Source organism: Bos javanicus, chromosome 5 (genome assembly GCF_032452875.1).
Source record: "Bos javanicus breed banteng chromosome 5, ARS-OSU_banteng_1.0, whole genome shotgun sequence".
In the NCBI taxonomy this organism is placed as follows: Eukaryota; Metazoa; Chordata; class Mammalia; order Artiodactyla; family Bovidae; genus Bos; species Bos javanicus.
The window spans coordinates 102,094,938-102,167,026 of record NC_083872.1 but is presented as its reverse complement, the minus strand read 5'-3'; the positions used below and the strand labels follow the sequence as shown (position 1 = coordinate 102,167,026).

Here is a 72,089-nt window from a genome sequence, read left to right as displayed (position 1 = left end):
CCAGCTCTGTGTCAAATGTGTCTCCTTTTCAGTTCAGTCCTGTCTGACTCTTTGCAACCCATAGAATGTAGCCTGCCAGGCTCCTCCATCCATGGGATTTTCCAGGCAAGAATACTGGAGTGGGTTGCCATTTCCTTCTCCAGGGGATCTTCCCAAACCAGGAATCGAACCCAGGTCTCCCTCACTGAAGGCAGACTCTTTACCATCTGAGCCACCAGGGAAGCCCTCTTTTCAGTTAACAAATGTGTAATAGTAAAGAAGCAGAGACATTACTTTGCCAACAAAGGTCTGTCTAGTCAAGGCCATGGTTTTTCCAGTGGTCATGTATGGATGTGAGTGTTGGACTGTGAAAAAAGCTGAGCGCCAAAGAATTTATGCTTTTCAACTGTGGTGTTGGAGAAGACTCTTGAGAGTCCGTTGGACTGCAAGGAGATCCAGCCAGTCCATTCTAAAGGAGATCAGCCTTGAGTGTTTTTTGGAAGGAATGATGCTAAAGCTGAAACTCCAGTACTTTGGCCACCTCATGCAAAGAGTTGACTCATTGGAAAAGACTCTGAGGGATTGGGAGGGATTGGGGGCAGGAGGAAAAGGGGATGACAGAGGATAAGATGGATGGATGGCATCACCGACTCGATGGACATGAGTTTGAGTGAACTCCGGGAGTTGGTGATGGACAGGGAGGCCTGGTGTGCTGTGATTCGTGGGGTCACAAAGAGTCAGACACGACTGAGCAACTGAATTGAACTGAACTGAAAGATCAAAGTGGTTTGGAAGTGCATAGGTGAGCCCCACAGATGTCAAGGAAAAATTTAGGGATAAGTGAGATCTGGAAGAAAGCACAGCAATTTATCCACCAAAATATTAATAAAACAATAATTTTTAAGCCCATCATATCTCCACAAGTTCTGTCTGTTTTGTTGATGCTTAAAATGTCTTCATTTCCCCATTTCGTTGTTTCCTGGAGTGAGGAGACTGACTGTTGCCCAGTAAACTCCCTTGCCCTCCTTATGCAACAAAGGAAATCTTGACATAAACATACAGCCACAGAACAAGTTAATTTTCTTATGTCTTAAGGTTGAGCTTCCTAAAACATAGATCAAGTATTCCTCCTTCATTTTCTTTGGCTCTTATCAACAAAGCACTCTTGGACCCAGAAACTAAGGACAGAGACAGGGAAGAGGAGAGGAGGAGGAAGAAAGAGACAGTGAGGAGGAGAGGAAAGGAAGAAAGAGAAAAGAGAAAGAATGAATTCATCCACATCACCAGCATCACAAACAGGTAAGATTTGCAACTATTCCTTTTCCTTCAATCTTCCCTAGTGGCTCAGTGGTAAAGAATCTGCCTGCCAATGCAGGAGTCACAGGAGACATGGGTTCAATCTCAGGGTTGGGAAGACTGGAGGCGGAAATGGCAACCCACTCCAGTATTCTTGCCTGGAAAATCCCATGGAGAGAGGAGCCTGGTGGGCTATGGTCCATGAGGTCACAAAGAGTAGGAGACAATTGAGCACGCATGCACTTTTCTTTCATAGATTTTTTCATGGAAGAGGTGATAAACATTCTGGGGACAGAACAATAAATTTAGGGATGAGTGAGGTCTGGAAGAAAGTGGAGAGATTTTGTCCATCAAAATAAAACAATATTTTTAAAGCCCTTCATATCTCTCCAAGGTCAGTTTGTTTTGTTGATACTTAAAATGTCATCATTTCTCCATTTTGTTGTCTCCTGGAGTGAGGAGACTGACTTGTTGCCCAGTAAATGCCAGTAGAGTAAGAGAGGAGAGACAGAGACAGAGAGTGAAAGAGGGGATGGTTAGAAGGTTAGATGTTCTTCTGGAAAGATTGCAGGAGATTGAGTTCAGGGAGAGCTACCAGACTACTACCTTTTCCATGGTTCGTTGTGTCCCATTGGGCAAGTCTCTGCTGCTGCTGCTGAGTCACGTTAGTCAGTTGTGTCCGACTCTGTGCGACCCCATAGACAGCAGCCCACCAGGCTCCCCCGTCCCCAGGATTCTCCAGGCAAGAACACTGGAGTGGGTGCAAGCCTCTGCAAGTCTCTGGAATTCACTCTCTGTGTGTGTAAATATGTGGAGGGGGGAGGAGGGGAACTACAAGGTCATCAAAGTTTTATCAGATTGATTTACAAAGCACCTGGAAAAGGAGACCCTGAAAGGAGGAGAGCAGTAGAGAGACAAGAAAAACTGGAAAGAGTGAGGAGGAGAAAGGGAGAGGGAAAGAGGGAAAATCTGGGAGAGTTGGAAAGGAAAAAAATTGCACATATGTCTGAGTCCTTGATTCAGACTCTTAAAAATAGCCATGCGCTCCTTCAGTGCTTCTCTAAGTGTGGTTCCCAGGCCAACAGCATTCTCAGCTCCTGGAAACTTGCGGATTCCGTACCAGCTCTACTGAATTTTTAATTCTGGAGGTAGGACCCCATGATCTGTGTTTTAGCCAGCCCTTCCAATGATCTTCATGCTTTCTGAAGTGTAAAAATTATTCAGTATAGGTAATACAAGTGGAAGGAAGTAAACAGGGTCAAACATGAATTTCTTTTATCTCTTTCATAGCTTTTTAGGGAAGATTGACCACATGTATGTCTTTCTTTCTACAGAGAGAAGATGCTTCTCTTCCCAGCTGTTCTCATGGGCCATTGCTGGCACCTCCATCCTGCTCCTGAGTGCCTGTTTTATCACCAGATGTGTTGGTGAGTTCTGAAGGTCACACTCAAGCTGCCTGGTGAACATTAGGAGTGAATTTTTCCTTGTTGACTGTGGGTTCTTTTCTCCCACAAAGGGTATTTCCATTTCCCTGGTGACTCAGATGGTAAAGAATCTGCCTGCGATGCAGATGGGGGTACTATCCCTGGGTGAGGAAGATCCCCTGGAGAGGGAACTGGCAACCCACTCCAGTATTCTTGCCTGGGAAATCCCATGGACAGAGGAGCCTGGCAGATTACAGACCATGGGGTTGCAAAGAGTCGGACACGACTGAGTGACTAATGCTTTCCCCCGTATTTATCGCCAGGTTACTCCTCAAGCCAGAAACCCCAACCAGCATAAAACTGGTACTAAGTTTCAGTGACCTGTGAAACATTCTTCATGGTACACAATTTTTATTTCCTTAGTGGCCCTGAGTTCACCCTCTCTGTAGTCTTGTCATTAGTGTAAACCTCTCTGAGATCCTAGCCAGAGGCACAGGAAGTCACTTCTTGGAAAGAAGGGTTAGAAGGTTCGACTTGGCAAAAGAGAGAGTCTTAGGCATTTTGTATTGTTTTTGTGGGGCCTTCCCTGGTGGCTCAGTGGTAAAGAATCTGCTGGCAATTCAGGAGACGTGGGTTGGATCCCTGCATCGGGAAAACCCTCTGGAGAATGGCTATCCACTCCAGTATTCTTGCCTGAAGAATCCCATGGACACAAGAGCCTGGCAGGCCACAGTCCATGGGGTTGCAAAAAGCTGGACATGACTTAGCAACTAAACAACAGCAACAAAAGAGAGTCCAAACACATTTATTATATATATATTTAACTCACTGTTGATTTTATTTTTCCAGATTATGCACACACTACTAGGAATACACCCTGGTAAAATACCCAAGCTGCTGAATTGAATTTGGCAATTTATATGATCAGTGGCCATTCCAATAATTCATTCATTTAACATTACTGAAACCAATCTTCTGCATTATCATCATCATGTTATTAACAAAGTTTATTCAATAAATAGATAATTCATTTTCATCTTAGGCTAGGACTTATTGCTTAGGACTTACCAAGCATATTGTACTATTAGTAAGACAGCTATATTGAGATACATAATTCCTACAGGTAAATTCATATGAGTGTCTTTCTTTGGTAAGAAACTGGCTGAGAAGAATATTTTGTTTGTGGAATCAAGGAAAACATTAGCATTTCAAAAATATTTGTCTTTTAAAATGCATTCTACTGTGTAGGTGAGGGAAAAAGTTTTCTTCTACTCTACTGTCTCAGCTAGGGCTTTGTTACAAGAAAAAAAAAAAAACAAATGTGAGTTTTACATGACATCACATCTGGTTTTTTGGGTCTTTGAACCTGAAATAAAGTACATTTGTGTTCATAAATCAGGAAAAGCATGAAATGTGAATTCTCTCTTCTTTGACTAACCAAACCTCAGTTCCTATCCATGCTGAAGTAAAAGTAGATAGTAAGGAAATATCATAACTACTGGTACTTTTATAACTATAAAAAAATGTTAATTTGGCAAAACTAATACAATTATGTAAAGTTTAAAAATAAAATAAAATTGGAAGAATAAAAAAAAAAAATGTTAATGTATTTGTAAAAAATTTTAATTGGAGGATAATTGCTTTATAATGTTATATTGGTTTCTGCCATATAATAATGTGAATCAGCCATAAATATACATATGACCCCTCCCTGTTGATCCTCCCTCCCACCCCATCCCACCCCTCTAGATTATCACGGAGCACTGAGTTGAACTCCCTGCATCATACAGCAAATTCCCACTAGCAAACTATTTTATGTATGGTAATGTATCTTTTCTCGATTCGTCCCACCCTCTCTCCTGGACTGTGCCCTCAAGCCTGTTCTCTGTGTCTGCGTCTCTATTCCTGCCCTGCAAATAGGTTCATCAGTGTCAGATAAAATGCACTTGTATTAAGGGTAATGAATATTAGCTGTGCCTCTTTCCCTTACAGTGACATATAGCATCTTTCAACTATGTGATGAGAAAAAGTTCCAGCCACCTGGGGATTCCATGGAACTCTCCTGCTATAATGATGGATCAGGTATGTGTGCTGTGCTTAGTCGCTCAGTCAAGTCTGACTCTTTGTGACCCTATGTAGTCCACCAGGCTCTTCTGTCCATGGGGATTCTCCAGAATACTGGTGTGGGTTTCCATGCCCTCCTCCAGGGGATCTTGCCAATGCAGAGATCAAAGCCAGATCTCCCACACTGTAGGTGGACTATTTACCATCTGAGCCACCAGGGAAGCCCAATGGGTCAGGTATAATAGACCTCAAACTTGAACATCTAAATTTACATAGCAACATTTTCTGGCTTTAGATTGATTTGGAGATAAGTAAAATAGTCAAGTTGGGTCCCGTTTTTCAAAAGCAAAATGCAAAATCTTGCCTGTACTGTCAGAGAATAATGAGAAGTTGGTAAGAGGACAAGAATAAAACTTTGGAAGTGCAATTTGTGTTCAAGCAGGAAACTTTGGGGACGTTATAGCAAACGTTTAGAATAAATGTGAGGCGTCTGGCTGAAGAGTCAATCTAGAAGTTGAAGGTGTTATTCCCAGAAGTGTACTTTTTATTTTCATCCATCACCTGCTTCCAAAATGAAGTGAAGGAGGAAAAAAATGTAGGAAGGAAATTTGAAAATATCTCAGAAATATGCTCCCTATACTCTTCCATATTGTCCTGGTCCAAGTCTTAGCAAAATGCTACTTGACAATAGAAAGTGACTTCCTTCTCTGAGCTATAATTTCCTCACCGTTAAATCAAGAGGAATTGGACTATTTATTTTTAATAAACTTCATAGACTGAAATTCTATAGTTCTAAGAACTGTAGGACAACTAGTTTGGAGATTCTGTTGAGGGTACATTGTTTGGAAAACGTGAGACACAGTTGCTTAGTGGTCACTCAGATAAAATACATAATTTTTCTCTGAACTTGGAAGTCTATGAACATATAATAGGGTCCCATGTCAATAGCATAACTAAGGAAGATTGTATATATTAGGGGTTCCCAATCTCTTTGGGGATAAGTAAAGTAATTGAGTTGAGTCCTGTTTTTCAAAAGTAAAATGCAAAATCTTGCCTGTCAGAGAATAATGAGAATTTGGTAAGAGGACAAGAATAAAACTTTAGAAGTGCAATTAGCATTCAAACAGGAAACTCTGGGGATGTTACAGCAAACCCTTAGAATAAATGTGTACCAGTCCAAAGACCGATACCACCTATCAGATCAACAGTGGCATTAGATTAGAAATAAAGTGTACAATATAAATGTAATGCTCTTGAATCATCCTGAAACCAGCTCCCCCACTTAGTCCATGAAAAAATGGTCTTCCGCAAAACCTGTCCCTGGTGCCAAAAGGTTGGAGACTGCTTTTATATGGTTGTGTTATTATTTATTGGCACTGACATCTAGAAAGTAAGGATTAAGTCTTGATAGACAAGAACATTGCTGTTTGTGTTTGTTGACTGAGGAGTTCCCTAAAGTCTTGGATGGTAAGATGTGGAGCATGAACAAGGGGTTCCAAGGCTTCTGACTCAAAGTGAAAAACTTATCAGCTCAGAGGAAGGTTTCTATTATCTTACCTGGTTCATGTGGGACTCTCACAGAAACTTCTCTCCTTCCAGGTTCAGTCAAGAATTGCTGTCCACTGAAGTGGTTCCATTTTCAATCCAGCTGCTACTTATTTTCTCCTGACACCATGTCCTGGAGAGCAAGTCTAAAAAACTGCTCGAGCATGGGTGCTCACCTGGTGGTTATCAACACGCAGGAGGAGCAGGTAGTTGAGTACAGCATCCTCCAGTGTAGTGAAACATCCTTCACAGGACCCATCTCTCTTTACCCCATACATGCTTGTGTATAGTATTTGACCCGCAATTTCCATGTGTCACATGAATTTACTGAAATACATGCTGTTCTTACCTTTTCTGTAAGCCATTACCAACTTTATTTTCTTTACTAGAAGAAACTACGATAAAAAGAAATTTTCATGTTTAATTCCTTTATTAGTAAGGCAGGAAAAAAAGAGGATTGGGACTTCATGTTATTTATTATTTAGTAATCTGTAATTATTATTACCTAAAAGATGATGCTATGAAAGTGCTGCATTCAATATGCCAGCAAATTTGGAAAACTCAGCAGTGGCCACAGAACTGGAAAAGGTCAGTTTTCATTTCAGTCCCCAAAAAAGGCAGTGCCAAAGAATGCTCAAACTGCTGCACAATTGCACTCATCTCACACGCATGGCTCAGTTGGTAAAGAATCCACCTGCAATGAAGGAGACCCCAGTTCAATTCCTCGGTTAGGAAGATCCGCTGGAGAAGGGATAGGCTACCCTCTCCAGCATACTTGGGCTTCCCTTGTGGCCCAGCTGGTAAAGAATCCACCTGCAATGCGGGAAACCTGGGTTCCATCCCCAAGTTGGGAAGATCCCCTGGAGAAGGAAAAGGCTACACACTCCAGTATTCTGGCCTGGAGAATTCCATGGACTGTATTGTCCATGGGGGTCACAAAGAGTCGGACACAACTGAGCTACTTTCACTTTCATTTTCATTTTCAAAAGATGATGCTGCGAAAGTGCTGCACTCAATATGCCAGCAAATTTGGAAAGCTCAGCAGTGGCCCCAGCTATGGAAAAGGTCAGTTTTCATTCCAATCCCAAAGAAAGGCAACACCAAAGAATGCTCAAACTACTGCACAATTGCACTCATCTCACACACTAGTAAAGTAATGCTCAAAATTTTCCAAGCCAGGCTTCAGCAATATGTAAACTGTGAACTTTCAGATGTTCAAGCTGGATTTAGAAAAGACAGAGGAACCAGAGATCAAATTGCCAACACCCACTGGATCATTGAAAAAGCAAGAGAGTTCCAGGAAAACATCTATTTCTGCTTTCTTGACTATGCCAAAGCCTTTGACTGTATGGATCACAATAAACTGTGGAAAATTCTGAAATAGATGGGAATTCCAGACCACCTGACCTGCCTCTTGAGAAACTTATATGCAGGTCAAGAAGCAACAGTTAGAACTGGAAATGGAACAACAGGCTGATTCCAAATAAGGAAAGGAGTGCGTCAAGGCTGTATATTGTTACCCTGCTTATTTAACTTATATGCAGAGTACATCATGAGAAACGCTGTGCTGGATGAAGCACAGGTTGGAGTGAAAATTGCCAGGAGAAATATCAATAACTTCATATATGCAGATGACACCACCCTTATGGCAGAAAGGGAAGAAGAACTAGAGTCTCTTGATGAAAATGAAAGAGGAGAGTGAAAAAGTTGGCTTAAAGCTCAACATTCAGAAAACTAAGACCATGGCATCTGGTCCCATCACTTCATGGCAAATAAATGGGGAAACAGTGGAAACAATGGCAGACTTTATTTTGGGGGGCTCCAAAATCACTGCAATGGTGACTGCAGCCATGAATTTAAAGATGCTTACTACTTGGAAAGAAAGTTATGACCAACTTAGACAGCACATTAAAAAGCAGAGACGTTACTTTGCCAACAAAGGTCCATCCAGTCAAAGCTATGGTTTTTTTAATAGTCATGTATGGATGTTAGAGTTGGACTATAAAGAAAGCTGAGCGCCAAAGAATTAATGCTTTCAAACTGTGGTGTTGGAGAAGACTCTTGAGAGTCCCTTGGACTGCAAGGAGATCTAACCAGTCCATCATAAAGGAGATCAGTCCTGGCTGTTCATTGGTAGGACTGATGTTGAAGCTGAAACTCCATTATTTTGGCCACCTAATGCAAAGAGCTGACTCATTTGAAAAGACCCTGATGCTGGGAAAGATTGAGGGCAGGAGGAGAAGGGGATGACAGAGGGTGAGCTGGTTGGATGGCATCACTGACTCAATGGACATGAGTTTGAGTAAACTCCGGGAGTTGGTGATGGACAGGGAGGCCTGGCGTGCTGCAGTCCACAGGGTCACAAAAAGTCAGACACGACTGAGCAACTGAACTGAACTGAATTATTACTTTATTTATTCATTTTTAGTTTATATTTTATATATTTTACTTTAGTTTTATTCTTATTTTATTTTATTTATTTATTATTTTTATTGAAGCATAATTGCTTTACAATGTTCTGTTAGTTTCTGCTGTACAACCAGGTGAATCAGCTGTATGTATACATGTATCCCGTCCCTCTTGAACCTCCCTCCCACCCGATGCTCCACCCCTCTAGGTCATCACAGAGCACTGAGCTGAGCTCCCTGTGCTATATAGCAGCTTCCCACTAGCTATTTATTTTACACATGATAGGGTACATATGGGGACCTCATTTTAGAATGACCAGTGTTTTTAGAAACATGTGAAAGAAGGTAAGCAGAAATTGTCCATTATATTTAAGCTATGATTTATAATGTTTTGTGCTACCCGTAACTGTAGATAAACTTTGCATGAGTTATTGTGAACCTCCTTCTCTGTCAAAAGTTCCTTTTCACTGGCGTAATTTTATGGTATCTATGCTTTGCCAAAATAAATCCTCTATAATCTTATCATTTCAGGCCCATTTTTCTATTACCTCCAGTCCAAATCCTAGTTCTCTCTTAAAAACAATTACCTTCAATGTTTATTTGAAATTGGAATAACTGATCTCCTCATTTGCTGTGTGTATCTCCCATAGGAATTCCTTTACCACACAAAACCTAGAAAGAAAGAGTTTTATATTGGACTGACGGACCAGGTGACTGAGGGTCAGTGGCAGTGGGTAGATGGTACACCTTTCACAAAGTCTCTGAGGTAATTTCCTTCTTGTAGTAGAACTATTTGTTGTTGTTTAGTTGCTCAGTTGTGTCCAACTCTTTTGAGACCCCATGGGCTGTAGCCTGCCAGGCTCCTCTGTTCATGGGATTTTCCAAGCAAGAATACTGGAGCAAGTTGCCATTTCCTTCTTCAGGAGATCTTCCTGACCCAGGGATCGAAACTGTGTCTCCTTCATTGGCAGGTGGAGCCACCTGGGAAGCCCAGTAGAACTATAATGCTAGCCCAAATTGTAAAGTTAGACCACTGTTGAGGAGAGTCCTCAGAACCTCCTTCTGGTCCAAGAGGTATATTCATGTCCATTCTTGGTGATATTAAATGCAAACATAAAAAGAGCTGATATATAAGACAGAAAAGAGAAGCATAAGGATCTGCTGCCTCCATCTCCTAGAATTACCTCAGAAATAAAGGGGAAATAATAGATGAAATGAGAAGAGGCTTAAAACAGAACACTAGTTCACGGGAAATGCAAGGGAGACAAAGAGTGGAATTTGAAGTCTTGTGCCACCAAACTGTAGTCAATGAGACAAAAACAATGATTTAAGAAAGACAACAGATTCTTTTCTTAGAGCTTTGAATTTAAAAAAATTAATTATTTTTAGTTATACTGGGTCTTTGTTGCTTTGTGGGGGCTTTCTCTAGTTGCGGGGACTACTCTTCATTCCAGTGCATGGACTTCTCATTGTGGTGGCTTCTCTTGTTGAGGAGCACAGGCTCCAGAGTGCATGGACTTGGGTAGCTGCGGCCCACAGGCTGAGAAGTTGCGGCTCTTGAGCTCTAGAGGGCTTGGGCTCAGTAGTTGTGGTACACAGGCTTAGCTGCTCCGTGGCATGTAGGATCTTCCCAGATCATGGACTGGACCTGTGTCCCCTCCATTGGTAGGTGAATTCTTATCCACCGTGCCACAAGGGAAGTCTGAGACAACAGATTCCTATGGACTAAAAGTAGGATGTTCTGACCCTTTAAAACATTGTTCTGTGGACCCAGTGAAGTATGCACCTCAGTGAATACAAAACTCTATAGGATAAGGGGAGATAAACACGATGTGAGCTATGTGTGTGAAGGAAACAAATCCATCAGGATATCCCTCTTTCCCCTAACATCTCTGTTTTGGGTCTAAAGCCATGAGCAACCACAGCAGAATAGAAAGTCAGAAACATCCAGTTTAACTTCACTATTCACAAACTCTATGACTTAGAGAAATGGTTTAGCTCTTCTGAGATTCTTTTGCTTCATCATCAAAGTGGGGATTATAACACCTGTCTCGTAAAATTGTTGCAAAGTCAAACACGAATGTATTTTGCCTAGTTTATAGGGCTTCCCAGGTGGCGCTAATGGTAAAGAACCAACTTGCCCAATGCAGGAGAGGTAAGAGACATAGCTTCAGTCCCTGGGTTGGGAAGATACCCTGCAGCAGGAAATGGCAACCCACTCCAGTATTCTTGCCTGGAGAATGCCATGGACAGAGAAGCCTGGTGGGCTACATACAGTCCATAAGGTCACAAAGAGTCAGACATGAATAAAGCGACTTAGCATGCATGCATAGGTCACCTTGCCTCGTGTAAATCTCCCCTTTTGCTCTCTTTCAGCTTCTGGGATGCAGGGGAGCCCAACAACCTGGTTATTGTGGAGGACTGTGCCACCATAAGGGACTCCTCAAATCCAAGGCAAAACTGGAATGATGTGCCCTGTTTCTTCAATATGTTTCGGGTTTGTGAAATGCCAGAAAGAAAGATTTGAGAAAAGAAAAATCTTCAAGACACGAGGCACAACCCTAAAATGTATAAATGGGAAAGAACAAGTGATAATCATAACCGCACAACTCCAACGTGAGAAAAGCATGCACTGCACTTTTTTAGGACTTCATAAATGTTTGTTGCTTTCATATAAATAAAAAGAAGTCATTTTGAAGGTTATAATTCATGGTTATTGACTAAAGTGCATTTTTGTCTACATCAGTCTTGGGATTTCTCAGAATTTACCGCTTATCTAGCAATGCTGCGAGAAGGGCTATTCCTTTCTCCTTTTGGTACAAATGCTTCATTTATGAGTATTTATGTGAAAATACAGGGACACAGACAAGCACCAAATCCAGCAAAGAAGAGAATTTTGGAAATTTTTGTCTTAAACAGTTCAAATTCAGGCTCTGTGTCATGTCTTCTTTCTAGTTCCTGAAAAATCTGTCTTCTTGATTTCATTCTGTTTTTTACCCTTTACCCAAGCATATTGCTTCATTGTGTTCTGCTCTATAATGAGTAGGAAACTTTTCAAGTCACAAACTTATTCCTGATTAAAAGACTGGTGTGGACTTTCCAGCCAAAGGCATTTACTTCACCTACTTATTAATAGAAAGGCCATGCTAACCTTCAGCTCCAAAGAGACTATCATCCAGGGACTTCCTTGCTGGTCCAGTGGCTGGGACTTCACCTTCCAATGCAGAGGATGCACGTTCAATCCCTGATCAGGGAGCGGGAATCCCACATGCCTCATGGCCAACCAACCAAGACATGAAAAGCAGGAGCAGTATAAATTATTCTAATTGAACAGTCAATTTCACACTTTCCTGCCTCAAGCCTGTCTATTTATTGCATAATAATCTAACAGTGGTCCTCCCTGGTAGCTCAGCTGATAAAGAATCTACCAGCAAGAGACCCCGGTTCCATTCCTGGGTTGGAAAGTTCCCTGGAGAAGGGATAGGCTACCCACTCCAGTATTCTTGGGTATACTTGATATATATATATATATTCCCTGGTAGCTCAGATGGTAAAGAATCCACCTGCAAATGCAGGAGATGTGGGTTCAATCCCTGGGTTGGGAAGATCCCCTGGAGGAGGGCATGGCAACCCACTCCAATATTCTTGCCTGGAGAATCCCCATGGACAGAGGGGCCTGGTGGGCCACACAGTCCATGGGGTCATAAAGAGTCATACACTATTGAACAACTAAGCACAGCACAGTTTAATACTGATACGGTTATTCAAGAATATGTAAATAACACAGCAGCTTTTATAAGCATGTTTCTTGCACACAGCAGCATAATAGACCCTCGAAATCATACATTGGAATTAATGTATAATCATTGAATGGGGAAATTCAACTGAATAAATGAATATAATATATTAGCTTTCTTTACAAATGTTTATTTCTCATAGGCGTGACAATCTGTGTTTTTGAAATCAATATGCCTTTAAAACAAAAGTCATTCAACCTGAAAGTAATTCAATAAATATATCTTCAACGTTTTAATTTCTTTTTTCATATCACAAACATCAAATGAGGAAACATTTTAAAATATGTGGAAATGTTTTTGTTCGTTGCTTTTATACTTTAGATGGCTATAATAATTTTAAATTTTATTTTGATATTGAAAGACACATAAAAATATTAATGCATATATTTCACTATTTACAATTTAAGTTATGCAACTAACTCTGCCTTTAAACTTTGGCAAAAAAAAAGAATTGTTTAGATTTTATTATAGTAAAGATCATTAGAACCTAAATTATTTATCAGAAAAATTCTTCTTTGAGAAGCAGATCATCCAATTGAAACTGTTTTTAAACATCATATATTATAAATGGGGTTATATAAATACTTAGGCACCAGAAAACCCAAAAAGTAGCAAAAAATAAAGAGTAATCAGTCATTCATATTCCCAAGACCATGTTCTCCAATTAAACCACTGTTACAATTTAAATACTATTACCACTTGGGCCCCGAATTTTTTAAAAGAGAAAAATCACTTTACTACATCTTTTTAAAATGTTACCTATTTATTATTAAAATTTTTTCAGAGCAACAATTGTATAAAGATGAAAGTTTAAAAAAGAATTGAATTCCAAGTTGATATAGGTTAAGATCGATAGGAATCATGCAGCAGATGATGTATGAAATTTCAATTTAAATTTCTTTTAAAGTATGAAATTTAATTTTACTTAAATTTACCAAGTAAAAAAATTGAAGTGAAATTAAAGAATTCTTGAAATTCAAGAATTTTATAGGCCTTATGCTGCTGCTGCTTAGTCACTTCAGTTGTGTCCGACTCCATGCGACCCTGGACTGAAGCCTGCCAGGCTCCTCTGTGCATGGGATTCTCTAGGCAAGAGTACTGGAGTGGATTGCCATGCCCTCCTCCAGGTTAGAGGCCTTATAGATAACCACAAAAATTTTTTTCCTAAAGGGTCCCTAACAGAAAAATAAGGAATCATGTAAAATGTTCTTCTTGCTCTTTTCTTTTTTTAACTGGAGGACAATTGCTTTGCAATGTTGTGTTAGTTTCTGCTGTACGATAACATGAATCAGCTATATGTATATCTTCCTTCTTGAGCCTCCCTCCCACTCCCACAGCTATCCCACGCCTCTAGGTTGTCACAAGAGTACCCAGCTGAGCTCCCTGTGCTACCCAGCAGCTTCCTACTAGATATCCACTTTACACATGGTAGTATAGATATGTCAATGCAAATCTCTCAATTCATCCCACCTTCTCCTTCCCCCTGCTGTGTCTACAAGTTCCTTCTCTATGTCTGCATCTCTATTCTATGCAGATGTCTGCATCTGCACATAGCTTCATCAGTACCATCCTTCTAGATTCCATATATATGTATTAAGATACAATATTTGTGTTTCTCTTTCTGACTTACTTTCTCCTCTTGCTCTTTTGTTTCTTCCTCCTCTCAACCTGCTGTCCTCCTTTTCCTTTCTCAACAATATAGCCCCTAAATCATTCATTGGGTGAGACAGACTTAGGACATTATATTACATTATATTACAATGTTCTTAAGAAATTAGTATTTATTTTTATGAAATTACTATTAGCTGTTTTAAAGAAATTGTGAAGACTCTGTATAAATGGTGCCATAAGAGTTGAGAATTGACTTAAAGTGACCAAGGGTGGAAACAGGGAGATCAATCAGAAGGCCATTGTAATAATCCAGGTAAATAGATGTTTACTTAGTCTGGTGGAAGCCATGGAGAGAATGAAAAATGATCCAAATTGGGAGAAAAAGATTAGGGTATAGATGTATAAAATCACAAAGAGGTCACATTTTATTGACTACTGAATCTTTAAATACAGTTTTATACAAATGAAGAATGGATAATATTAACTATATAAAGACTATTTCAAGTTTTATAGATTAATGCTATGTAATTTATGGCAAACACAAAGTCCCTTGATGCCATTTCAGTTAAAAGCATCAGCTTTAAACACAGACACGTAAAGACATACAGTCAATCATACACTAATATTCTGAACTTAGAAAACCACTAATTTCAGAATAAATACTGTCTTTTTAATATAGTAGTAAGGAAGATGAAAATGTTAGTTGCTCAGTCGTGTCCGACTCTTTGTGACCCCATGGACTGAAGCCCACCAGGCTCCTCTGTCCATGAAATTTTCCAGGCAAGAATACTGGAGTGGGTAGCCATTCCCTTCTCCAGGGGATCTTCCTGACCCAGGGATCTAATACAGGTCCTCTGCATTGCAGGCAGATTCTTTACCATCTGAGCCACCAAGGAAGGTAACTAAAAAGACGTCACTTGAAAAAAAAAACAAAAGATGTCACTTGAAATTTTTTAGCTTGGATCCAGGAAACATCAGCAAAATAAAATGTTTTAGAAAGACCTCCATATTTTGTTGATGTTGGACATGACTGCTTCACAATTAAAGCTACATACATCACAAAAGCACAACTTCAGGTTGTTAAAGCCATGACTTTTCTTGCTAGTTCGAACTGTAGCTTTATAGCTCTAAATAAACATGCTAACACTTTACATAAATGGATTGAAAATATTATTTTCTTCTGATTCTAATTAAAAATACAGAAACAATAATACAGTGTTACATGAATAATTAAGAACTATTATCTATCTGTTAGCCAAGAGGCCACAGCACCACCAGTAACTTTTCCGTAATACCAAAGGGAATACATTCCACCTACTATGAAAGCTAGTTCTGGGCCACAGTCTTGTTTGTGTCATAAACTAACCCTGTGAAGGTGAGCTCTTTGGCTTCCCAAAACTTTTGTTTCCTTAGCTATAGAATTAAAGGAGTGTGCTTAAGATGGCCTGCAAGGGACTTTTCCACTCAAAAAGAAACTGTCAGCTTGAGACTCCTCACTGTGGTAAGATTTTTAAAGTGGAGTAAAATTTTTAAAAGGTAAATGGGTATTTTTTTCTTACTGGAAAATGAAATTCACTCAGTCACGTGTGACTCTTTATAACCCCAGGCTCCTCTGTCCTTAGGATTCTCCAGGCAAGAATCCAGGCAAGAGTGGTTAGCCGTTCCCTTCTCCAAGAGATCTTCCCAACCCAGGGATAGAACCCAGGTCTACAGCATTGCTGGCGGATTCTTTACCATCTGAGCCACCAGGGAAGCCCAAGAATACAGGAGTGGGTACCCTATCCCTTCTCCAGTGGATCTTCCCAACCCAGCAATCCAACCAGGATCTCCTGCACTGCAAGCAGATTCTTTACCAACTGAGCTACCAGGGAAGCCCTTTTTTCCTGGGCAATACCATAATTATAACTATTCTATACTGTTCTTCAGAAAATATTTTGCTCATGGAATTTCAGTCTAATGACTGATACTATTAAAAAACCTGAAAACAAAGCATCAGACAATAAAAATTCTGCTTAAAAACTTTAGAGTTTGTGATATTTGGGTTAAAAAAATGATACACCACTACCAATTGAAATATCCCACCTTTGACATTTTAGTGCTAAGAATCATCAGAGCAGAGGAAATGGTGACTAAAGAGATTTCACCACTCAAGCTATTAAATATGTAATCAATACACACCAGTTGAAAAGTAAATACCCTGCCTGAAATACTATCAAGAAAGCAAAGTTAATGAAAATTGATTCTCACAGAAAAATATGATTCTTTCCACCAAAACACTACACAAAAAAATACATTATATTGAATGAATGAAACAAAAAAAATAAATAAATAAGGCCATCATGACTGAAAATGTTCTATGATGGAAAATGTTTTCTCTGTTCCCACAATACATGTATGTTCTGCTTTAGTCGCATTGTTTCTTATTTTGTGTCCTCATCACAATGCCTCCTTCGTAGGTTTTTAGTTGAATGCAGTTCCAGTTATCTTGCAAATCCAACTTGTCTTAGAGTCACAAGGAAAATCACTCCAGGCCCATTTGTCTTTGTCGTTAACAAGAACAACACATTTTTCTTTCTGATCATTGTTGGGTTCACGCTTGTGCCAGAATCTGAAATGAAAAAATATATATACACGTGTGTGTACATGTTGTGTGTGTATAGTAGAGGTCAGAGGACAAGGCAGAAAAAATGCCCCTAGTGAAACATTTACAGTTGCACTGTCCAACAGAATCAGAGCAATAGACTAGCATAGAGGTTCCTGAAAAGACAGTGCTCTGTTCTGAGTAGGCATTCTTATACTGGTATTGTTGTTGTTTAGTTGCTAAGTCATGTCTGACTCTTTTGCTACCCAACGGACTGTAGCCCGCAAGTCTTCTCTGTCCATGGGACTTCCCAGGCAAGAATACTGGAGTGGGTTGCCATTTCCTTTTCCAGGGGATCTTCCCAACCTAGGGACTGAACCTGCCATCTCCTGAATTGATAGGTGGATTCTTTACCAATGGGTCACCAGGGAAGCCCTACACTGATATAACCCATCCCGAAATGAATGTGGCTTGCTGTCTTCTTCCTACCTTTGCCTATAAAGCTATTTTACCCTACTTGGTATACTCACACTATCTGTGGGTTAAATGGTTTCTTGTCCACCCAATGCCACTGGCCGTCAAGGTTCTCACTCCTAAGTCCCAGGAAATATGAAAATCGTCTATCCAAAAATTGAGTGATAAAGTTCTGTGTAAAAATGTGAATTTTTATGAGTATATTTGCATTTATCAGTTGATAACCATTATTTTAGGAAAAGAGGTCAAATAAACTACTAGTTAAACACAAAAGCATTGGTTATATGTTTTCAGATCCTGCCTCTGACATTTATGATGTGATGTTAATAAGTGGTTTAATGTCACCAAACCTCAGTTTTCTCAACTCCAAAAGGGACAACTCCACTACTTCAGAGGGTCACTGTGAAGATTAAATGAGATCAGCTTGCAAATTACTTAGCATAGTTCTTACTGGGATTGGATTTTTAGGAAATTTTATTTTTTAAATTACCTTCATTAATTGATTGCATATTTCATTAAATTACACTTACTTCAAAGAGTTGCTGAACCTATAGCTGCAAAGCCATGGAAACAAAGTCCTCCAGGAAACCATGTTAACCAAGAATGGAGTAGAATCTGAGTCTGAGTATATAATATATGGAAATATACTGCATGAGGAAATAAATTTCAGCTCAGAAATGACTTTACCTTGAGATTTCTTTTTTTAGAATAACAAACATACATCTGAATTATCTGTCCTATTCTTTATCCTGAGAAGATATTTCAGTCCTAATTAACCATTCATTTATTTACTTAATCATCAAACACTTAGCACTGCACAGACCATTGGAGATACAAACATGGATAAAGCATGGCTGTAGCCCTCTGCAAATGGAAGAGCTGGGGTAGTGAACAGTGAACCAAGTGCCCTGGTCATAAAATGCACAAAATTCTGTGAAAGTATCTCCAGATTAGAACAAAAAGGATGGAGTTGGGAAGGTGGTCAGGGTAGTTTTCTTGAGAAAATATAACATGAGTCAGATCTGGGAAGACCAGAAGATGTTGGCCATGTGAAGAAAAATGCAAGAGGAAGAAAGTCTTTCCAGGCAGATGGGGGAGAGGAAGCAAAGGCACAGAGGTGGAGCAGAGCTGAGAAATTCCTCTCTCTGCGAAGAGATTCAAACCAGCAGAGAAACTGACATAAGCCTCTCAGCATACCTGCTCAGCCCCTGTGCTGATGGTGGCCAGGTGACCTCCCATCCCAGAGCAGTGGCTTTCACTCTGAGCCCAAGTCTTGTTGTCATTAAAAGGAAAATAGCAGTTGGACTGGAAGGCTCTCCAGCCCACAGGACAGCAATTCCAGGTGCCCCCTCATGTGAAAATCAAAAGGAAAATTAGGTCCAAGGGAGCATACCATATATAACGAATCATATAGTTATTTTACTACGTAATATCCAATTAACATTTAAGAGAATAATACCAGGATTACCACAATCATTCTGTCCCCGCTATAAAAAAAAAAGATCCTGAAAATTACATTTCTAAATAGCTCCTAAACAAAAGTATCTGAATCACATAATGACCATGAGAAAATTACAAGGTTTTCTCTTAGAAGATGTGATCATTTTTCAATATCCCTACAGTTATTTACAACCATATTGAAAGAGTTCCTATAACAAAACTTTTGGCAGGACATTTTATCTGAAGGAGGCAAAGAACCTGCTAAAATGCTCATGTAATGAGCCTTTACAGAATAAAAAAGATAAAGACACTTTGGCAAAGTTTACATATTCTAGGAGGGAGCAGTCCTTATATATCTGAATCAAAAGAAAATGTTATGCTTTGGCTGCCAAAAACAGCTCATAAATGTTTTGTTCGTATTCTCTGATTAGTTATTCAACTGCTCACCATCATGAAAATAATTCTACCTCAATTTACTGATGTCCGCTCTTGTGCCAGATTCTCATCTTGTGCTCTTTTCATCTCTCTCTTTATATAATAATGTAGAAATGATATGCTTTAAATCAGGCTATGAATTTTAATGGAAATAAGGAAGAAATTTCTTCGACTCTCTGTACCTTTCAGTTCTGGTTTCTCTCTGACACATATCACCTTTGGGTGCTGCTTTGGGAGCCTGAAGAACCCCGTTCCTTTCTTACAGGATAGAAAGTTGTGGTGAGTCACTGTGAAGAAGGGAAAAAAATCTTAATTTCCTTTTCCTATATAACCACTTATTTTGGGGGCGTACTGCACTAAGTAAATTTTCTTTTACCGTAATAGTTAAGGTCCCCACCTTCTCTGTTCTTCCTACACAGTTCCTTTGTTTCAGCTCCAGGTGAATTGGTTGAAAAGAATTGTTGAAAATTAATATTTTCATTATTATGGATGTTTGTTAAGACATTTCAGTTGTGTCTGACTCTTTGGGACCCTATGGACCGAAGCCCACCAGGCTCCTCTGTCTATGGGATTCTCCAGGCAAGAATACTGGAGTGGATTGCCATGCCCTCCTCCAGGGGATCTTCCTGACCCAGGATCTTCCTGAACCCGCATTTCTTATGTCTCCTGCACTGGCAGGTGCGTTCTTCACCACTAGGGTCACCTGGGAAGCCCTTAGTGTCCATTTTATGCTTTATGGGGGTAGTTTTGCAAACTTTAATGTCCATGTGTTTTTAAACATGTTTTTCTATCAATATTCGTGCTTAGAGTTGAGATTTTGGTGACCACTGGTATTCTTCTGCAAAGTCCTACGAGTCTTACACACTTATCTTTTCAGTATTTTCACTTTGAAATATAACCAAGTCTAATGAAGTGAAAAATATAAGTGTACAGTTTATCAAATTAATATAAAGTGAACATTCCAACAACCCAGCTCAAAAAATGCAACATTACCAAAGCCCCAGGTGACCTTCACAGCCCAAACATGAATCCCTCACTTTCTCTTAAAGGTAATCATGCCATGGCTTTTAAAGCAATCAGTTTGTGCTTTGCTTCATGATTCTACCACTTCATAATCTATCACAAAACCATATAGATCAGATTTGCCTGCTTCTGAACTTTATACAAGTGAAATCATACTTTGGGTTCTGTATTCTGCTCAGGGTTGTCTCTGAAATTTATCTATGTTGTTTCATGCAACCATAACTCATCAGTTCTCATTGCTGAAAAGTGATCCATTATCTTAATGAACTAAAATGTATTTATGTTTTCTTCTTCTGGTAGATAATTGCCTTGTTTCCAGTGTTTGGCTAGTATGGGCTCTGCACCTCTGAGCATTTTTGACCATGTATCCTTAGAGATCACAAGCATGCATTTCTGTAAGGTCCATGCACACATATGCAACTGCTGGTAATAGGTTATACCTATTGCCAACTATGGTTGGGGCAACCTTTTTCAAAGCAATTATACTGCTATATGAAGTATAATCTGTATGCAGGTAAATAAGCAACAGTTAGAATCAGACATGGAACAACAGACTGGTTCAAATAGCGAAAGGAGTACATCAAGGCTGTATACTGTCACCCTGCTTATTTAACTTATATGCAGAGTACATCATGAGAAATGCCAGGCTGGATGAATCACAAGCTGGAATCAAGATGGCCAGGAGAAATATCAATAACCTCAGATATGTAGATGACATGACCCTTATGGCAGAAAGTGAAGAGGAACTAAAGAATCTCATGATGAAATTGAAAGAGGAGCATGAAAAAGCTGGCTTAAAACTTAACATTCAAAAAAACAAAGATCATGGCATCTGGTCCCATCACTTCATGGCAAATAGATAGGGAAACAATGGAAACAATGAGAGACTTTATTTTTGGAGGATCCCAAATCACTACAGATGGTGACTGCAGCCCTGAAATTAAAAGACACTTGCTCCTTGGAAGAAAAGCTATGACCAACCCAGACAGCATATTAAAAAGCAGAGACATTACTTTGCCAGCAAAGGTTTGTCTAATCAAAGCTATGGTTTTCCCAGTTCTCATGCATGAATGTGAGAGTTGAACTATAAAGAAAGCTGAGCACTGAAGAATTGATGCCTTTGAACTGGGGTGTTGGAGAAAACTCTTGAGAGTCCCCTGGACTGCAAGGAGATCAAACAGTCAATCTTAAAGGGAATCAGTCCTGAATATTCATTGGAAGGACTGATGCTGAAACTGAAGCCCCAATACTTTGGCTACCTGATGGGAAGAACTGACTCCTTGGAAAAGACCCTGATGCTGGCAAAGATTGAAGTCAGGAGGAGCAGGGGATGACAGAGGATGAGATGGTTGGATGGCATTACCAACTCGATGGACATGAGTTTGAACAAGCTCTAGGAGTTCGTGATGGACAAGGAAGCCTGGTGTGCTGCAATCCATGGGGTCACAAAAAGCTGGACACAACTGAACCACCGAACTGAGTACTACTGTACACTCTCACCAGCAGAAATTCATTGAAGATCTAGTTGCTCTGCAGTATCATCAATACTTGCTACTGCCAGACTTTAATTATTACCATCCCCAAGGTTTTTAGTGGTGTCTCATTGTGAGTTGAATTTGCATTTCTCTGAAAACTAATGAAGTTAGAAATATTTTATATGTTTATCAGACATTTCATTTTTTTTTCTTTTCTATTCTGCCTGTTCAGGACTTAGCCCATTTTTCTGCTGTCAGTATTTTTCCTATTGATTTGGAACAATGGTTTAAATATTCTATAATCCTTTATTAATTATATGCATTAAAACCTTTTTTCCTATGTTTTCTGTTGTCACTCAGTGTTATTTTTATTGGACAGTAATTCTTACTTTAACATAGTATACTTTGGTGATAATCTCTTTAATGGCTAGCACATTTTGTCATATTTAAGAAATCATTCTCTGTCTCAAGATCAAGAATATATTCTCCATATTTTTTTCTAAAATATTAATTTGATTTCATATTTTAATCAATTCTCCACCTTAGGTTGGTTTTTTAACATGATATGAGGCAGGAGAACAATTTCATTTTTGAATATAGATAATCAATCCTCTCTACTAATTGAATAGTAATTGAACAAAACTGTCCTATCCATATAACTCTGCAATATCCCCTTCTGTTCACTTTTTAATTAATTTTCATTGGAGGATAGTTGATTTATTCCCTTCAGTTTTTTTTTTTAATTCCCTTCAGTTTTATTTTGTTTGTTGTTATTTAGTCACTCAGTCCTGTCCAATTCTTTATGATCCCATAGACTGTATGTAGCCAGCCAGGCTGCTCTGTCCATGGGATTCTCCAGGCAAGAATACTGGAGTGGGTAGCCTGTTTTATATAGAGTTCATAAATACAGATCTGTAACAAAGCTCTCAACATTCTTTCTCTATTTGTTTATCCTTGCACCTATACTATATTACTTTGTTTATAATAACTTCATACAATATCTTGATATCAGAAAGAAGTCTTCCAGCTGTTCTTTTCAAAGCCAGACTACAGTCCATCTGAAATTTGAGGGTTTTTTCCGGGTTATTCTTTTCTAGAAAGATGCAGTCCTTGTTATCCTGATCCAAAGTGAAGAATGATTTACACAGTCTCCAACCTTCCCGTGTATAGGAATGGGTCTAAGTTTCATCGTTCATTTCCTGGCTCAAGGCTGCACCATCAAAAAACAGAAGGTCAAGTATGTAGCTCTGAATATTAAATCCAAGCCCTGAGGCCTTTCTGGATTGGTATGTTGGAGAAGGTCGTGATAACAAAAGGTTTAGGGCAACTTTCTGAAAGTTTTTCAAGTGAATAATTCAAAGAGCATTCCACTTTGCTAATAACTTACCTACACAATTCGCAATAAAACAGGCACTTAGAAGTGACATGAAAAAAATAGCAATGGTCCAAGGGATCAGCTGGGAATGCTGGCCTCTTTCTACTAAAACAAAAAGAAAGATGAGTAGGTTATCTTCTTCTCAGCCACAAGAACTAAGGGAGCTAATGCCACCAATGAGAAAACTTAGAATGAGATCCTCCAAAATATTTTAGATGTGGAAGAGAGCTCAAAGATTTCCCCTGAATAAATCAACTTTAGAGTTCACTGATAAACAAATAAATAAATTAAATATATTTGAAAATAAAATGTATTTCTTTGGGTTTTTTGGGGGGGATTAGGAACATGCTTTTTATTAACCAGACTCAAAACCCCCAAATCTTTAAAAATTGATAATTGTAGTACATAAAAACCAGGGCTCCTTTATAAACAAATAATGTTAAAATACAAGGAACACATGGAAGAAAAATCTTGTCACAATGCTAATATCCAGGCTGTATAAAGAATTTCTAAAACCAATTTGAAAACTGAGCAAAAATTTGAGCAGAAAATTTGCTTAAAGTATTTTAAAAATCCATTAAACAAATTAACAAACAGCATGCTCAATCAGAGACATGTAAACCAAAATATTATGGCATGGTTTTGTCATATATCAAATTTTTAAAAGTAAATTGAAAATATGTAGTGTGGCAAGGCCTACAGGAAATAAACACTCAGTGAGGAAATAAATGTCACTACTGAACTATAAGCTGGAAAGCCTTTTAGACAGATAAAGTTAGGAACACTTATCAAATTTTAAATGCATTACATTTGCCACAATTTAAATTCTAGCACTCAAACCTATAGAAGCAGTTAAACTTATTTCTATAAAATGATATTCACTGCAGTAATTTTGGAAATAGAAAAAAAAAAAACCTTGAAACCTAATACCTGTATGCTTATCATCAAAAGCAGACACAATAAATTATGGTGAATTCATATGATGAAATTCTATAAAGCAATTAAAATAATCATGTATACATGTATGTATTAACATAAAGAAGTCTCCAAAACATATTGCTACATAAAAATGTGATTGTCAGTACCATTGTACATCATGACCCCATTAAAATTTGGGTGGAGTGATGAGATGAAATGAAACATTAATTTCAAAATTATATATTTCTGCATTCATTCTAAATATATTTCTCAAAAGTGTTTTTTAATGTTCTTACAGTACAAACCCATTTATGTGTCACTTGAGTAGAACTTGAGTATAAAAAGAAATAAAGTCAGAACCTCAGGTTCACTGCTGTCCCAGTCAGTGTGTTTTCTGTCTCTCTCGTCTCTTTTTCTCCTTTAAACAATTTTCCCAAATTACTCTCTTTCATCTTATTTTTTTATATATTTGGTGTTCTCTCTTGTCCCTGTATGCATTTTATAAAGAAGTTTCTAATACCCCAAATGTTTGAATCTATGTCCCCCCTCTTCACCAAAATCATTTTCACTTTCTTCAACTTCCTCCCCATCACCATCTTCAATCTTAATAACTACAACTATCATCAATTCATATTTTAAAATCTTAGTCATAATTAAATATGCTTCTTTAAAACTGAAAGGAAACAAATACTCACATTTATTTAGTGGTTCTTCTTGCCCCATTGTGTGTTAAATCTCTTGTGGTTCAGCGATGGAGAGAACCAGCAGCCTCAGCAACCTCTATAAATTTTTTCCCCAGTTTATTCTGTGGATAAAGAAATATATTCAGAAATTCTTGAGATTGAACATTAATCTTGCCTATTCTGCTAAGATTAGAAAGCTCTCGATATTAAAGACAGCTCAAAAGAAGAAGTCTTTCCAAACACGGGAGTGTCCTTTGATTCACTCTAGGAGGGAGCAAAGAAAAAGGAAATTGAGAAAGCCACACTCAAAAACAGTAGAAATTTTCATAAGGTCACTACGCCAGTGTGTCATGTAGAATTTCTTAATTTATTTTTACTTGTTCAAGCAAAAAATGTAGCCATGCCCTAAAAGAATCACAACTTCACCTAATCAAAAGAATAAACCTTTCCTCAGGTTTCTTTTCCTATATATATTTTCAAAGGTAGTTGTGTGCATGAGCTAAACTCTGCCTTGGATATTTGTCTGAACTAAGTTGCATGCAAGATGGTAAAAGGTAATGTGAACAATGAGCAAAAGTTTTTCATCTGCACAGCGTATGTATGTAAAGACAAAATACTTTTGTTGTAGAGTTGAGAAAAAGGTGGTGGAGCTGTTGATTAAATTCCCAAGTATGCCAACAAGGGAAATTAAGCTTCTTTGCCCTAATAGGGCAAAGAAGAGGAAATGAGAAATTCTGTGGTAAAGAACACAATCTTCAGCACAGGTGAAATGTACTAAACTTTGTTAACTTGCAAAGACTCCAAAACCAAGCCTAAATAACTTTTTTTTTATGTATTAATTGATTTTTTTTTTTTTGGAAACTAATTACTTACAATATTGTATTGGTTTTGCCATACATTGTTCAGTTGCTCAGTCATGTCCAACTCTTAGCGACCCCATGGACTGCAGCACGCTAGGCTTCCCTGTCCTTCACCATCTTCTGGAGTTTGCTAAAACTCACGTCCAGTGAGTCGGTGATGCCATCCAAATATCTCATCCTCTATCCTCCTGCCTTTAATCTTTCCCAGCATCAGGGTCTTTTCTAAGGAGTCAGCTCTTTGCATCAAGTGGTCAAAGTACTGGAGCTTCAGCTTCAGCATCAGTCTTTCCAATGAATATTCAGGATTGATTTCCTTTAGGATTGATTGTTTTATCTCCTTGCAGTCCAAGGGACTCTCAAGAGTCTTCTCCAAAAAGACAATCTCTTTAACAAGTGGTGCTGGGAAAGCTGGTCAACCACTAGTAAAAGAATGAAACTAGAAGACTTTCTAACGCCATACACAAAAAGGAACTCAAAATGGATTAAAGATCTAAACATAAGATCAGAAACTATAAAACTCCTAGAGGAAAACATAGGCAGAACACCCTCTGACATAAATCACAGCAGGATCCTCTATGATCCACCTCCCAGAGTAATGGAAATAAAAGCAAAAATAAACAAATGGGACCTAATTAAACTTAAAACCTTTTGCACAACGAAGGAAACTATAAGCAAGTTGAAAAGACAGCCTTCAGAATGGGAGGGAAAAAAAAAGAATGGGAGAAAATAATAGCAAATGAAGCAACTGACAAAGAATTAATCTCTAAAATATACCAGCAGCTTCTGCAGCTCAATTCAAGAAAAATAAATGACCCAATAAAAAAATGGGCCAAAGAACTAGACAGACATTTCTCCAAAGAAGACATACAGATGGCTAACAAACACATGAAAAGATGCTCAACATTACTCATTACCAAAGAAATGCAAATCAAAACCACAGTGAGGTACCATCTCACACCAGTCAGAATGGCTGCTATCCCAAAGTCTACACAATAAATTCTGGAGAGGGTGTGGAGAAAAAGGAACCCTCTTACCCTGTTGGTGGGAATGAAAACTAGTACAGCCACTGTGGAGAACAGTGCGGAGATTCCTTAAAAAACTGGAAATAGAACTGCCATATGACCCAGCAATCCCACTGCTGGGCATACACACTGAGGAAACCAGAATTGAAAGAGACACATGTACCCCAATGTTCATCGCAGGACTGTTTATAATAGCCAGGACATGGAAGCAACCTAGATGTTCTTCAGCAGACGAATGGATAAGAAAGCTGTGGTACATACACACAATGAAGTATTACTCAGCCATTAAAAAGAATGAATTTCAATCAGTTCTAATAAGGTGGATGAAACTGGAGCCTATTATACAGAGTGAAGTAAGTCAGAAAGAAAAACACCAATACAGTATGCTGCTGCTAAGTCACTTCAGTCATGTCTGACTCTGTGCGGACCCCATAGACAGCAGCCCACCAAGCTCCTCTGTCCCTGGGATTCTCCAGGCAAGAATATTGGAGTGGGTTGCCATTTCCTTCTCCAATGCATGCATCCACATTAAGTCACTTCAGTCGTGTCTGACTCTGTGCGACCCCATGGACTGTAGCCTACCAGGTTCCTCCATCCATGGGATTTTCCAGGCAAGAGTACTGGAGTGGGTTGCCATTTCCTTCTCCACCAATACAGAATACGCATATATATGGAATTTAGGAAGATGGTAACAATGATCCTATATGCGAGACAGCAAAAGAGACACAGATGTAAAGAATAGTCTTTTGGACTCTGTTGGAGAAGGCGAGGGTGAGATGATTTGAGAGAATAGCTTTGAAACGATATTATCATATGTGAAACAGATCGCCAACCCAGGTTCAGTGCATGAGACAGGGTGCTCAGGTCCATTGCACAGTGATGACCCTGAGGGATGGGATGGGGAGGGAGGTGGGAGGGGGGCTCAGGATGGGGAACATATGTACGCCCATGGCTGATTCATGTCGATGTATGGCAAAACCCACTACAATATTGTAAAGTAATTAGTCCCCCATTAAAATAAATTAACTAATTTTTTAAAATCTTCTCCAACATCCCGGTTCAAAAGCATCAATTCTTCAGCACTCAGCCTTCTTTATGGTCCAACTCTCACATCCATACATGACTACTGGAAAAACGATAGCTTTGACTATATGGACATTTGTTGGCAAAGTCATGTCTCTGCTTTGGCAACTGCACAGTGCAGGAGCAGCTGAGAGGAGCTACCCCACATTCAAGGTAAGGAGCAGTGGCTGCGGTTTGCTGGAACAGCCATGAAGAGATATCCCACCTCCAAGGTAAGAGAAACCCAAGTAAGACGATAGGCGCTGAGAGAGGGCATCAGAGGAAAGAAAGACTTAAACCACAATCACAGACAACTGGCCAATCTGATCACATGGACCACAGTTTGTCTAATTCAACGAAACTAAGCCATGCCATGTGGGGCCACCCAAGACGGCTGGGTCATGGTGGAGAGTTCTGACAGAACGTGGTCCAAGGGGGAAGGGAATGGCAAACCATTCAGTATTCTTACCCTGAGAACCCCATGAACAGTATAAAAAGGCAAAAAGATAGGACACTGAAAGATGAACTCCATCGGTCGGTAGTTGCTCAATATGCTACTGGAGATCAGTGGAGAAATAACTGCAGAAAGAATAAAGGGACGGAACCAAAGCAAAACAACACTAAGTTGTGAATGTGACTGGTGATAGAAGAAAGGTCCAATACTGTAAAGAGCAATATTTCATAGGAACCTGGAATGTTAGGTTCATGAATCAAGATAAATTGGAAGTGGTCAAAACAGATGGTAAGAGTGAACATCGACATTCTAAGAATCGGCAAACTAAGATGGACTGGAATGGGTGAATTTAACTCAGATGACCATTATATCTACTACTGTAGGCAAGAATCCCTTAGAAGAAATGGAGTAGCCATCATGGTCAACAAAAGAGTCTGAAATGCAGTACTTGGATGCAATCTCAAAACGACAGAATGATCTCCTTTCGTTTCTAAGGCAAACCATTCAATATCACGGTGATCCAAGTCTATGCCCCTACCAGTAATGCTGAAGAAGCTGAAGTTGAACAGGTCTATGAAGACCTACAAGACCTTTGAGAACTAACACCCCAAAAACATGTCCTTTTCATTATAGGGTACTGGAATGCAAAAGTCAGAAGTCAAGAAATAACTGGAGTAACAGGCAAATTTGGCCTTGGAGTACAGAATGAAGCAGGGCAAAGGCTAACAGAGTTTTGCCAAGAGAACACACTGGTCATAGCAACACCCTCTTCCAACAACACAAGAGAAGACTCTACACATAGACATCACCAGGTGGTCAACACTGAAATTAGATTGATTATATTCTTTGCAACCAAAGATGGAGAAGCTCTATACAGTCAGCAAAAACAAGACCAGGAGCTGACTGTGGCTCAGATCATGAACTCCTCATTGCCAAATTCAGACTTAAACTGAAAAAAGTGGGGAAAACCACTACACCATTCAGGTATGACCTAAATCAAATTCCTTATGATTATACAGTGGAAGTGAGAAATAGATTTAAAGGACTAGATCTGATAGAGTGCCTGATGAACTATGGATGGAGGTTCGTGACACTGTACAGGAGACAGGGGTCGAGACCATGCCCAAGAAAAAGAAATGCAAAAAAGCAAAATGGCTGTCTGAGGAGACCTTACAAATAGCTGTGAAAAGAAGAGAATCAAAAAGGAAAGGAGAAAAGGAAAGATATACCCATTTGAATGCACAGTTCCAAAGAATAGCAAGAAGACTTCCTCAGCGATCAATGCAAAGAAATAGAGGAAAACAATAGAAGGGGAAAAACTAGAGATTTCTTCAAGAAAATTAGAGCTACCAAGGGAACATTTGATGCAAAGATGAGCTCGATAAAGGACAGAAACAGTATGGACCTAACAGAAGCAGAAGATATTAAGAAGAGGTGGCAAGAATACACAGAAGAACTATACAAAAAAGATCTTCACGACCCAGATAATCACGATGGTGTGATCACTCACCTAGAGCCAGACATCCTGGAATGTGAAGTCAAGTGGGCCTTAGGAAGCATCACTATGAACACAGATAGTGGAGGTGATGGAATTCCAGTTGAGCTATTTCAAATCCTGAAAGATGACGCTGTGAAAGTGCTCCACTCAATATGCCAGCAAATTTGGAAAACTCAGCAGTGGCCACAGGACTGGAAAAGGTCAGTTTTCATTCCAATCCCAAAGAAAGGCAATGCCAAAGAATGCTCAAACTACGGCACAATTGCACTCATCTCACACTCTAGTAAAGTAATGCTCAAAATTCTCCATGGCAGGCTTCAGCAATACGTGAACTGTGAAATTCCAGATGTTCAAGCTGGTTTTAGAAAAGGCAGAGGAACCAGAGATCAAATTGCCAACATCCGCTGGATCATGGAAAAAGCAAGAGAGTTCCAGAAAAACATCTATTTCTGCTTTATTGACTATGCCAAAGCCTTTGACTGTGTGGATCACAATAAACTCTGGAAAATTCTGAAAGTGATGGGAATACCAGACCACCTGACTTGCCTCTTGAGAAACCTGTGTGCAGGTCAGGACAACAGTTAGAACTGGACCTGGAACAACAGACTGGTTCCAAATAGGGAAAGGAGTACGTCAAGGCTGTATATTGTCAGCCTGCTTATTTAACTTATATGCAGAGTATATCATGAGAAACACTGGGCCAGGTGAAGCGCAAGCTGGAGTCAAGATTGCCAGGAGAAATATAAATAACCTCAGATATGCAGGTGACACCACCCTTATGGCAGAAAGTGAAGAGGAACTAAAAAGCCTCTTGATGAAAGTGAACAAGTTGGCTTAAAGCTCAACATTCAGAAAACTAAGGTCATGGTATCTGGTCTCATCAGTTCAGTTCAGTTCAGTTGCTCAGTCATGTCCGACTCTTTGCAACCCTATGAACCACAGCATGCCAGGCCTCCCTGTCCATCACCAACTCCCAGAGTTTACCCAAACTCATGTCATTGGAGTTGGTGATGCCATCTAATCATCTCATCCTCTGTTGTCTCCTTCTCCTCCTGCCTTCAATCTTTCCCAACATCAGAGTCTTTTCCAATGAGTCAGCTCTTTGCATCACGTGGCCAAAATACTGGAGTTTCAGCTTTAACATCAGTCCTTCCAATGAACACCCAGGACCAATTTCCCTTAGGATGTACTCATTGGATCTCCTTGCAGTTCAAGGAAATCACTTCCTGGCAAATAGATGGGGAAACAGTATAACCAGTGGCTGACTTTATTTGGGGGGCTCCAAAATCACTGCAGATGGTGATTGCAGACATGAAATTAAAAGACGCTTACTCCTTAGAAGGAAAGTTATGACCAACCTAGACAGCATATTAAAAAGCAGAGACATTACTTTGTCAACAAACATCTGTCTAGTCAAGGCTATGGTTTTTCCAGTAGTCATGTATAGATGTGAGAGTTGGACCATAAAGAAACCTGAGTGCAGAAGAACTGATGCTTTGAACTGTGGTGTGGGAGAAGACTCCTAAGAGTCCCTTGGACTGCAAGGAGATCCAGCCAGTTCATGTTACACAAGATCAGTCCCAGGTGTTCATTGGAGGGACTGGTGTTGAAGTTGAAACTCCAGTATTTTGGCCACATGATGCGAAGAGCTGACTCATTTGAAAAGACCCTGATGTTGGGAAAGATTGAAGGCAGGAGGAGAAGGGGACGACAGAGGATGAGATGGTTAGATGGCATCACCGACTCAGTGGACATGAGTTTGGGTAAACTCCAGGAGTTGGTGATGGACAGGGAGGCCTGGTGTGCTGTGGTTCATGGGGTTGCAAAGAGTCAAACATGACTGAGCAACTGAACTGAAATAGGTCGGTCACAGCTTTTCTTCCAAGGAGCAAGCATCTTAATTTCATGGCTGCAGTCACCATCTGCAGTGATTTTGGAGTCCCCCAAAATAAAGTCTCTCACTGTTTCCATTGTTTCCCTATTTCCCATGAAGTGATGGGACCAGATGCCATGATCTTAGTTTTCTGAATGTTGAGCTTTAAGTCAACTTTTTCACTCTCCTCTTTCAATTTCATCAAGGGGCTCTTTAGTCTTTCTTTCTTTTTTTTTTTTTTGTTAGTTTTTCTTCACTTTTTGCCATAAGGGTGGTGTCACCTGCATACCTGAGGTTACTGATATTTCTCCTGGCAATCTTGATTCCAGCTTGTGCTTCATCCAGCCTGGCATTTTACATGATGTCCTCTGCATATAAGTTAAATAAGCAGGGTAACAATATACACCTTGACATACTCCTTTCCCTATTTGGAACCAGTCTGTTGTTTCATGTCCAGTTCTGACTATTGCTTCTTGATCTGCATACAGGTTTCTCAGGAGGCAGGCAAGGTGGTCTGATATTCCCATCTCTTGAAGAATTTTCCAGTTTGTTGTGATACACACAATCAAAAGCTTTAGCATAGTCAAGAAGCAGAAGCAAATGTTTTTCTGGAATTCTCTTGCTTTTTCTATGATCCATTGAAGGTTGGCAATTTGATCTCTGATTCCTCTGCCTTTTCTAAATCCAACTTGAACATTTGGAAGCTCTTGGTTCACATGCTGTTGAAGCCTCGCTTAGAGAATTTTGAGCATTATTTTGCTAGCGTGTGAGATGAGTGCAATTGCACAGTAGTTTGAACATTCTTTGGTATTGGAAAGAAAATTGACCTTTTCCAGTCTTCTGGCCACCGCTGAGTTTTCCAAATTCGTTGGCATATTGAGCCTAACACTTTTTTTTTTAATTTTATTTAACTTTACAATATTGTATTGGTTTTGCCATATATCAAAATGAATCTGCCACAGGTATACATGTGTTCCCCATCCTGAACCCTCCTCCCTCCTCCCTCCCCATACCATCCCTCGTCCCAGTGCACCAGCCCAAGCATCCAGTATCGTGCATCAAACCTGGACTGGAAACTCGTTTCATATATGATATTATACATATTTCAATGCCATTCTCCCAAATCATCCCACCTCTCCCTCTCCCACAGAGTCCAAAAGACTGTTCTATACATCAGTGTCTCTTTTGCTGTCTCGTATACAGGGTTATTGTTACCATCTTTCTAAATTCCATATATATGCGTTAGTATACTGTATTGGTGTTTTTCTTTCTGGCTTACTTCACTCTGTATAATAGGCTCCAGTTTCATCCACCTCATTAGAACTGATTCAAATGTATTCTTTTTAATGGCTGAGTAATACTCCATTGTGTATATGTACCACAGCTTTCTTATCCATTCATCTGCTGATAGACATCTAGGTTGCTTCCATGTCCTGGCTATTATAAACAGTGCTGCTATGAACATTGGGGTACACGTGTCTCTTTCCCTTCTGGTTTCCTCAGTGTGTATGCCCAGCAGTGGGATTGCTGGGTCATATGGCAGTTCCATTTCCAGTTTTTTAAGGAATCTCCACACTGTTCTCCATAGTGGCTGTACTAGTTTTCATTCCCACCAACAGTGTAAGAGGGTTCCCTTTTCTCCACACCCTCTCCAGCATTTATTGCTTGTAGACTTTTGGATGAAAAGATGCTCAACATCACTCATTATCAGAGAAATGCAAATCAAAACCACTATGAGGTACCATTTCACGCCAGTCAGAATGGCTGTGATCCAAGAGCCTAACACTTTAACAGCATCATCTTTTAGGATTTGAAATAGCTCAGCTGGAATTCCATCACCTCCACTAGCTTTTTCGTAGTGATGCTTACTAAAGCCCACTTGACTTCGCACTCCAAGATGTCTGATTATAGGTGAGTGGCCACACCATCGTGGTTATCTGGGTCATGAAGATCTTTTTTGTGCAGTTCTTCTGTGTATTCTTGCCACCTCTTCTTGATATCTTCTGCTTCTGTTAGGTCCCTACCATTTCTGTCCTTTATTGTGCCCATCTTTGCATGAATTGTCCCTTGGTGTCTCTAATTTTCTTGAAGAGATCTCTAGGCTTTCCCCTTCTATTGTTTTCCTGTTTCTTTGTATTGTTCACTGAGGAAGGCTTTCTTATCTCTCCTTGCTATTCTTTGGAACTCTGCATTCAGATGCTTATATCTTTCCTTTTCTCCTTTGCCTTTCGCTTCTCTTCTTTTCTCAGCTACTTGTAAGGTGTCCTCAAACAACCATTTGCCTTTTTGCATTTTTTTTTCTTGGGGATGGTCTTGATCACTGCCTCCTGTACAATGTTACGAACCTCCATCCACAGTTCTTCAGGCACTCTATCATATCTAACCCTTTGAATCTATTTCTCACTTTCACTGTATAATCATAAGGGATTTGATTTAGGTCATACCTGACTGGCCTAGTGGTTTTCCCTACTTTCTTCATTTAAGTCTGAATTTGGTAATAAGGATTTATTATCCTTAAGTTAATTAATAACAAGGATAGATAAATAGATATTAAAATAGTTATATATATACATAATGTACTTATATTATGATGATAAATTAGAAATATTTGAATGTATAAAAATTTATTAATTTATAATGATACAAAAGGAAGCAATTTATATTTCCAATATAAAATGTGAATATATAAGACTTGCTTATTTTTTTAAAAACTTTTTATTTTGTACTGGGTTATAGCCAGTTAACAAACATGTTGTAATAGTTTCAAGTGAACACCAAAGGAACTCAGCCACATATATACACGTATCCACTCTCCCCCGAACTCTCCCCTCCCAACCAGGCTGCCATATAACATTGAGCAGAGTTTCCTGTACTGTAGAGTAGATACTTGGTGGTTGTGCACTTTAAATATAGCAGTGTATACATGTCCATCCCAAACTCCCTAACTATTCCTTCCCCTCAAGCCTTGTTTATTTTTAACTGACTTTGGAAAACAAATGTATTATTATGATATGTACATTAATATTTGTCTTTTCTTCTTTCAGTAAGAGTATATGCATTTCCAAGCATAGGTAGTTCCTTGTTCTGTTTTGTAGAACTAAATAATTGATACAGAAATGGTAAGACAAGTAATTCTGGAGGAAAATTTCTGGAGCAAAAACAGGAATGACTAATGTGCAATAGTTGCTACATCTGAAAAACCAAGCAGAAAGAGAAGCCAGGAGTTCATACAAAGTAACTGAATAGGGGATTTCCATGGCAGTAAGTAAGCCTGGTTCGGAGAAGGCAATGACAACCCACTCCAGTACTCTTGCCTGGAAAATCCCATGGACGGAGAGGCCTGGTGGGCTGCAGTCCATGGGGTCACTAGGAGTCGGACATGACTGAGCGACTTCACTTTCACTTTTCACTTTCATGCATTGGAAAAAGAAATGGCAACCCACTCCAGTGTTCTTGCCTGGAGAATTCCAGGGCCGGTGGAGCCTGGTGGGCTGCCGTCTATGGGGTCGCACAGAGTCGGACACGACTGAAGCAACTTAGCAACAGCAGCAGCAGCAAGCAAGCCTGGTTAGGACTCCAGGCTTCCATTGCAGGGGGCACAAGTTCAACCCTTGGTATGAGAACTAAGATCCCACATACCCGTGGGGTAGGTCCAAAAATAAAAAATAGAAAGATAACTCGTAATGTGCTACAAAGTTACAAATTAGTCAAACATGCTAAGAAAAAGAGCTAACAAGAAAGACTCCCTTATACTCTAGAAAATAATACCCTAACATCAAATGACAGACTTTGAAAATATAAGAAATACATGGCTTTGGAATAATGCTGACAGATGAAGTCAATGAGTTATGTAGCATTTAGCCAGTAAGATCGTAGTATATGTATGATATTTCTGGAAGAAATGTCTGGTTGCAAAAAAAAAACAAAAAGAAAAAATGTGAAAAGTACAAGATCAAAATAGACTGATGTCACGAGTGAAATTTAAGAATAAAACAGCTATCAGATTCTGGTTCAAGACAGTGTTATAAGAGGTTCCTTAACACACTTCCTTCCATGGACACACCAAATCTACAGCTACACATGCAATAACTCCCTCTGAAAGAAATCTAGAAACAAGCTGAGTGACTCCTGCATATCAAGCAAACATTAAAAAAAAAAAAAACATCAAAATGGGTAGGACCATGGTTGACATATTGTCAATCTCTAAGGAAAACAAAATCTGGAGTCATGATTCAGCAGGAGAATGTTCACACCTTGGTCAGACTTGAAATCAGACAAGTAATAGCACTGAGAGCCTTGATAACGCTTGTGTGTAGGTACAGAGAACTGCCAAAGTAATGGCTTGAAAAAAGGATAGGTACAAGTAAAGATCACTTCAGTTGTGTCTAACTCTGCAACCCTATGGACCGTAGCCTGCCACTCCTCTGTTCATGAGATTCTCCAGGCATGAATACTGGAGTGGGTTGCCATGTGTTCCTCCAAGGGATCTTCCTGACCCATGCATGATCAAACCCATGTCTCCTGCATCTCCTCCACTGGCAGATGGGTTCTTTACCATTAGTACTACCTGGGAAGCCCTAGAAAGGATAGGATTGTGGGTCAACTGAATAGTTTTCAGCACAGGGTCCAAAATTCAGCAAGAAACCAGAGCCAGACTCATGGGCACAAAGCCTGAGTCAGAAACCTAATCATATTAAATGGATGAAAAATGAGTGTATTGGAAAGGGTCTTATGATCATAAGATAAAGATTTTAAAAAGTCATAGACATTGCAAGTTAACTTATACTGTAGATATCAGGCTTTTTTTCAGCAAAATTGATTTCAACCCTACAAATCAGAGAAGCTGGTGTCCTTTATGATTTCTCAAGTCATCTCAGAAGCTGAGAAATACTGAGTCTGTAGGACGTTTACGTTGGCAAATAAAAACTGGAAAAGGCTGAAGAGAGGAGTGGCTGACAAGTATGGGTGCCCCGTAGACTAATTCCTAAGACGGTTTTAAAGGTTTTCTCTGATTCATTATCCAAATCTTTTGTTTAGTGTGTCTGACACACCGACAGTCCTGACAGTGTATGTCAAAACTTGGACTTTATCCCTAAGGACAATTCTTGTCTTTCTTTTCCCCTTCCTCAATGAGGGACCATGAAAATAAAATTAACCAAGTTATTTCAAGGAACTTTGAAAACTATCATGGGCCATGCCAGTGTAAGTTGTGTTGTATGAGTGGTCACCATCTTTGTTGTTATTACTGTGCAGGAAAACAGTTTCTTTTGCACAGTTGAGTTGAGTTCAGTTCATTTCAGTCGCTCAGTCGTGTCCAACTCTTTGTGACCCCATGAATTGCAGCACGCCAGGCCTCCCAGTCCGTCACCAACTCCCGGAGTTCACTCAAACTCATGTCCATCGAGTTGGTGATGCCATCCAGCCATCTCATCCTCTGTCATCCCCTTTTCCTCCTGCCCCCAATCCCTCCCAGCATCAGAGTCTTTTCCAATGAGTCAAGTCTTCACATGAGGTGGCCAAAGTACTGGAGCTTCAGCTTTAGCATCATTCCCTTCAAAGAACACCCAGGGCTGATCTCCTTCAGAATGGACTTGTTGGATCTCCTTGCAGTCCAAGGGACTCTCAGGAGTCTTCTCCAACACCACAGTTCAAAAGCATCAATTCTTTGGCATTCAGCTTTCTTCACAGTCCATCTCTTACATCCATACATGACCACTGGAAAAACCATAGCCTTGATTAGACGGACCTTTGTTGGCAAAGTAATGTCTCTGCTTTTGAATATGCTATCTAGGTTGGTCATAACTTTTCTTCCAAGGAGTAAGTGTCTTTTAATTTCATGGCTGCAGTCACCATCTGCAGTGATTTTGGAGCCCCCAAAAATAAAGTCTGACACTGTTTCCACTGTTTCCCCATCTATTTCCCATGAAGTGATGGGACCAGATGCCATGATCTTCGTTTTCTGAATGTTGAGCTTTAAGCCAACTTTTTCACTCTCTTCTTTCACTTTCATCAAGAGGCTTTTTAGTTCCTCTTCACTTTCTGCCATAAGGGTGATGTCATCTGCATATCTGAGGTTATTGATATTTCTCCCAGAAATCTTGATTCCAGCTTGTGCTTCTTCCAGCCCAGCGTTTCTCATGATGTACTCTGCATATAAGTTAAATATTGCACAAATGTTCCTAAACTGAAATCATGCAAATGAGACCAAAATGCAGGATCACTCAAGCAATTTGGAAGTAAAAAGCCAACCAAGACTAATGTTTAAAATTCATGAATTGAATCAATGCTAGAAAATTTCAAATTAGCAGGTTGATGGCATGCTCAAGTCACTGGACAGCTCTGCACATCTTCAGGAAACAAGAATTAGACTTCTCAAAGATTGAAAAAGAGGTATAAATGCATATCATTTAAAGGAGGACAACAAGTATTCATAACAGACTAACAAACTCCATTTCAATGATGGTCAATTAAGCAAAGCAAGTATAAGGTATTTTAAAATTAGCTTCCAAGAAGGATTCATATTGGTTTGGAAATTTTAAACAAAGGCATCTTACTCAAGACTCTGTTTTGAAGAAGATAGCCATTATAAACAAGAGAATGAAGCAAATTTGGCTTGTCTTACAGACTAGTTATAGCAGCTCAAAACCATGTGTCCCTGTTGGTGGGAATGTGAATTGGTACAGCCACTATGGAAGACAGTATGGAGATTCCTTAAAAAACTAGGAATAAAACCAGCATATGACCCAGCAATCCCAATCCTAGGCATATACCCTGAAGAAACCAAAATTGAAAAAGACACATGTATCCCATTGTTCACTGAAGCACTATTTACAATAGCTAGAACATGGAAGTACCTAGATGTCCATCAACAGATGAATGGATAAAAAAGTAGAGGTACATATACACAATGGAATATTACTCAGCCATAAAAGGGAATGCATTTGAGTCAGTGCTAATGAGGTGGATGAACCTAGAGCCTAATATACAGAGTGAAATAAGTCAGAAAGAGAAAGATAAATATTGTATACTAACACATATATACAGAATCTAGAAAAATGTTTCTGAAGAATTTATCTGCAGGGCAGCACTGGAGAAACAGACATAGAGAACAGACTTATGGACATGGGGAGAAGGGAGGAGAGGGGGAGATGTATGGAGAGAGTAACATGGAAACTTACATTACCATATGTGAAGTAGATAGCCAATGGGAATTTGCTGTATGGCTCAGAAATAAAACAGGGGCTCCATATCAACCTAGAGGGATGGGATGGGGAGGAAGATGGGAGGGAGGTTTAAAAGGGAGGGGATATATGTATACCTATGGCTGATTCATGCTGAGGTTTGACAGAAAACAACAAAATTCTGTAAAGCAATTATCCTTCAATTAAAAAAATAAATTTAAAAAATGTGCCCTCCACATTAATGAAGAAACTAGACTATATCAACAGTTTCTAAAGTTGAAAATACTTCAGGGATTCATCAAATAACAAAATGCTTTATTTAAAAACACACACACAAAGATTTAGACTGCTACAGAGAGTTTGTGGAGAAAGATTTTTTAAAAGTCCTTTGGTCAAAAAAAAAAAAAAAAGTTAATATAAGTAACCTAAGCAATGCACCTGGGAGAATATGAACCAGTTCATGCCAGCTGTAATTATCTTGAAACATTATTTCAAAATGCCTCTAAAGTGGTGATAGTTCACATTAATTGATTAGACCAGGGATTATCCTAAGTACTGAACAGAAATTAACTTCCATGATTTTCACAAAACAAAGTATGTACTATTATCTTCCCACCATTACAAATAACATACCCACGCCTTTGAAAAGTTAAAAACTTGCCAGAGCTCCCACAGAGAGTATGCTAGCATTCAGACCTAGGTGATACAGCACGTAGCCCATACTGTCACCTACCAAATTATAGCCCTCTGAGAAAAGAAGGACATTTCATCATGTAAAAAGCCACTGATTAATAGCAACTGACAGAAAATTTTAAAAAATAGCCTAACAGGGAGTAAGACTGTATCTAGTATGGAAATCATGACTGGACCACACTCAAAAAAGAGTTGGCAAGAGGAAGGAAAAGAAACAATGCATACCCACTACAGAGGTGATGAAACCAGAATGGACAAACGGAATGAAAACCACAGCCGCAATCCAGTGATTCGGTGGGGACCGACAGCTTCCTCTTTTGAGGGAGCAAGTAAAGAACACACTGATATATGGCAATAGGTTTCTCAGAGTCAAAGGGTCCAGAGTAAACTAGAGGTGATATCTTGTGTTGTTGTTTTTTTTTTTTTGAATTGTATCTTTCTGATTAACGGATAATTGCTTTACAGTATTGTGTTGGTTTCTACCAAACATCAACATGAATCAGCCATAGGTTTACCTATGTCCCCTCCCACTTGAACTTCCCTCCCACCTCCCTCCCCATCCCACCCCCCTCCCCATCCCACCCCTCCAGGTTGTTTACATCTCCATGATGATTAGTGATGTTGATTGATCATGTGTCTATTAGCCATCTGTATATCTTCTTTTTAAAATATCCAATTAGGTCTTCTGCTTATTTTTTTGAGTTGGTTTCTTCAATGTTGAGTTTCATGAGTTATGCGCATATTTTGCATATTAATCCTTTATCAGATAAAAATTTTCCAAATTTCCACCTTTTTGTCTTGTTGATAGTTTCCTTCACCCTACAAAAGCTTTTTTGTTTCATATATTCTCATTGTCTATTTTCGTTTCCCTTGCTTAAAAAGACATATCAAAAATATAGTGTCAACCAATATCAAAGAGCATATTGCCTATGTTTTCCTCGAGGAGTTTTTATGGTATCGGGTCTTACATTTAAGCCTTTGGTCCACATTTTGAGTTTATTTTTTGTACATGGTGTTTTGTACATACTGGTGCACTCAATGTGCTAGCAAATTTGGAAAACTCAGCAGTGGCCACAGGGTTGGAAAAGGTCAGTTTTCATTCCAATCTCAAAGAAAGGCAATGCCAAAGGATGCTCAAGTTCAGTTCAATCGCTCAGTTGTGTCCAACTCTTTGTGACCCCATGGACTGCAGCACACCAGGCCTCCCTGTTCATCACCAACTCACAGAGTCTACTCAAAGTCATGTCCATTGAGTCAGTGATGCCATCCAACCATCTCATCCTCTGTCATTCCCTTCTCCTCCCACCTTCAATCTTTCCCAGCATCAGGGTCTTTTCAAATGAGTCAGTTCTTCGAATCAGGTGGCCAAAGTACTGGAGTTTCAGCTTCAACATCAGTCCTTCCAATGAACACCCAGGACTGATTTCCTTCAGGATGGACTGGTTGGATCTCCTTGTAGTCCAAGGGACTCTCAAGAGTCTTCTCCAATACCACAGTTCAAAACCACAAAATCTTCAGTGCTCAGCTTTCTTTATAGTCCAACTCTCATATCCATACATGACTCCTGGAAAAACTATAGCCTTGACTAGATTGACCTTTGTTGGCAAAGCAATGTCTCTGCTTTTTCACATGCTGTCTAGGTTGTCATAACTTTCCTTCCAAGGAGCAAGTGTCTTTTAATTTCATGGCTGCAGTCATCATCTGCAGTGATTTTGGAGCCCAAAAAAGTTAAGTCTGCCACAGTTTCCACTGTTTCCCCATCTATTTGCCATGAGGTGATGGGACCAGATGCCATGATCTTAGTTTTCTGAATGTTGAGCTTTACGCCAGCTTTTTCACTCTCTTCTTCCACTTTCATCAAGAGGCTCTTTAGTTCTTCTTTGCCTTCTGCCATAAAAATGCTCAAACTAGTGCACAATTACAATCGTCTCACACGCTAGCAAAGGAATGGTCAAAATTCTCCAAGCCAGGCTTCAACAGTACATGAACCGTGAACTTCCAGATGTTCAAAATAGATTTAGAAAATTCAGAAAAAACAGGCATCAAACCGCCAACATCCGTTGGATCATCAAAAAAGCAAAAGAGTTCCAGAGAAACATATAATACTGCTTTATTGACTATGCCATAGCCTTTGACTGTGTGGATCACAGTCTGTGAAAAACTGTGGAAAATTCTTCAAGAGATGGGAATACCAGACCACCTGCCTGCCTACTGAGAAATCTGTATGCAGGTCAGGATACAGTTAGAACTGGACATGGAACAACAGACTGGTTCCAAATAGAGAAAGGAGTACATCAAGGCTGTATATTGTCACCCTGCTTATTTAACTTATATGCAGAGTATATCATGAGAAACGCTGGGCTGGAGGAAGCACAAGCTAGAATCAGGATTGCCAGAAGAAATATCAATAACCTCAGATATGCAGATGACACCACCCTTATGGCAGAAAGTGAAGAATAACTAAAGAGCCTCTTGATGAAAGTGAAAGAGGAAAGTGAAAAAGTTGGCTTAAAGCTCAACATTCAGAAAACTAAGATCATGGCATCTAGTCCCATCACTTCATTGCAAATAGATGGGGAAAGAATGGAAACATTGACAGATTTAATTTTGGAGGGTTCCAAAATCACTTCAGATGGTAACTGCAGTCATGAAATTAAAAGGTGCTTGCTCTTTGGAAGAAAAGTTATGACCAACCTGGACAGCTTATTATAAAGCAGAGACATTACTTTGCCAACAGAGGTCTGTCTAGTCAAGGCTACAGTTTTTCCAGTAGTCATGTATGGATATGAGAGTTGGACTATAAAGAAAGCTGAGTGCCAAAGAATTGATGCTTTTGAACTGTGGTATTGGAGAAGACTCTTGAGAGTCCCTTGGACAGCAAGGAGATCCAATCTGTCCATCCTAAAGGAAATCAGTCCTGGGTGTTCATTGGAAGGACTGATGTTGAAGCTGAAACTCCAATACTTTGGTCACCTGATTCGAAGAACTGACTCATTTGAAAAGACCTAATGTTGGGAAAGAATGAAGGTGGGAGGAGAAGCAAACAACAAAGGATGAGATGGTTGGATGGCATCACGAACTCAGTGGACATGAGTTTGAGTAAACTCTGTGAGTTGGTGATGAACAGGGAGGCCTGGCATGCTGCAGTCCATGGGGTCACAAAGAGTCAGACACGACTGAGCAACTGAACTGAACTGAACATGATGTGAGAAAGTAGTTCAGTTTGATTCTTTTGCATATAGTGATCCAGTTTTCCCAACATTTACTAAAGAGACTGTCTTTTCCCATTAGATGCTATTGCCTCTTTTGTTTAGATTAACTGACCATATAAGCATGGGTTCATTTCTGGGCTTTCTGTCCTTTTCCATTGATTTCTGTGTCTGTTTTTATGCCAATATCCTACTGTTTTGATTACTATAGTTTTTTAATATAGTTTGAAATCAGGAAGATTTATACCACCCTTCTTTCTCAAGATTGTTTTGGATATTCAGAGTCTTTTGTGCTTCCATACCAATTTTTGAACTATTTGTTCTAGTTTTATGAAAAATATCATTGGCATTTCGATAGGGATTGTATTCAATCTGTAGGTTGCCCTGGGTATAATGGTTATTTTAACAATGGCTATTCTTCCAATTCATGATCTCAGCATATCTTTCCATCTGCTTGTGTCACCTTCAATTTCTTTCCACGGTATCTTACAGTTTTCTGAGCACAGGTCTTTTACCTCTTTGGTTAGATTTATTCCTGTGGACTGTAGCCTGCCTGTTCATGGAACTCTTCTGTTCATGGAATTCTCCAGGCAAGAATACTGGAGTGGGTAGCCATTCCCTTTTTCAGGGAAACTTCCCAACCCAGGGATCAACCAAGGGATCAAACTCAGGTCTCCTGCATTGCAGGCAGATTCTTTACCATCTGAGCCACCAGGGAAAGGTATCTTACAATTATAAGGATCCCAAGGGTCAGTCCAGCCACAGCATTAGTTCTGAAAGGGGAGAAGTCTATAGTTTATAGTCTATAAAAGTTTATAGACTATAAAACTTGCCAGGTTCCCAGGTGAATGTCCCTAAGCATTTCTAGCCAATAACATTGCTATCAATAGTCAAAGACCAGCAGAAAACAGGAAGTAAAGCAAGGAAATTTGTTGAGAATGATTCTTTATGAGTTGAGCACCTGTTTACATGGTGATTGAAGCCATTTACTGAAATGGAAGCACTAGAAAAAGCGGTTTTTAGTAAAATCTAGGGCATTCAACATGTTAAGCTTGAAATGCTTCTTTAAGATCTTCAAATAAGGGAACTTTACTCAATATTCTGTAATAATCTACATGGGAACAGAATCTAAAAAGAATGACTATATGTATATGTATAACTAAATCGCTTTGCAGTACACTTAAAATGTTATAACAAAATATTATACACCAACTATGTTGTTTAGTCACTGACTCTTATAATATCTGATTCTTGTGATCTTCATGGACTGTAGCCTGCCAGTCTCCTCTGTCCATGGGATTTCCAGGCAAGCATACTGGACTGGGTTTCCGTTTCCTACCCCAGAGTATCTCCAGCCATTCCCCAGTGGTTCAGTGGTAAAGAATCAGCCTGCAATGCAGGAGACCTGTAGAAGGCACAAGTTCAATCCCTGGGTAAGTCAACTATACTACAAAACTGGAATGGGTAGCCTATCCCTTCTCCAGTGGATCTTCCTGACCCAGGAATCAAACCAGGGTCTCCTGCATCACAGGTAGATTCTTTACCAACTGAGCTATCAGGGAAGCTGCCACAATATAAACAAAAATTAAATTTAAAATAAATTTTTAAAAAAATATCTCCAAATGAGACAGCAAGACCTACTCATTTGGAACTCAGAAGAAAGATTCAGTTGAACAGAAATTTAAACATTAGAACAGAAAGTTTGATTAGTCCTAGCAAAATTATGTATTTCAGTAGGATTACACTTCACAAGCAAGGCATATAAAAATTTTTCCATTAGGCAGACTTTTGAAGAGTCACTGGGAAAGAGGAAGGGGGTTTGTTCCTTTATGGTACGTTATGTCTTTGTTAGACTACAGAGAGTCATGTTCTTACAAACCACCAGAACACAACCACCCCCTCAAAGATCATTTTACCCCTGTTCTCCCACATGCACTCTCATTCATGTGCCTTAAGATACAATTTGCCATCATGATTTCAGCCATTTAATACTAACTTCCTCCTTTTGAGAGTTTCTGAAGTTTCCTGACTACTACTAACTACCAAGAATCGTAAGAGATAATATAACAGACAAGGGAAATTTTTAATGCTTTGAGATATCCTAAATTTCTTACAATAAAAACTCTCTCTTTGTTTTTTTGGAAAACACAGGCAGAGATCTTTCAATTCCTCACTTCATTTCATCCCTCTGTTCATTCTTTTTTTTTTTTTTTTTGATGTGTGGGCACTCAACTCAGTCTGATTTTCTGTATTCCTTAGTCAAATATGGATTTTCTAATCCACTTCCCCTTGATCAATGTTATACATATTCTTAAATCCTTCTTTCTCTATCACTTGACCTTGAAAACCTAAAATGGAGCTAACTTTTGTGATGATGCTGGGTTTGTTCTTTTTTTTTTTTTTTTGATTACACTAACATCTGAGGTTGTTTTTTTTTTTTTACCATTCAAGAAAATTTCAGGTTATATAAACCAACATGTTCCAAATTCACATAAGGAGGCAACTTGGTTTGCTCTCTCTCACTCTTATCTGATTTTTTATCATCACATCAGAAAACAGATATTTTAAATCATCTGAGAAATAACAAAGCAAAGTGACGAGAAATCTTTAATGTCTCTCAAAGTAGAAAATCTTAGATATCATCTTGAATCATGCTGCATGTTTCTCTTATCTTCCCAATTGCTCATAAATCTGAGTTATTTTTCTAATTTCATGCTTCCTTAGCCTATTATCATGTATGACTTCTATTTTAGTTCTAAAATCATCTAGCTTCACAATTCTTTCACTTTCTTGGGCGCTTACTTTATAGAACATCACTCTTGAAATCAACATCAATTCCTAAATTCCCATTCTCGGTTTTACTTCAACTCTCCTATCTGGAACTATTATAAAAAGAAAATACAATCTCACTTCCACTTTGAAGTTATTCTTCTAGAAACACTAGTATGTACCCTTGTAGTGAGGCATGTGGAATCTCTTAGGTCTGTTTCTGTGAAGCTTTTACCCAGGAAATCTGGATTTATTCAGAGAAGCTAGACCTTAGTCATTTTACTCTGAAAGATTAGGAAACTTTAGATGTGAAATTAATCTCAAAAGATGTAGTATCGTTAAAGGCTAATTTTTATTCAAGGGGAGAAAAAAATTCTAGAACCTGCATGTGTCATAACAAAAATTACTCAAATTTGGGACTTCCTTTGTGGTCCATTGGCTCAGACTCTGAGCTCCCAGTGTAGAGGGCCTAGATTCATTCCCTGGTCAGAGAATTTGACCCTGCACGCTGCAACTAAAGAGCTACACGATGCAACAAAGATCAAAGGTCCCGCATGCCACAACTAAGACTCAGCACAGCCAAATAAATAAATATTTTTTTAATTATTCAAATTTCTTTAAAATCCAGATGAAATGTATGCTCTAACTTCACAGTCGTTTCCCTGCTTGTTCAGCCCTCTGTAGGCTCTTGCCTCTTTTTGCCAGAGACCTTGAGTCTAAGTCAATCCAGGCTCAATTTACACAGGCTGCTTTTTCTCACATTACAGCATTTTCATCACAGTGAAGAAAAGTAAAATAACTCCTACTCTGCAACATTTGTGTATGAACATGCCCATTAAAAAGTTTAATACACTATTAAATAATTAGATAATTTTTTAAAGAACCTTATATACATGCAAAACTTCTTTGTGGGATATGATATAATAATTTATAACAAGATGTACATAATAAGATATATTCATATATTTGGTCTTCAACCTTCATTTGTGACTCACACACCCAAAGTACTTGTAATTTCCTGAGTGATTAGAGCAATAGAAACATCTTTAGTTACACTTGTTTTTTGTCCTTGGTTTCTAATATAGCTCAGAGCAATAAAGGTAAAATGGGTGTCTTTTATTATTTTTTTAATGTATATGTGTCGTCGAGTCCCTTAACAATTCACCTGAAATTATCACATCACTGTTAATCAGCCATACCTCAATACAAAATAAAAAGTTTATAAAAGAAAATTTTAAAAAAATTTTTTAAACCTTTCAAGCACACCTGAGTTTATGCTAATGAGATAACTTTTGGAATGTCCCTATATAACCTATGGATAGAGGCTGATTAACAAGGGGACCAACCATATAATTAGAGTGCTGAAACTTACAGCCCCACTCACCATCCTCCAGGGAAGGGAAAGGATTGGAGGTTGAATTAATCACCAATGACTGATAATCAGTCATTCTATTGATACATGATGAAGCCCCAGAAAACCCCAAAAGGACAGGGTTCAGAGAGCTTCCAGGTCAGTGAAGAAGAATACCTCCATGTGCCAGGACAGTAAGGCATCATCCCAAACTTCATGGCAGCAGAAGTTCCTGTGCTCAGGAAACTTCCAGACCTCATTTCATGTATGTCTTCATCTGGCTGCTAATTCTTCTCCTTAACCTTTGTAATAAACTAGGAATCTAGAAAGTAAGAGGCTTCCCAGGTGGCTCAGTGGTAAAGAATCTGCCTGCCAATCCAGGAGATGCAGGAGACTTGAGTTGGATTCCAGGAAGGCCCTCCGGAGGAAGAAATGGCAACCCACTCCAGTATTCTTGTCTGGAGAATCTCATGGGCAGAGAAGTCTGGTGGGCTACAGTCCATGGGGTCGCAGAGTCGGATACCACTAAGTGTCTAAGCACGCATGCACACACTAGTAAGTAAACTGCTTTCCTGAGTTCTGTGAGCTGTGCTAGCAAGTTAAACAAACTGACAAATTAAAAATTAATACAAAATAGATGGTTTTCTAAAAGATAAAAATTATTGAAAATGACTAAGAAGAATTAGAAATCCTAAGCCTCAAAATCATAGAGAAAAGGGAAAATGTGGTCAAAGAAATCCTCTTAAATAGACAGGAGTTCTGAGAACTTCATGGGCAAATTTAACCAAATTTCTAAGAAGTATATATACACCTATATGCTACGGTCTGAATGTTTGTGTCCCTCAAAAATTTACGTGTTGAAATCCTAATGCCAGAAGATGGTGCTATTAGGTGGTGGGGCCTTTGGGGGGTGCTTAGGTCATGAGGACGGGGCCATCGAGAATGGGACTCATAAAAAAAAAAAAAAAGAATGGGACTCGTGCCAGGAAACCCCTAGACTTTCCCTTCCATCCTGAGAAGAGACAGGATGAGGGTTGTCACCAACACATGATCATGCTGATGCCTTGACTTGGACTTCCCAGCTCCATTACTTTGAGAAATACATTTTCTATTGTTTATAAGCTACCCAGTGTCCAATGTTTTGTTACAGCATTCCAAACATGCAAAGACGCTATAATGCAGATAAATTTAATCAAATGGTTCAGAAAATAGAAAAGAAGAAGAGCATTCTGACTCATTCTACAAAGTAGACATAAACTGATTTCAAACTTGCAGAGCACACACACACATAAAAACTGTGGGTCTTCTCACTTACAGATAGAAATGCTTAGAGCAAACCTTACAATGTATTTAAAGAATGCTGTATTCCAACTATGTTAGATCTAGTCCCTCAGCCCTCAGCATCCACTCCCACCTCCTTCATCGTACCTACCATTGCTATGGAGAATGGAAAGCTATGAATGACATTTTCCAGACTCTCCTTTATTTTCTTGATGCAAATTTGTAAACATCAATTAAATTCAATGGTGTGTGAGACTTGGGAGTAAAAATGAAGCAGGAGCTAACTTTCTATTGATAATAAAGGTTTTGCCTTCCAATGCAGGAGGTGCAGGTTTGATCCCTGTTCAGGATGCAAAGTTCCCATGGCCAAAAAGTCAAAACATAAAACAACAATATTATTACAAATTCAATAAAGTCTTTAAAAAGAAGAGAAAATTGTGATGAGGGTGGCATGGAGGCAAAACTCTCTGGATGCTGCAGACCCTGGGATCACCGTTACTGCAGTATGACCTTGACCTCAAGAGCAACATTCAAGAATTGCCAACTCGGAGAGATATAGAAGCTGAACGGGCCCAGGCACCACCATTGCTCTGGAGAGGCAATGGACATCTTAGATGGACAAGTGTTGGACAGCAAGAGTCAATCCCAATGAACATTATCTTTTATCACAGGTTTCTTCTGTGGAATAGCTGAGTTTGTGGTTTTGTTTTTCAGAACTCTACTTCAGCAAGATGTGAAAAAGAGATGAGGTTATGGAAGCTCATCCAATTCCAGATATGCTGAAGGAAGAGGGCCATCAGGAAAGTACCCCCTGTCCCCAGAAGAATGGGTTGAATTTATCACTTAGCCACCTGCTTGGCCCTAATCCTCCTTCAGTAGCCAGTGGATGAGGAACGTGCATGTCTGCATTAAGAAGCAGACAAGTGGACATGAACTTTCATGGCAGAAGGAAACCAGCAAGAAACAGAATGCTGACCACGCTGGACAAGCCAGATGAACATGTGCATCTAACCAAGGACTGCTCTGTGTCCTCGCACTCGAATGAGGTTGTGCTGGGAATTCACTCTGCAGGGATCTGGCAGGACTGAAAGCAGCTCTCTAAATGCACAGGTTTGTCTCATCTTTTTTGTCATTTATTAAAGTATTAACACACTATATTAATTAAAATACTAATTAATTGACATACTATTAATTAATAAAATACTAATTAATTTATACACTATTAATTAAAGTATTAATATACTATATATTAATATACTATATACTAGTATTAATATACTATATTCTCACCTTTATATAATTAAAAAAAAAAACGTTCCAAATGTGAAGAAAAGTAAAATGCTGTGTATTGAGTGCTGCTAGTGTCACTGTTTTCAACTTCTGAAATACTGTTCGTGGTTTTTATTGTTGTTATTCTCATTTATAAATATATCACACTGTATTTACTAAAAAAAAAAAGAAAGAATCCCCAACTCTCATTGATTGAGTCTCCAATCATTTTTCATATTTAAACTTTGGGTGCACAAAAAAATTTTCATTATAATTTGAGATTTCTAGTATACTAGCCTCTTGACATTCTTGTTTTCTTTTGTTGTGTTTGATGTTTATTATATGAATATCATTACCCAATATAAAAGCTAGAACTTTATAACATGTCTATGTGCTTCTGCCAATCCTGCCTCCTGTCTACCATACAAATGTCACCATTATATTGAGCTTTGATTATCAAACCCTCAATTTGTTTTCACTTTTACCATATATGTGCCTAAACAATGCAAGCATACTGATTAAAGTTGGTGGCTCAGAGGTAAAGAACTTGTCTGCCAATGTAAGAGAAGTGGGTTTGATCCCTAGGTCAGAAGATCCCCTAGAGAAAGCAATGGCAACTCAATCCAGTATTCTTGCCTGGAAAATCCCCTGGACAGAGGAACCTGGCAGGCTACAGTCCATGGAGTCACACGTCAGACATGACTTTGAGACTAAGCAGGCACACACTTGGAGAAGGAAATGGCGACCCACTCCAGTGTTCTTGCCTGGAGAATCCCAGGGACGGGGGAGCCTAGTGGGCTGCCTTCTATGGGGTCACACAGAGTCGGACACGACTGAAGTGACTTAGCAGCAGCAGCAGCAGGCACACACTGATTAAAGTTATCCCCACGAAACAACTCTTCATTTTAATAACCACATTTCATAGACCCTAGATTTCTCTTAATACAGCATTTGTTGGATGATGTTTATAAATGAAAAATGTAGATATATGTACTTCCCAATGTGGTTGTACCAATATAAATTCAAATCAGTAAAGTGTAAGAGATCTCATTTATCTACATCTTCAACACTTGGTATTACTTATTTATTAGTTTTTGCCATTAAAATGGGTATGAAATATTATATTACTATGATCTTGACTTGCAGTTCTCAAGTTATGAGTGAAGCTGAGCATCTCTAAAAATACAGCTTTTTAGGTTATGTACTTCCTCTTCCATGAAGTGATTTTCAATTATTTTTCCCAATTTTTGTCTTTCTAATTATTTCATTACAGTTGTTTAAGGTTCTTGGTATTAATACTATGCTCATTAAAAGTAATTGAAATATCTTCTCCCAGCTCAGTTTTCAAAAATTTTAAATTTAAAAACACTATACAGTGTTTTGATAAACACAAGTTCATAAAGAATCTGCCTGCCAGTGCAAAAGATACAGGTTCAATCCTAGATCTGGAAGATCCCCTGGAGAAGGAAATGGCAACCCACTCTGTATTCTTGCCTGGGAAATCCCATGGATAAACGAACCTGGCAGGCTACAGTCCATGGGGTCGCAAAAGAGCCAGACACAATTTAGCAACTAAACAACAACAAAGCCTTTTAATAGACAAAATAGTACAATATCTGGAACAAAGAATGTTGAAAAGAAGTATGAAAAAAGAAAAGAAAAGAATGAATAACAAACTAAACAAAATTAAAAAAATTAAGGAAAGCTCATCCTAAGATTAGTGGGAAAGAGGTTAATAGAAGAGGACGAACTGAAGAGAGAAAGGCATCGGAATATCCCCATGACCTGATATGATAAGGATTACCGTAAGTTACAAAAGGAAATTATAATTTTACAGTGGCTCTAAATTTTAAAGATATTGCTGAATAAAGTTCCACTCATAGGTAAATCTTCTTCATCTCACATATTGATTTCCTTTTAGAATCACAGAAAACATCATTCCAGCCCCATCCTCTCCCATCCCAGAAAACAACTGAAGCACATTCCTCTGCAGAAAAGTTGGGTTCATTTTGGTGCCAAAATCTAAGGAGAAACAAAGGGTAAAAATACTTCAGTGAATGCTGAGTGATTGGTTAGAAAGTACTTAGGATTAGGGTTGAAAAAATTGGGGTTCAGGATGAAAGAATATCCCAATGATGACTCCTTTTCTTTATATAGCCATCCTCAAAAAGCTCACATGCAGGTGATTTCCCTGATGGTTCAGTGGTTAATATTTTGCCTCCCAATGTAGAGGGCACAGGTTCCATCCCTGGTCAGGGAGCTAAAATCCCACATGCCTTGAGACCAAAAAACCAAAACATAAGCAGTATTGTAACAAATTCAATAAAGACTTTAAAAATGGTCCACATCAAAAAAAAAAAGTCTTAAAAATAAAACCACATGTGCAGACACATACTTTCACTCTTGCTAATCTAAAATTCTCCTGGAAAATAAGTTTTTATGAAACAAGGCAAGATTTAATGTTTTAAAATCTGATCTTCACTTCCTCCCCTATACAGACCACTTATCCTGACTTCTCTCACTTATGCACTCTTATCATATTTCTAAATCTCTCTGTTCTCATGGAGCTACACAAAGTGAGTATCCGAATGCTTGAGTCTGGGATACAATCTGTGGTAGGGTGGGACGGAAGGGACAGGACATTATTTTTTAAATTAAAAGACCTGGTACTGCTGCTGACTCATTTGACTTTAAGGAAGTAATTAAATTCTTCATCTACAAAGATAGGAATCACCATAAGTTCCCCAAATAGCTCACAAGGTTGTGTAATAATGTATAATTAAATTCAAGGTTTTTTAAAGTCACAAACAAATAGTATTATTATATAATTATCCTATTAGAATTTGAACATAATACTGCTTCAGACGTTTAAATCTTATTAGTTGGAGAAATACTTAACTGAATTGTTTAGGAGCAGCAAAAGTAACAGTTAAGAGCACCATCTTTGGACTCAAATAGAGTTGAGACTACTTTCTCATCTTACTAATTTATTGAACTTGGGCAATTTATTCTATTTCTTATCAGTAAAATGAGTTCTGAAAAAGAAGTTTTTATGAAATTTAGGTAAGATAATGCATGCACTTAGAACTAAATGATTGTTAGACTCTTGTTTTCATAATTATGGCCATTAGTATTAGCATTGATAGTTGCTGCTAACAAAATTTATCTAATTTTTTTGTGTAAACAAGGCACTAGGGTTCATTAATCTGAGTCTGCACTCACCTGACATTTTCCTTGTAAGGTGTCTGATCAATCCATTGCCAGTTGCCATTCCCTTGTGGGTCTGAGAGTCCCAGAAAATAAGAAAATGTTTTATTCAGCTGCTGGATAATGAAATCCTATGTGAAGAAAAAGAGTCACAGACTGAAATTTCCAGGCTGGATCAAGTAAGGGTTATCTCTAGCTCTGGAGAAAAGAAAATGCAGGTATGAGGAACAGTGTCATGACAGCACACTGAACAAGAGTGATGGCTGAAAACACCAACATTATCCCAGAAGGAAGAAAGTGCTGTTCTATGAATTCCCATCTCAGACAATTTATTCTCTTCTTCACCAAGAGACAATTCTTTTTCAATGTACAGACCAGTTTCTGTGCTTTAAATGTTTAATAAATTTTACAAATGTGTGTTTGTCATCTTATTTATCATTGTTTATCAGTAAAATTACATTTGGGTCATCAAAATTCAAATTTGTTTGTCTACTTTCCTAAGCAGTACTTCTCTAAGAAATAGATTTCAATACTTGCAGAAGTTAAACATAAAGGAGTTCTAACTAAGTTTTAACTGTAGTGTGCGATTAATTTCTGAAATTATTATTAGTTTTGACCAAGAGGAGCCAAGATAGAGAGTAGAAAGACCCCGAGTTCCCTCCTTTCACAGCACACCAGGATTACAACTATTTCTAGAGCAACTGGCAATGAGAATGACCTGCAGGCTAGTCAAAAGATCTTCTACAACTTAACAACAAAGTGACTGGCAGATGGGCCAGAGATACAGAGGAATCAAGATCCATACGCCCAGATAGGTAACCCATAGATGAGATAATAATTAAAATTACAGAGATTATCTACAAGAAGCAATAAACCATAGAGTAGTTAACTGGATAAAAAAAAGCAAACTCCAGTGAGACTCACTTCAGTCTTAAGGACACACACAGATTGAAAGTGAACAAATGGAAAAAGATATTCCACACAAATGAAGCTAAAATGGAGCAGGGGTAGCAAAAAATGAATTTGGACCATTACCTTACACTGCATTAAAAAAAGAAGAATTCAAAATGGAAGAAAGACCTAAATATAAGACCCATAACTATAAAAATTGTGAAAGAAAACACAACAGAAATGTTCTAAGACACTGGATTTGCCAATTTTTTAGCTATGACACCAAAGTCACAGGCAACAAAGAAAAAATAAACTAACTTAATCAAATTCTAAAATTTCTGAGCATCAAAGGAGATAATCAACAGGGTGTAAAGGGAACCTGTGAAATGGGGGGAAATATTTGAAAATCATATACCTGATAAGGAATTGATATCTAGAATATATAAAACTCCTATAGCTCAACAAAAAACCCCACAGATATCTCAACTTTTAGAATAGGGAGAATACTTGAATACACATTTCTCCAAAGAAGGCATGCAAATGATCAACAAATATATGAAAATATGCTTGATACTGCTAATCATTAAAGAAAAGGAAATCAAGTCACAATAAAATATAATTTCACACCCATTAGGATGGCCACTACTGGAATAAAGACAAAGAAAATAATGTGTTGTCAATAAAATGGAGAAATTGGAACCTTTGTGTGCTCTTTGTGGGACTATAAAATAGTGTAGCCACTGTGTAAAACAGTATAGTGGTTCCTCGAAAAATTCAAATTAGGATTACTATATGATCCAGCAATCCCACTTCTGAATATATATGCAGAATAATTGAAAGCAAAATTTCAAAGATCATCTGTGTTTATCTCAGCATTGTTCAGGAGAGCCAGGTGATGGAGCATCCCAAACGTCCATAAACATGTGAATGGATAAGTGATACATGTTTTATACATAGAGTGGAATATTATTCAGGCTTACAAAGGAGGAAAATCCTGTCACATGCTACAAAATGGATAAAGTTTGAAGATATTACACTAAGTGAAATAAGGCAATCACAAAAATACAAAATACTATATGATGACACTTGTATGAGGTATCTATAAGTATTAATAGTCAAACTCATAAATAAGGAAATTAAAAGGGTGGTTTCCAGGGACTGGAGGGAGGGGGAAATGGGTTGTCACTGTCCACTGGGTATAGAGTTCGGTTTGGCAAGATGAAAAAGTTGTTAAATCTTGTTATTGAGTTGGTCAAAAAGTTCATTTGGGTTTTTCCATAAGACATTAGCTCTAATACTTTGGTCACCTGATGCAAAGAGCTGACTCTTCTAAGAAAGGACTCTGATGCTGGGAAAGATCGAAGGCTGGAGGAGAAGGGGATGACAGAGGATGAGATGGTTGGATGGCATCACTGACTCAATGGACGTGAGTTTGAGCAAACTCCAGGAGATGGTGACAGACAGGGAAGCCTGGCATGCTGCAGTCCATGGGGTCGCAAAAAGTGAGACATGACTGAGCGACTAACCAACAATAAGACATTACAAATACAAATGTGAATATAGTTAGCACTACTAAACTGTACACTTAAAAAGAGTTAAGGTGGTAAGTTTTGTTATCCTCAGTTTTTAAAAAATTTTAATGAAAAATAAAGAAAACCAAAGTACCTGCTCTGTTTCTGTGTTGATCACCACCAAGTGAGCTCCCATCCCAATGCAGTTCTGCTCACTCTTAGCCCAGAAATTCTCTTCAGAAGAAATAAAGTAGCAGCTGGAACCAAACGGCTTCCAGGTACCTGGGCAACATCCCCAAATCTTTTCTGCATTGTGTGAAAGGAAACGGTGAGTCTAAGATGAGAATAATAAGCTTAAAGGGCATGTTCTATACATATAAAATTCTGATGATCTGCAGTCGTTTTTCAAAGATAGGTTTCTTAATTCATGTATTTTCTTTCAGTTCCCTTAATTATATAATTTGATGCCATAGAATTGCTTGTAAATAAGTATTATTCAACATTAATCCCTCAATATTTACTAAGGTTTGCCCATATAATTTATCTGGATTTTTTTTTTTGCCAAAAAAAGTCACTATCAATATATTTTTCCTATTCTTCATATTCTTTATATGTTAGAAGCACCAAATTCTTTCAGAGTTTCAAATTATCAACATAAGTTAGTCTGGAATTCCAGTTCTCCTTAATAATCTTGGGCAACCCACAGAGCCTCAAATTTTTAACATTTTAATAATGATAATTATTCTCAGGATGATTGTGGGAATTATAATTATTTATCATTAGAATTCTGTCTCTACCATTTATTATATATGTCCTTGAGCAAATTCCATAACCTCCTTGCACCCATTTGTTTAATCCTTAAAATGGAAATAACAATACCAAACTCAAGGTAAGAGTTAATCACATAATATATACAAAGCACTTTAAAGAATGCTTAAGATGTAATAATTATTCATAAATATTACCTAGTACTAATTTTTACACATTATCAAGCACTTAAGACTATAAACAAATAGTTCTCCCCTTTCTCCTTCAAAGCACCAGTTTGTCACTCTCCTTAGATTAAAATATCTGCAACTAACTGTAAAAATATCCACTGATGTCTTTTATATGTACATATATATAATTTTAGCACATGTATATGTATATCTAAATAATATAACTTTGTTGGGTTTTGAACTTTCTTAAAGGTATTATATGTAGTCTTCTTGGGTTAATTCTCATTCCATAATGCTAAAATTCATCCATATTGTTATATGTAGCTCTATTCTATTTGTGTTTTTTTTAATTATGGTCAAATTATTACATATTAAGTAATGAGGAAACATTTAAAGGCTTATAATTCATTTTATAATATTATAAAATGAATAAAATAGACTACATGAATATCATTTTAATATTGGCCCCCTTTAGAAATCTATCTTAATTCTATATTCTGATCACTATTAAAAATTGTCTTTTAACAAGACTTCTCAAAATGTGCCTTAGCAGATTATTTTAATTTTAAAAGTCTAATTTGACTGACTGTTTTGATAGTAGGGATTGGTTTTGCCAATTAATTATACATTGCAAACATTTTTCACATGTTAAATACAAATCTCCAGTTCCAAGGTTGACAAAAATACTGAAAAATGTGATGAGTAGAAGAATTTGTCAAAAAGGCATATTGATTTTAATATATTTCCATTTCCTAACTGAGAATAATGGACTGATTAAAATGCTTTGTAAGTATTGAAAAATAGATGTAATTAATAGTCATTTGATAAGACTTCCTAAACATTTTTGGTGTACTTTCCAGAAATTGAGAAAGTAAATGACTACTGACTGAAAAATAGCAAGACTTTGTAAATTATTCCATTTATTATTCTTAACACCCAACAGCATTGAAAAATAACCTAATCAAATTCTCAGCAGACCATCACAAATAATTTTTGGTACTAGAACACTGTATGATTTCTGGAAAATTTTCAAAAAATTGACTGACATCCTAACAAAACACATTCTATGCCTATCTATCTACTTATTTAGGTAAGTAAGGCTTATCTAAAGTTTGTGTTGCTAAAGTGAAAAACAGGAACAGAATTGACGTTGAATTCTCTCTCATTCTAGTAATAATGTTAACCGAGTAGATACTGTCTGATTGCATTTTTCAAGTCCCATTCATCTAACTAAGAGATGGACTTCCAATAGGATTTTGTTTTATTAGTAGTAACTTATCAATGTTTAAAGTACATTTGAGATGTTTTGAACACAAGAAATTTCATTACACTTAAAGCTCAGTGTTCCACAGAATATAAATACATTAATAAAATTGGAGCATAACGGCTAGAAGCAGTCAAAATGTTTGGGCCTATACATGGATCACCATGAATGTGACAACTAATATGCAGACTGCTACCACAAACAATTGCCATTGGTGATGTGATATTCTGAAATAATAATGTTGAATAAACTTCTGAACAAAGGAAAAAATAAAAATATTAATGTACACTTATCTATATATTTTGGCAAATGGGGGAAGTGTGATGTAAATATTAGTCCAAGGGGGAAAAAGAATCATGTAAAATATCTAACCGTTAAATAATATATGTTATTCTTTTCCTTAATGTGGACCTTTTTAAAAGTTTTTACTGATTTTATTACAATATTGCTCTTGTTTTATGTTTTTTGCTTCTGTTTTGTGTTTTGACTCCCAATCAGACTTGCACCCCCTGCACTGGAAGATGGGGTCTTAACCACTGGACCACCAGGGAAGTCTTGGTTACTCCTTTTTTTTCAATGCATGATGAGAGTGGAGGTAACACTCTGTAATGCCATTAAGACACTAGTAGATACATTTTTAAAAGACGTAGCAGGTTTTTTAAGTGTTAATATTAACAATGCTCCAGAAATTGAAGCCTTTGCTTCTGTGTGTGCTCAGTCGCTAAATTGTGTTCGACTCCGCAACACCAAGGACTGTAGCCCACCAGGCTCCTCTGTCCATGAGATTATCCAGGCAAGAATACTGGAGTGGGTCACCATTTTTTGCTTCTATAACATGATGCAAAAATATAGACATTGAATTAAATTATGTAAGTGAGAACATAATCTGTTTTGTTTACATTTACAAATTTATTTTTTATTTAAAAAAAAAATTTTGCCCAACATATTACAGACAGAAAACTGTATAAAATTGATATATACATTAACAAATTATTGAAAGTTGAACATCCTTATAACTGCCACTTAGGTCAAGATATGGAATTTTACCAGCTACCCCAGATGGGCGTATATGTGCCCCATCTTAATCACAAGACCCTTTCTACTCCTCTAGATATAATAACTGCTTTTCGAAATCCTTTTAGGGGCTTGGCAAGCAGAACAGTTTGAATGTGACAGGTCGGGCTTCCCTGGTGGTCCAGTCGTTAGGACTGCCTCGCAATGGAAAGGACACCTGCCTGATCCCTGGTCCAGGAAGGCTGCACGTTCCATGGAGCCTCGAAATTTATGTGCCACAACTACTGAGCCTGTGTGCTGCAACTGTTAATACGGAAGCCTGCACGCCAAGAGACTGCGCTGCACAGCAAAGGAAGCCACCGCAGTGAGGAGCCCACGCACTGCAACCAGAGAAAGCCCGCGTGCGGCAACCAAGACCCACCACAGTCGAAAAATAAAATAAATAAATCTTTTTAAAAAAGAGGACAGGCCTTGGCAGAGCACAGGTCCACTGAAAAAACTCTGACTTTACCCGTGCCTCTGAACATTTCAACACCAGGACTGGGTGGGGGAAAAAACGGGAAAGATACAATATGGATTTCAATTAGGTTTTAACTTCAATCAAATGGGAATTTTGTGTTTGAACTTTCATTTTTCATTGTCATAACAATTTGAAAAGTTATTGTTTAAAAGCTGGGCATTTATATTTGATGATATGGTATTACACAACATAATTTCATTCCATAAGCTTATCTGTAACTTAAATTGGTTGTGTTGAACACCCTGAGTGGCCATAACATTAAGTTGGATAGATTTAGAGAGTGAATTTGAAGTCTCTTATGTCAGATGAATGTAGAGTTAATTTAATTAACATCCATCTGTTTTGTTCAATTCAGAGTATTCTGAAGGCAAAGGCTTCCAGAAAAGTATTCTTTAAAATTTCAGTAGTTATGGTTGGAGTGTCTCCAGAAGTCAGGAGGAAGACAATCCTGATAGACTTATGTTTTCCTCCCCGGAAGGGCCACTCTACAGCTGTTTGACAAAAAATAAAACTCCAATGTGACAACAAAACCATAGGTCAGGGAGAATAAGGAAAATTACTCCTCAACACACCCATGCACTACATTCTTGCCAAATACCAAAAAAATGGGGGAATTTTCAACATCTCATATAAATACAAAGAAACCTCTGCCCTCTCATTACCTTTCATGAGTTTCTTCATAAAAGCAGAGGAGGAAATATTTAGTTCCTGAAATAGCAGGAGTCTAATGTCTATTTGGGTCTCATTACTTGGAAGGAGTCAAGTCATAATGACCACTGCAAACATGCACTTTGCCTTTCTTGGGCTTTTGTGAGTCAGGCCAGTGTTCAGTAGTTGTGGCGTGTGGGCTCAGTAGTTGCCACTCCTGAGCTCTAGAGCACAGGCTCAATAGTCATAGTGCGGGAGCTTAGTTGCTTCACAGCATGTGAGATCTTCCTGGATCAGGGATCAAACCCACATCTACTGCTTGGCAGGTGGACTTTTTAACCACTGAACTCCCCTGAGCCTTGATATGGGCATTATTAATTGGGCATCTTAGATATCAAAAATATTTTATCCATTTGGTAGAGGGTGAGGGTAATGTGAAACAAGAACCGTTAGGAATAATTTCCAGGGTGGGCTTCAGCAAATTACGAGGGTATGTTGGTAGCACATATTGAGGTCAACATGGCTGGAGGAGGCATTTTTTGAAGGCAAGTCTAGAACCTGATGTGAACAATGAAATTTAGAGATACATTAATTATATCCATGCAGCAACTTTGCGACCTGTGCTGTGCTTAATCACTCAGTCATGGCCGACTCCTTGCAACCCCATGGACTGTAGCCCACCAGAAGCCTCTGTCCATGGGGATTCTCCAGGCAAGAATACTGGAGTGGGTTGCCATGCTCTCTTCCAGGGAATCTTTCCCAACCCAGGGATCGAACCCAGATCTCCCACATTTCACCAGATTCTTTACCATCTGAGCAACTAGGGAAGCCCGCAGCAACTTTATTTTTTTTTAATAGAATAAACCAATCTTGAACTCAACTCTGACCTCTCTCTAAGAAAAAGGGAAGTCTAGTTAAACATTGCAACACCTTACCTGTCACCCTTGTCCCTTCACTGAAGCAGGTTAGATTTGAATGGTGTGTGTGCAGTTCAGACAGCCTTTTGCCAATGTTGCCATGTGTAAAATAATAAGTCACTGTAAAAGGAGAAGAAGGATTAGTATCCTTCCGTTTTTTCACTATTGAGCCTTATGCTCTAAATCTGTGCCACGCTGGCTTACCTGCAACTGCCACCACTCTCTTCTTTCTAAGCCAGCTCAATAAAGACCATGCTGATTGTATATGGAATCTAGGGGAAATGTACTGATGAACCTATTTGCAGGGCAGGAATAGAGACCTGCACATAGAGAACGACTTGCGGACACAGGGTGAGAAGGGGAGGGCGGGACGAATTGAGAAAGTAGCATTGACTTATCTACACTACCATGTGTAAAATGGATAGCTAGTGAGAAGCTGCCATATAGCACAGGGAGCTCAGCTGGGTGCTCTGTGATGACCTAGAGGGGTGGGATGGGGGCGTGGAAGAGAGGCATAAGAGGGAGAGGATATATGTATCCATATGGCTGATTCACACTGTTGCACAGCAGAAACTAATGCAATTGTGTGTTGTGTGTTAGTCACTCAGTCGTGTCCGACTCTTTGAGATGCCCTGAACTATAGCCCATCAGGCTCCTCTGTCCATGGAATTCTCCAGGCAAGAATACTGAAGTAGGTTGCCATTTATACTCCAATTTAAAAAAAAAATGTTTACTGCTTGCTTGTATGCATTATCATGTTTGTTTTTATGCCTACACATTTATTTTTTACTCTTTCCCCCATTAAAATTTAAGCTCTATGTTCTAGGGCAGAGATTCTGTTTTATTTATTTATTTTTTTTTTGCCATTAGTTTTAATAAGAGTATGGTTGCTTTACAATATTGTATTAATTTCTACTGTCCAGCAAAGTGAATGAGCCATACATCTACATATATCCTCTCCCTTTTGGACCTTCTTCCCATTCAAGTCACCCCTGAGCATTAAATAGGGTTCCTTGTGCTATTATACAGTATGTTCTCATTAGTTGAGATTCTGTTTTCTATACCAGTTAATCACCTAGAGCTGTGACGATCACAATAATCAATAGACACTGTTCATTCACTGGCTATCTGCTTCTCTTCAAATTTTTTTAACTCTTTATTTTGTATTGGTGTATAGCCAATTAACAATGTTGTGATAGTTTCATGTGGACAGTAAAGGGACTCAGCCGTACATATACACATATCCATTCTCCCCCAAACTCCCCTCCCATCGAGGTTGCCACATAACATTGAGCAGAGTTCCATGTTCTATACAGTAGGTTCCTTGTTGGTTATCCATTTTAAATATAGAAGTATGTACATGTCCATCCATAACCCCCTAACTATCTCTTTCCTCCATACTTTCCCCACCCCCTGATCCAGCAACTATAAGTTCATTCTCTAAGTCTGTGAGTCTTTTTCTGTTTTGCAAGTAAGTTCATTTGTATCCTTTTTTTTTTTTAGATTCCACATATAAGGGATGTCATATGATATTTCTCCTTTTCTGTCTGATTTACTTCACTCAGTATGACAATATCTAGGTCTATCCATCTTCCTGCAAGTGGCATTATTTCATTTTTTAATGGCTGAGTAATATTCCATTGTATACATATACCACATCTTTTTTATCCATTCACCTGTTGATGGACATCTAGATTGTTCCATGTCTTAGCTATTGTAAACAATGCTGCAATGAACATTGGGGCACATGTATCCTTTGGATTATGTTTTGCTCCAGATATATACCCAGAAGTGGGGTTGCAGGGTCTTATGGTAGCTCTCCTTAATGTTAATAATCCTGAAGTGAGTTTTCAGTTTATTCCAGTATTTTTTAAAATTTCTGACTGCTGGTAGCTACACTTAAACACAGAGGATAAATAACAACCAAGGGGAGCCTTTAAACCTTTAGAGTCATTTTAAATGTCTCAAATGAACATAAACTTTTATGTTCAGGGTGTGCACATTGAGTAAGACCTGTTCTCTTTCAGATCCTGACTTGATTCTTCACTCATATTCTTCTCGTCCTTCTGTTATTGAAACCCTGTACTATCAAACGTTACTACCTCTCTCTTAGCCTATGTCTTGGAGTTATGAATACCTGCTTCCTCTTGATTACTGAAATAACTACCATTAAACCCCTTTCTCTCTTGCACTTGACCCTGTAAAGTAAAGCAAATTCTAATCCTGGTGATAATTCTTTGTGCTTTAATGAAGACTATAAGATTGATTTACATGTCAGAAGGAGCTTCAAATATGGCCCATTTGACATAGGAAGACAGTTTCACCCCCTCAGATTATTCAATAACTATTTTTAACCACCTTGTCAGTGAATAGAGAACTAAATTGTGGGTTAGAGAGCAAAAAGGCCTCTAAGACTTCTCACAAAATGAACTTGAACTATTTAACTGGAAGCAAAGGGAACAGGAAAGAAATACTTTATTCTCTTCTAGTTCCAATATTCCACTTGAAAACTTTTTCCTTTCCTAGTGGGAAAGACTCCCACATGAAAGCCAAAGACCCTAATGTAAAGTATTATGATCATAAAGGCAGTTATGGCCGTCCTCTCACTAGAGGGCTTTATGATACATGATCACAGTGAACCCAGGAGTGAAGATGGAGTCCTCGAGGATGGCGTCCTCAAGGATGGTGACAAGCAACATACAATCTAGGTGAGGTCATGATTGGGTAAATGCTAGTAAAACCAGGCAAAATAAATCTGGAAGAAGAACCAGTTATCAAAACATGGAGGAAGCAGAGAAAAGGGAGGAGCAGGGGAGAGGAAAATGAAGAAAAAGCATGACATTCCGAGTAAGAGCTAACATATTAATTCATGAAGGAGAACATATTCTAGGGAAGGGGTCCCCAATCTCTGGGATCTAATGCCTGATGATCTGAGGTGGAGCTGATGTAATAATAATAACAGAAATAAAGCTCACAATAAGTGTAATGTGCTTGAATCATCCTAAAACCATTGCCCACCTTAACCCCTAGTTTGTGGGAAAATTGTCTTTCACAAAGTGGGTGTCTGGTGCCAAAAAGTTTGAGGATCACTGCCTAGAGGGTCTACATAGAACTTGATGGGGAAGGGATCAAGGGACATAGCCCCTCAATGATGAACTTACCCACACAGCTCACAATGAAACATGCACTGAGGAGGGCTAAGCCAAGTACTGCAATACACCAGAGCCTCATCCGGAAGCAGGATTCTGCATTCCCTGTCAAGTCAGCAAGACAGATGTAGTTACCGGGAGTTCCAGGAAGCAAGAGACCCTAAGAAGCTTAGAGCAATGAAGACATCAGATGAAGAATCTCAGAGTAATTAAAAGACTTAAATAAGAAGAGAACTTAGGGGACTCCCCTGGCAATCCAGTGGTTAAGAATCTGCCTTGCAATGCAGGAGACACAGGTTCCACCCCTGGCCGCAGAGATAAGATCCCACATGCTGTGGGGCAACTGAACCCACATGCCTCAACTAAGACCTAACACAATCAAGTAAGTAAATAAGTATCTTTTTAAAAATAGAGAGAGAGCTTAGAAATGCCTTCAAGATTAAATAACCAGGTAGTGGCTCTCAAAGGTGGACCTAGTGGTGAAGAACCCGCCTGCCAATGCAGGAGATATGAGACACGGGTCCAATCCTTGGGTCACGAAGATCCCCTGGAGAAAAAAATGGCAACCCACTTGAGTATTCTTGCCTGGAAAACTCCATGGACAGAGGAGTCTGGTGGACTACCATCCATGGGGTCACAAAGAGTCGGACATGACTGAAGCAACTTAGCAGCAGCTCTCAGGTCTTAAACAATCCAGGTAAAACTCATCCTCAGTCAAAGGTAATTTCCATTTCCTTCTTCTCTCTTCTTAATATTATAATCATCTGTTGACTTCCCCATCTTTCTCAAAATATCATTTCTGCCTCTTACTTCTCATAAATCTCTGTGGTATGTGGTTTCTTATACTTTCAAGTGAGCCTGGCCTCTGAGGAATTATTCTTTCTTTCAGTCTTCCATGACTCCACAATGTGGTCCAACCTCTTTCCCATCCATTTGTCTGTTGTCTACCTCTTCTCTCCAGATGACTCATCATTTCATCACACACTTATACCTTTCTTTCTTGAATGGAGAAAAGGAATACTTACCTTCCCGCACCATTCTGTGGGCTCCCTGTGTTCAGAAGGTCCAAGAGCCTCTTTCTCTTTCTCTATCTCTCTGAAGATGTTACCCAGAGCTCTGGCTTCATTCAAAGAAGTCAGAGCTCAGAGATGAACTGCTGAACACTCTGATGTGACTAAGAGACATCCAATATAAAGGGGACCTTGAAAGAAGAAGTCGCGGTTGGGACTATAGATTCCAGTGATTTTAAATAGTGGGTAAAATGAAAGAGAAACTGAGAAACCTAGCCTAAACTGTTCATGAGAACTTCAACAAGAATCTCATTTGTTCACTTTCTGACACAAAGTCTCTCTCTCTGATTCCTACTCAGAATAGAGGAGGAATCTTTTAAAAAATTATTTGTAAGATGTAATTAATTCAGTGGTCCTTAGCCAATTTGGGGGGGCTTTCCTTGTGGCCGAGTGGTAAAGAATCTGCCTGCCAATGTAGAAGACTTGGGTATAATCCCTGGGTAAGGCAGATCCCTTGAAAAGGAAATGGCAACCCACTCCAGTATTCTTGCCTGGGAAATCCCATGGGCAGAGGAGCCTGGTAGGCTATAGTTCATGGGGTCACAAAAGAGTCAGACATCATTTAGCAACTAAACAACAAGCCAGTTTTACATTGAGTTTTATGTAAGACTTAACCCATGTGTTTAATAGTGTCCTAGGAAGTGAGCAAAAGTCTGATTGAATAGATATGACTTAGATAGTAAGGGTTAATATAATAAATTACATAAAGAACCATGGACATTGTTTAGGAATATAATTGCAAAGTGAAAGAGACTGGAATCTATCTGTAAAAGTGATAAAACATTCTTATTGGCCATTTCGTGGATGCCGGGTGTGCGAGAGCATCCGGGAACGCCGGGCGGGAGGTGGACCGGGAAGACCTAACCTAGGTTCTGTGGATTTGAACCTCCGCATTTCTAACCCAAGATCTCGAAACGCATCGTGATTCCTGTCCATTGGACTGTAAAGTTTATGTAGGTAATCTTGGAAACAATGGTAACAAGACTGAATTGGAACGAGCTTTTGGCTATTATGGACCACTCCGAAGTGTGTGGGTTGCTAGAAACCCTCCCGGCTTTGCTTTTGTTGAATTTGAAGATCCCCGAGACGCAGCTGATGCTGTCCGAGAGCTAGATGGGAGAACACTCTGTGGCTGCCGAGAAAGAGTGGAACTATCGAATGGTGAAAAGAGAAGTCGTAATCGTGGCCCACCTCCTTCTTGGGGTCGTCGCCCTCGAGATGATTATCGGAGGAGGAGTCCTCCACCTCGACGCAGATCTCCAAGACGGAGAAGCTTCTCCCGCAGCCGGAGCAGGTCCCTTTCTCGAGATAGGAGAAGAGAGAGATCACTGTCCCGGGAGAGAAATCACAAGCCGTCCCGATCTTTCTCTAGGTCTCGTAGCCGATCTAGGTCAAATGAAAGGAAACAGAAGACCAGTTTGCAAGAGGAGTGGTGTACAGGAAATAACTTCATTTGACAGGAGTATGTACAGAAAATTCAAGTTTTGTTTGAGACTTCATAAGCTTGGTACATTTTTAAAATGTTTTAGCTGTTCACATTTGTTTGTCTGTTGGAACAGTGACACAAAGGTGTAATTCTCTATGGTTTGAAATGGATCATATGAGGCATGTAATATCAAGAATTGTTATTTTACAATGTTACCTTAAGCAAAATTTAATTTGCTTTGAATTTTAGTCTTGCATAGGCTGATAATAAACCTCTTAACTCCTGCCCAGACGATGTTTAACATTATGGAAATAAAAACTGGCAAAAATTGGAAGATTTTTTTTTTCAACATACCTGGGATATGGTATGCAGCTGTAGTAAGCAGTTTTTAAAAGCTGCTGTGAACTCAAAAGCCAGCTGGAAAAATTAAAGCTGCACCCTTAAACTAGATTAGAGGTTTAAAAATCCCACTAGTCTTTACACTGGACAAAAGGTTGTCCAGTTGGTGTAGAATCTAACAAGTTTCAAGGAAGTTAGTTTACCTTTGCTTTAGGTTGTAAGTTCATTCTGTGATTGCTATATATGAATACATAGCTCTTTGTAACGTTCTTTATTTGGAAATATGAGACTACTCAAGATAACAAATGTCCTGCCAGTTTAAGGGTACATTGTAGAGCTGAACTGAGTTACTGTGCAAGATTCTTTTTTCATGCTGTCATTTGTAATATGTTTTGTGAGAATCCTTGGGATTAAAGTTTTGGTTACAAAAAAAAAAATTCTTATTACATCAAGACCAAGACTGAAGAACATTTAGTAATATATTACAATCTCCTTGATTAAGTAACAAGGAGCTTGAAGTGGTATAACATCAAGGGTGAGCTTTATTAATTTCTTGTTATTACTCAAGGGCTTAGGGATCCTTCCTCACATACAGTTTCCAGAATGTAGAGTTTTCTGTTAATATTACATATATCTCCACAATCTCAATTGAGCAACCACAAATACAAGAAACAAAAATCAAAACTACCATGGATGTATGACTATTGAACTCAGCAGGATTTGCTTGTTTGTTTTTCTGGCTGTGCCATGCAGCATGTGGGATCTTTACTCCCGGACCAGGAATCAAAGCCATACCTCCTACATTGGGAGCTCAGAGTCTTAACCACTGGACCACCAGGGAAGTCCCAACTCAGCAGGACTTTTTAAGTAATAGGATAGTTATCAATAATAATGAAAATAGACATTGAGACTAGGATTAAAAACCCACAGAAGTCTCCCCCCACCAATTAGTTTGGGATGCAACAAGTCATAATGGGAGAAGAAGTGATTATAAAATGTCATCATCTGTTTCCAGTTCCCCTTAGAGATGAAGAAACATAAACCCAAGGATGAAACCATTTCATGGTCCAGAAAAAGAAGATTCTCCTCAAACGTGGAGAAAAGGGAACTCCATACACAGTTGGTGAAAATGTAAATTGGTATAGCCACTATGGAAAACAGTATGGAGATTCTCTAAAAAACTAAGAGTAGAACCATATGATCCAGTATTTCCACTCCTGGGTATATATCCAGCAAAAATAAAAACTCTAATTTTAAAAGACGCACTATCAATCAGCATTGGATCTGATTGACATTCATAGAATATTTTATCCAAAATACACACTTGTCCCCAACTCACATAGAATACTACCAAGATAGGCCACATTCTGGTCCATAAAATACACTTTAACAAATTTAAAATAATGGGAATTATACAATGTCTGCTGTCAGTCCACAGTGGTATTAAACTAAAAGTCAGTAATAGAAGAACAGCTGGAAAATCCCAAAATACTTGGAGATTAAACAACACACCTCTAGGGTACTCTTTCTACCCCCTTCTGATGCCTATGTCAGAAGCTTTCTCTATCTCCTTTATACTTTAATAAAACTTTATTACACCAAAAAAATAAATAAATAAACAACACACCTCTAAAAGACACAAGAGTCAGAGAAGAATTTTTTTTTTTAGCCATGCCACAGGGCTTGCAGGGTTTTAATTCCCCCACCAGGGATCAAACCAGGCCTACAGCAGTGAAAGAGTCGAGTCCTAACCACTGAATCACCAGGGAATTCCCCCCAGTTTTTTAAATTTTAATTAAATGAAATGAAATGTATCAAAATTTATGGGCTACAGCAAAAGAAATGCCTAGAGGAAAGTTTTATATCATTGAAGCCCTATATCAGAAAAGATGAAAGACCTAAAATCAGTAACTTAAGCTTCCACCTTCAGATCAGATCAGATCAGATCAGTTGCTCAGTCGTGTCCAACTCTTTGCGACCCCATGAATCGCAGCACGCCAGGCCTCCCTGTCCATCACCAACTCCCAGAGTTCACTCAGACTCACGTCCATCGAGTCAGTGATGCCATCCAGCCATCTCATCCTCTGTCGTCCCCTTCTCCTCCTGCCCCCAATCCCTCCCAGCATCAGAGTCTTTTCCAATGAGTCAACTCTTTGCATGAGGTGGCCAAAGTACTGGAGTTTCAGCTTTAGCATCAGTCCTTCCAAAGAATACCCAGGATTGGTCTCCTTCACAATGGACTGGTTGGATCTCCTTGCAGTCCAAGGGACTCTCAAGAGTCTTCTCCAACACCACAGTTCAAAAGCATCAATTCTTCGGTGCTCAGCCTTCTTCACAATCCAACTCTCACATCCATACCTGACCACTGGAAAAACCATAGCCTTGACTAGACGAACCTTTGTTGGCAAAGTAATGTCTCTGCTTTTCAATATGCTATCTAGGTTCGTCATAACTTTCCTTCCCAGGAGTAAGCGTCTTTTAATTTCATGGCTGCAATCACCATTTGTAGTGATTTTGGAGCCCAGAAAAATAAAGTCTGACACTGTTTCCACTGTTTCCACTGTTTCCCCATCTGTTTCCCAGACAACTATAAAAACAGAAAATTAAATCCAAAGTAAGTAGAAGAAAAATAAATAATAAAAGTGAGAGTAGAAATTAATGAAATTGAAAACAGCAAAACAATAAAGATAAGGAAACCAAAAGTTTGTTCTTTAAAAATATCAACAAAATTATTTTAAAAATCAACAAAATTGATAATCTCCTAGCCAGTTAATGAAGAAAAGAATGAGAGAAGACATAAATTACCAAAATTAGAAGTGAAAAAGAAGTTATAAAAGGAGTTATCATGAATGACCCACACAGACGTTAAAAGAATAACTAAGAAATATTATGGGAAAAGCCCACATAACTACATGCATTACAGAATGTGGATCACTTCTATTCATTGCTATAACACTGTTCTCAAAGCAGCTTACAATTAGCATTCTTATAAACATCTTTGTTAGACATGCACCTTAACACTCCCCTGCACGCATTTCAGGATAGTGGTCATGTCTACTCACTGACGTAACAGTGGTCTGAACTTAACTTGCAAATTGCATTTTGGTTGTTGCTGTTTAGTCATTAAGTCACGTCTGACTCTTTTGAGATCCCATGGACTGTAGACTACCAGGCTCCTCTGTCCATGAAATTCTCTGGGCAAGAATATTGGAGCAGGTTGCCATTCCCTTCTACAGGGGATCTTCCTGATCCAGGAATCAAACCCAGGTCAATCCGCCTGTAATGCAGGCAGATTCTTTACTGTCTGCAAAATTAGATAGTCTCTTTGGAAGACAGTCTGGCAGTTTCTTACAAAGCCATGCATAATCTTAACATAAAATACAGCAACTGTGCTCTGCTCTTAGATATTTACCTAAATGAGCTAAAAGCATGTTCACAAAAAAAAAATCTGCACATGAATGTTTTGTTATTGTTGTTTAGTCCCTGAGCCATACTCGACTCTTTTGGGACCCCTTGGACTGTAGCCCGCCAGGTTCCTCTGTCCATGAAATTTCCTAGGCAAGAATACTGGAGTGGGTTGCCATTTCCTTCTCCGGAGGATCTTCCCAACCCAGGGATCAAATCCAAGTCTGTGTGAATGTTTACAGCAGCTTTACTCACAGTTGTCAAAAACTGGAAACAACCATGATGTCCTTTGATAGGTAAGTAGATAAACTGTTGGATCTAATATCTGTTGGATCATCGAAAAAGTAAGAGAGTTCCAGAAAAACACCTACTTCTGCTTTATTGACTATGCCAAAGCCTTTGACTGTGTGGATCACAACAAACTGTGGAAAATTCTGAAAGAGATGGGAATACCAGATCACCTGACCTGCACCTGAGAAATATATATGCAGGTCAAGAAGCAATGGTTAGAAGCAGACATGGAACAGACTGGTTGCAAATTGGGAAAGGAGTACATTAAGGCTGTATATTGTCACCCTGCTTATTTAACTTATATGCAGAGTACATCATGCGAAATGCCAGGCTGGATGAAGCACAAGCTGGAAGCAAGATTGCCAGGAGAAATATCAATAACCTCAGATACACAGATGACACCACCCCTAGGGCAGAAAGCAAAAAGGAACTAAAGATCCTCTTGATGAAAGTGAAAGAGGAGAATAAACAAGTTGGCTTAAAGCTCAACATTCAGAAAATTAAGATCACAGCATCTGGTCCCATCACTTCATGGCAAATAGATGGGGAAATAATGGAAACAGTGACAGACTTTATTTGGGGGGGGGGGGCTTCAAAATTACTGCAGATGGTGACTGCAGCCATGAAACTAAAAGATGCCTGCTTCAGATGAAATCAAAAAAGAAATCAAAATTTGCATAGAAACGAATGAAAATGAAAACACAACAACCCAAAACCTGTGGGACACTGTAAAAGCAGTCCTAAGGGGAAAGTTCATAGCAATACAGGCATACCTCAAGAAACAAGAAAAAAGTCAAATAAATAACCTAACTCTACACCTAAAGCAACTAGAAAAGGAAGAAATGAAGAACACCAGGGTTAGTAGAAGGAAAGAAATCTTAAAAATTAGGGCAGAAATAAATGCAAAAGAAACAAAAGAGACCATAGCAAAAATCAACAAAACCAAAAGCTGGTTCTTTGAAAGGATAAATAAAATTGACAACCATTAGCCAGACTCATCAAGAAACAAAGGGAGAAAAATCAAATCAATAAAATTGGAAATTAAAATGGAGATATCACAATAGACAACACAGAAATACAAAGGATCATAAGAGACTACTATCAACAATTATATGCCAATAAAATGGACAACGTGGAAGAAATGGACAAACTCTTAGAAAAGTACAACTTTCCAAAACTCGACCAGGAAGAAATATAAAATCTTAACAGGGCCATCACAAGCACGGAAATTGAAACTGTAATCAAAAATCTTCCAGCAAGCAAAAGCCCAGGTCCAGACAGCTTCACAGTTGAATTCTACGAAAAATTTAGAGAAGAGCTAACACCTATCCTGCTCAAACTCTTCCAGAAAATTGCAGAGGAAGGTAAACTTCCAAACTCATTCTATGAGGCCACCATCACCCTAATACCAAAACCTGACAAAGATCCCACAAAAAAAGAAAACTACAGGCCAATATCACTGATGAACATAGATGCAAAAATCTTTAACAAAATTCTAGCAATCAGAATCCAACAACACATTAAAAAGATCATCCACCATGACCATGTGGGCTTTGTCCCAGGGATGCAAGGGTTCTTCAATATCCGCAAATCAATCAATGTCATACACCACATTAACAAATTGAAAAATAAAAACCATATGATTATCTCAATAGATGCAGAGAAAGCCTTTGACAAAATTCAACATCCATTTATGATAAAAACTCTCCAGAAAGCAGGAATAGAAGGAACATACCTCAACATAATAAAAGCTATATATGACAAACCCACAGCAAACATTATCCTCAATGGTGGAAAATTGAAAGCATTTCCTCTAAAGTCAGGAACAAGACAAGGGTGCCCACTTTCACCATTACTATTCAACATAGTTTTGGAAGTTTTGGCCACAGCAATCAGAGCAGAAAAAGAAATAAAAGGAATCCAAATTGGAAAAGAAGAAGTAAACCTCTCACTATTTGCAGATGACATGATCCTCTACATAGAAAACCCTAAAGACTCCACCAGAAAATTACTAGAACTAATCAATGATTATAGTAAAGTTGCAGGATATAAAATCAACACACAGAAATCCCTTGCATTCCTATACACTAATAATGAGAAAACAGAAAGAGAAATTAAGGAAACAATTCCATTCACCACTGCAACAGAAAGAATAAAATACTTAGGAATATATCTACCTAAAGAAACTAAAGACCTATATATAGAAATCTATAAAACACTGATGAAAGAAATCAAAGAGGACACTAATAGGTGGAGAAATATACCATGTTCATGGATTGAAAGAATCAATATAGTGAAAATGAGTATACTACCCAAAGCAATCTACAGATTCAATGCAATCCCTATCAAGCTACCAACGGTATTCTTCACAGAGCTAGAACAAATAATTTCACAATTTGTATGGAAATACAAAAAACCTTGAATAGCCAAAGCTATCTTGAGAAAGAAG

The 72,089-nt window shown here is 38.6% G+C and overlaps 4 protein-coding genes across 9 annotated transcripts in view; 2 read left to right on the top strand and 2 right to left on the bottom strand.

Annotated features, from left to right (window-relative positions):
* Nucleotides 1–11,422, top strand: part of CLEC4E (C-type lectin domain family 4 member E) — a 15,292-nt gene extending 3,870 nt beyond the window's left edge. The window contains exons 2-7 of one of the 6 annotated variants that reach the window (XM_061417996.1): nucleotides 1,140–1,278; nucleotides 2,610–2,702; nucleotides 4,692–4,781; nucleotides 6,363–6,514; nucleotides 9,367–9,482; nucleotides 11,093–11,422. In XM_061417996.1, coding sequence (XP_061273980.1) covers nucleotides 1,245–1,278; nucleotides 2,610–2,702; nucleotides 4,692–4,781; nucleotides 6,363–6,514; nucleotides 9,367–9,482; nucleotides 11,093–11,243 — 636 coding nt within the window. In that variant the 5' untranslated portion in view covers nucleotides 1,140–1,244 and the 3' untranslated portion in view covers nucleotides 11,244–11,422. Of the gene's footprint in view, nucleotides 1–757; nucleotides 1,279–2,609; nucleotides 2,703–2,952; nucleotides 3,100–4,297; nucleotides 4,522–4,691; nucleotides 4,782–6,362; nucleotides 6,515–9,366; nucleotides 9,483–11,092 lie in introns of those variants that run through there. The other 5 variants (XM_061417995.1, XM_061417999.1, XM_061418001.1 and 2 more) reach the window with 5 other exon arrangements.
* Nucleotides 11,423–15,626: 4,204 nt separating this feature from the next.
* CLEC4D (C-type lectin domain family 4 member D) lies at nucleotides 15,627–24,829 on the bottom strand. The gene is made up of 6 exons (XM_061417994.1): nucleotides 24,541–24,829; nucleotides 22,940–23,032; nucleotides 19,237–19,341; nucleotides 18,377–18,528; nucleotides 17,236–17,351; nucleotides 15,627–16,732 (listed from the first exon to the last, which is right to left on the bottom strand). The coding sequence occupies exons 1-6, from the start codon at nucleotides 24,566–24,568 to the stop codon at nucleotides 16,585–16,587; spliced, it is 642 nt and encodes a 213-aa protein (XP_061273978.1). The 5' UTR covers nucleotides 24,569–24,829; the 3' UTR covers nucleotides 15,627–16,584.
* Nucleotides 24,830–50,623: 25,794 nt separating this feature from the next.
* On the bottom strand, nucleotides 50,624–65,065 carry CLEC6A (C-type lectin domain containing 6A). The gene is made up of 6 exons (XM_061417993.1): nucleotides 64,135–65,065; nucleotides 63,122–63,214; nucleotides 59,979–60,080; nucleotides 54,814–54,965; nucleotides 52,273–52,388; nucleotides 50,624–51,072 (listed from the first exon to the last, which is right to left on the bottom strand). The coding sequence occupies exons 1-6, from the start codon at nucleotides 64,145–64,147 to the stop codon at nucleotides 50,928–50,930; spliced, it is 621 nt and encodes a 206-aa protein (XP_061273977.1). The 5' UTR covers nucleotides 64,148–65,065; the 3' UTR covers nucleotides 50,624–50,927.
* LOC133248773 (serine/arginine-rich splicing factor 3-like) lies at nucleotides 65,064–66,381 on the top strand (the record flags this gene model as incomplete). Its single annotated transcript, XM_061419081.1, has 1 exon — nucleotides 65,064–66,381. A coding segment is annotated over one exon (573 nt), but the record flags the coding sequence as incomplete, so codon positions are not given.
* Nucleotides 66,382–72,089: the final 5,708 nt, after the last annotated feature.

What these genes read in the sequence shown, in the direction of transcription:
- CLEC6A (XM_061417993.1), bottom strand. An exon ending in TTTCATTGTGAGCTGTGTGG is followed by an intron (nt 60,081 to 63,121) that starts GTAAGTTCATCA and finishes CTCCTTTTACAG; the next exon opens with TGACTTATTATTTTACACAT. An exon ending in TCAACACAGAAACAGAGCAG is followed by an intron (nt 52,389 to 54,813) that starts GTACTTTGGTTT and finishes TTCTTCACATAG; the next exon opens with GATTTCATTATCCAGCAGCT.
- CLEC4D (XM_061417994.1), bottom strand. Translation starts at nt 24,568, where the DNA reads ATGGGGCAAGAAGAACCACTAAATAAAT. An exon ending in AGAAGAACCACTAAATAAAT is followed by an intron (nt 23,033 to 24,540) that starts GTGAGTATTTGT and finishes TTTTTGTTTTAG; the next exon opens with TAGAAAGAGGCCAGCATTCC. An exon ending in TTTTATTGCGAATTGTGTAG is followed by an intron (nt 19,342 to 22,939) that starts GTAAGTTATTAG and finishes CCTTCTTCACAG; the next exon opens with TGACTCACCACAACTTTCTA.